General features: G+C 38.8%; 1 protein-coding gene across 3 annotated transcripts; it reads left to right on the top strand.

Moving 5' to 3' along the window:
• Positions 1-19,650: 19,650 nt before the first annotated feature.
• Positions 19,651-54,322, top strand: VAMP7 (vesicle associated membrane protein 7; the record flags this gene model as incomplete). 3 transcript variants are annotated; one of them, XM_080719340.1, is made up of 7 exons in its annotated part: positions 19,651-19,799; positions 26,237-26,294; positions 28,752-28,889; positions 32,125-32,215; positions 44,990-45,057; positions 52,374-52,466; positions 54,257-54,322. In XM_080719340.1, 7 exons carry the CDS (start codon positions 19,654-19,656, stop codon positions 54,320-54,322), a joined length of 660 nt encoding a protein of 219 aa, XP_080575466.1. The 3 variants fall into 3 exon arrangements, with proteins under 3 accessions (XP_080575466.1, XP_080575465.1, XP_080575464.1); XM_080719338.1 differs by having other exon boundaries at positions 19,706-19,734; XM_080719339.1 differs by lacking the exon at positions 26,237-26,294 and having other exon boundaries at positions 19,654-19,734.
• Positions 54,323-72,089: the final 17,767 nt, after the last annotated feature.

Below are 72,089 nucleotides of genomic sequence, written 5' to 3'. Positions count from 1 at the left end.
ATTGAACAAAGTAAAAAATCTTAAAAATATCGCAGATGACGCTAGAAAAACATCATTTTATTTTATTATCACTAATATAAAAACAGACACGTAGACCAACAGAATAAAAGACATAGAGACAAACCCACAGAGATACAGTCATCTGCCTGTTGACACAGTGCTAAAAGCACATTATAGAAGTGACAGCCTTTGAATAAATGGGTCTGGGAAAACTGGATATCTATAAGTAGAAGAATGACATTGGATTCCTATCTCTCACCCTGCACAAAAGTAAACTCAGAATCAATAAAAGACCTAGAAATTTAGACCAGAAACTTTACAAGTGCTATAAGAAAACATAGGTACAACACTCCAAAATAGGCACAGGCAAACAACTTCCTTAATAGGACTCCTAAAGCTCAGAAGACAATACCAGTAATTTTTTTTTTTTTTTTTTTGCGGGTCTGGGGATGGAACCCAGGGGCATCTGACCTCTGAGCTACACCCCCTGCCCTACTTTTTATTCTTTATTTTGAAATCGGGTCTCACTGAGTTGCAGAGGGCCTCACTAAGTAGCTGAGGCTGTCCGCGAACCGCGATCCTCTGGTCTCAGCCTCCCAAATGCTGGGATTACAAGCGTGCGCCACCACGCCCGGCAATACCAATAATTAATGAGGGGAATGGCAGCAATGAAAAAGCTTTACAGCGAAAAAGAAATGTGTAGAGAGATAGCCTACAGAGTAGGAGAAAATCTCTTTCCAGCTACTCTTCTGACAGAGGTTTAATATAAAGACTAGAGTAAGAGTAAAAAACCTTAACACCAAGCCCCCCACACACAAATAACCCAATCAATAAATGGGTAAAAGAACTAAATAGATGTTTCGCAAACGAAGAAATTCAAATAGCCAACAAATAGATGAAAAAATGCTCACTATCTTTAGCAATCAGGGAAATGGAAATTAAACAGACATTGAGATTTCATCTCACTCCCGTTAAAAGGGCAATCATCGATGCTAGCAGGAAGTGGAGAAAAAGGAGCACCAATACACTGATGATGGAATTCTAAATTAGCACAACCACTTTGGAAATCAGTATGTATGTGCCTACATTGACTTACAGAAACTGCCATATGATCCAGCTATACTACTCTCTGGTATCTTTCCAAAAGAATGAAAGCCAGCCTAGTACACCAATATATGCTTACCCATGTTTATATCAGTGCAATTCACAATAGCCAAGTTATGGAACCAGACTAGGTGCCTATCCGTTAGTAGTCAGATGGATAAAGAAAATGCGGTATATATACACAATGGAATTTTATTCAGCCAGAAAAAGAGCAAAACTATGTTATTTGCAAGAAAATGTATGGAGCTGAAGAGCATCCTGTTAATGGAAATAAGACAGACTCAGAAAGCCAGAGGCTTTATGTTTTTCTCTCAGTATGGAAGCTAGAATAGAAACACAAAAAGTGGCCTCATGACGAGATGAGAGGGAGTATTAGAGGACAGGCGGAGGATGGAGAGAAGGCAAAGGGGAAGTATGGGGAAGAAAGGAAATTAAATTATGTGTATATATGAATATATCATTGTGAATGTCACTATTCTGTGTAATTACAACACACCAATAAAGAAGAAAAAAGTTTAAAAGTGATTGTAGGAAAATTTTTTAAAAGTCTATTTAGATCAGAGGAATGAAAGAAATTAATAGAAAATAAGTTTTATCACATATATTAATACAAGCCTGCCGGAGCCAGCCGGCAAAAGTACGGGTTCCGAAGAGAGGAGTGAGGATGAAATAATATAACTCTTAAGAATTAAATTCCAAATATGATTTATTCCTAAGCATGGAAGGATCGTCAGTCAACTCCCGGGTCGATATCTCTACTGGCCAACACTGGGGCTTCTTCTCTAGTGGTATTTATAGTTTTTTTGCTTTAGGTTACCCTGGAGGGAAAAATTCCAATGTCCGGGCAGGTCAAACAATACCCTGATGCAACACAAACCTAGTCTTAGCTCAGACAGAACAATATTATCATTAGCATTAGTAACCTTGAAGCTTTCAAGGCCCCAAACCTTGTGGACTCTGGGCGAGGTCAGTCAGAAGTATGTTTTTAGTAAAGATAAGGGGAAAACCTTAATGGCTCCCCACACAAGCCTACATGGAATAGATATTTCCATAATATTTTAAGGGTTCCAGAATATAATCTTTTCTATAAAATAAATACCAAAATCCAAAGAATAGCACCTAAAGTTATATCACTTAAAACCACTTATGACTTTAGACTAAAACTTTTTTTTTTATTTTTTTGGTGGTACTGGGGTTCCTGGAAGCCCTTCTACCTCTGGGCTACACTCCCAGACCTATTTTTATATTTTTATTTAGAAACAGGGTCTCCTAAGCCAGAGAGACTGGCTTTGAGCCTGCGCGATCCTCCTGTCTCCGCCTCCCAAGCGCGGGGATTACAAGCGTGCGCCACCACGCCCGGCGTGACTAAAACTTTTTTAAAAATAGTAGCATACATGCATGGTGGTGCATGCCTATAAAATTCCAGTCCTTTGGAGGCTGAGACAGGAGAGTTGCAGGTTGGAGGCCAGCCTCAACAACCCAGTGAGGCCCTCAGCAACTTTGGTGAGACCCTGTTTCTCAATTAAAAGTATAAAACAGGACTAGGGGTGTAGTTCAGAGGTAGAATGTCCCTGGAGTCAATCCCTAGTATTGTGTGTGTGCTTGTGTGTGCACACATGGCCACAAAATATCACTCTCAAGCAAAATTTATGCCTTGAATAATATAATGACTCAATGATAGAAAAATCTATAATATAAATGATCATATCAATAGGTTTAAAAATATTTCCTCATGAAAGACATGTAAAATTTATGTGACAAAATTTATCATACATAACTAGATTTTTTTCTGTAGTACTGAGGATTAAATTTGGATGCATTCTATCTCCGAGCTATACCGCCAGCCCTTTTTCTATTTTGTGTTTTTGTTTTGTTTTGTTTTGTTTTGTTTTGTTTTGTTTTGAAACAGAGTCTCACTCGGTTGCTGCTGAGTCTTCCTAAATTGCTGAGGCTGGTCTTGAACCTGAAATCTCCTGTCTCAGCCTCCCAAGTACTGGGATTACAATTGTGCACAACCATGCCCTTCACATAACTAGATTTTTTAAACTCAGGAAACTATATTAAGAAAATATTTCTTTAATATGATATGGAGCATATATCGGAAACCAATGCTCATTCTTAGAAATAAGACAAGGTTGACCAGTATCCACATGATGTAATTCTTAAGATGATTTTTAAAGCAATAAAACAAGACAAAGAAAAATGTTGCTGAGCATGCTGGCACATAACCTGTAGTTGAACAAAAGGCTACGGTAGGAGGATTAATCAATTTGAGGACAGTTTAGGCAATTCGGCGAGGCCCTATCTCAAAATAAAAAATAAAACACGACTGGAAATGTAGCTAATTGGTACTAGGCTTTAGCCAGGCATGGTGGCACATGCTTAGTAATCCCAGTACTTGGGAGGCTGGACAAGAGGATTAGGGGCTTTTGGCCAGCCTCAGCCATTTAGTGAGGACCTCTGCAACTTAGTGAGACCCTGTTTCAAAATAAAGAATAAAAAATAGCACCAGGGGTATAACTCAGAAATAAGAAAGAAAGAAAGAAAAAAGAAAGAAAGAAAGAAAGAAAGAAAGAAAGAAAGAAAGAAAGAAAGGAAGGGAGGGAGAAAGAGAGAGAGAGAAACAGGGAAAGAAGAAGAAGATTAGGCTCTAGGTTCAATCCCCACTACGGTTAAATAAATAAATAAACAAACAAATAAACAAATGAATTAATAAATATCTTGAAGTAAAACTTACAAATGCTGTCAAAATTATTTTATTTGTAGATTTCACTTTTGTCTACTTGTACTTTGAAAATTCCAAGGCAATTAACAGAAAAAACTATTAGAGTTTTGTAAAGGATTGTATTGTAGCATAAATAAATATGTATCTCATATTTATGTAGCATAAATAAAAATGTATCTTTAACTTTGCAATAAGTAAACAATAAGCATTTAGACTACCTAGTGGAAAAGTAACCTCTTAAGAAACATAATGACTCCATACAAAACAAAAATCTATATAATACTAGGAAATGTATAACAATAATTTGAAACCTTACTGAGGAACCTAAAAGAATACTTGCAGAAATGGAAAAATCCTCCATGTTCCCAGAAAGGGAAATGTCATAAGATTTCAGTGTCTAATGTTTCAATAGCATTAGATTTTAGGTTTAATACAATTTCTATTCTTATCCTATAGGATTATTTGGGAAGAAGGATTTGATAAAAATGACCCTGAATTTCATATGGAAAAATACATGAACAAAAATAGGCAGTGGTGTTCTGAAAAGAATTTCAGGACCCAGGCGTGGTGGCGCACACTTGTAATTCCAGCATTTAGGAGGCTGAGACAGGAGGATCACAGTTCATCTACAATCTCAGCTACTTAGCAAGGACCTTTGCAACCCAGTGAGACCCTGTTTCAAAATAAAGAATAAATAAATAGGGCTGGGGATGTAGTTCAGATGTAGAATGCCACCGGGTTCCATCCCCAATACAAGGGGAAAAAAAGAATTTCAGGGCTGGACATGGTGGCTCATGTCTGTAATCACAATACTTGGGAGGCTGAGACAGGAGGATTGCATGTTCACAGCCAGCCTCAGCAACTTACTGAGACCCTGTTTCAAAATAAAACAATGCTAAGGAGAGGGTGTAGCTCAGCAGTAGAATGCCCCTGGGTTCACCCCCCCCCAGTATCACACACACACACACACACACACACACACACACACACACACACAGTATCAGGGAATATTTTGTCCTTTCAGATATTAAAATATTATAAAGATATAATAATTAGAACATTTGCTACCAGTGAAAATAATAGAAGCAAAGTATATAACTGAAGAAACATGAAATGATACATAAATATTTTCTATGTAAACTGCGTGTCACTTCAAATTAGTTAGAAAAGAATTCAGCAAACTATTATAAAAACATAAGTTGAGCCGGGCATGGTGGTGCACGCTGTTTCCAAATAAAAATATAAAAAATAGGTGTCTGGGAGTATAGCCCGGAGGTACAAGGGTTTCCAGGAACCCCAGTACCACAAAATAATAATAATAATAATAATAATAATAATAATAATAACAACAACAACAACAACAACAATAAGTTGATCATTTCCTCATGAGCATACATAAAAATATAATATAGGCGAATAAAAGATTTAAATATAAAATAAAAGCAAAATAATTGGAAAAATATAGGAGACTATATAGGCCTTTCCCCCTAAGCATCAAGGAAAAAGCAGGAATAATAAAAATTGTATAGTTGATTACATAAAATTTTAAAGTTCATTAAAGTACTGAAACTGCAACCTAATTTATTATGTAAACAAACTTCAACCTAATTAAAATATATATTCTTATAACAGGAAGCTGAATCTTAGCCAACACAGCAGCTGAGCTTCATCCAATCAGTAGGAAAAGATAAAAGGACAAGCATCCAGGGGAGGTAAAACTGATAATAGAATGAGAGAAACAAACATGCTAACATAATAAATTAAGCACTTTTCTACAATTTAGACATGGTTTGTGGTTCATATGCTGAAAGTTCAGTGTAGTAATGTTGAGCGGTGGTTGAACAGAGATAGGGCCTTGTGGGCAGAACTTAGGTTACTGGGGACATTGTCCTTGGAAAATGATTCATGTAGTTCTCTCAGGAGCCTAGTTTGTTCCTGGAATAAAACACCCTTGTTAGTTCTTGTGGGTTGTTATAAAGTTGGGCTATCCTATAAGAGAAGTTTCTTCTGCATACAGCCAGTTACCTTTCCATTTCTCCACCAGCTAAAGGGGACCTCATCAGAGGCTAAACAAATGAGGTCACCTAATCAGCCTCCAAAACACGGAGCTAAATAACCCTCTTTGCTTCATCAATTTCTCAGTCTCAAGTATTTTGTTATAGTAACAGAAAATGGCCTAATAGATGCTTAAATAATTTTGCCAGAGTAGAATAGATATTTCTATGCCTGGATGCTCACTGGTTTACAGAAAAGGCTAAAACCATTGCTCTCCAAATTGAAGTTTATTTCAAATCTTTATGGCCAGTAATAATGATTTTAGCATTATCATAACTCTTTGCTGCAAATTAGCTTTAAAAATGGTTGGCGAAATCTAAATAAATGTATCCATAGGGAACAGCTAATGTTCCTCCATAATTTGCAACCAAACTAAAATGAATATTGCCCTGGATTAAAAATAAATGTATAAAAAGAATGAGTCCTCAGCTTTTTCCTTTTATAGAAACGCAAGAAATTAAAATCTCTCATATGAGCCGGGCAAGGTGGCACATCCTTGTAATCCCAGCATTTGGGAGGTTGAGACAGGAGGATCATAGGTTCTTGGTTAGCCTCAGCTACTTAGTGAGGCCCTCCACAATTTAGTGAGACCCTGCTTCAAAATAAAGAATAAAAAAATAGGGCTGGGAGTGTAGCTGAGAGTTAGAATGTTACTGGGTTCAATTCCCAGTACTGCAAAAAAATAAAAATAAACCCTCTCATATGAGTATTTGAATGTTTCCTTATATACACAACTTTCTGTTTGTCTAAATAATTACCAAAATGCACTGGTATCAGCAAGTGGCTTGAGGAATGGCTCCTGCAATAAGAAAGAAAAATGGCTTGCTACAATGCGAACGCTCTATTACTGATAGCTGCATTGTCACTGGAGATATAATTAAAACAAGTCAAACAAGTCTTTGCCTTTCATTTTTCCCCCAGGCTGGCACCATGGCTACATGCAGCCACTAGTCTGAGATATAGTAAATCATCAAAAATTGTGTTTCTATCACAGATATGGAGAAATGACAGATTCTTGATGTGATGGGAAATCTACTGCTATGTGGTACATAGACATCTCACAAGTAATTCACAATTATTTTGCAAAAGCTGGTGTAAGGACCACCGGTGTCTCAGAAAAACAGAGGAGTATAATAGGTGATGATTCTGAAAAGAATGAGCTACAAAGAAACAAACTGTCTTCCTCAAATATCAATTATTTGGTAGATCTTGGTACTGTATTGGCTGTCGGCTGATTGTGAATTTCAAACAAGAACAGGCATCCTGATAAAGGTGTGTTCGGAACATAGACAAGCAGGAAGAAAAGTTGCCCAAGTCCAGGAAAAAAGATGTACAAGTTGAACTGGTAATCAGTGATTTATTGTATAAATGTGAAATTTTTCATTCCAATGTAATAAAGTCACTAGATTTGTTTATAAATACATCGGGATACAATTCTGCAAAACATAAAACCAGGATGGGCTCTTTGTGGTATATGCCTTTTGTGTTAGCCCAACAGACATTTCTGGAGCACCTAGGACAGGAGAGCTGATTGTAATTCAGATTCCAACTCAAATTTCATCTCCTCAGAGAGGCCCTCCATGATTTCCTGATATACGTGCTTACACTAGAGACACAAATTTTGAAACACAAATGAGATTATTTTAGAAGAGAATATGGAATAAGAAAAAAGCTGTAAAACTCTGGAAGCAATACTTAGAATGCACATAGCTAGTAAAACTGATCTATATGACTCTAATGTTGATTCTCCTTATGAGATACTATGCTGCCTTTCCAAGAAAAAGTATTGAATTAAATTAAATTAATATGAAAATTGTACCTTTGCAGAGGGTGGAGAGTGCTGAGAAAAGACACACATACCCTGCTGAAAATGGAGAGATGATACTTGACATTGATCTTGAGTATAAGTAAGATATAGACAGTGGAAGCTGTGTGTGCAAAGACATGAAGTTAAAAAGATTGTTTTGTTCACTGCCATACATCCAACATCCTTAAACAGACTATGGCTCATAAGAGATCCTTTGTGTATTTTTTCTCAAATAAACGATTGGTTTAATGAATATCCCTATATTAGTCAGAATTCTCCAGAGGAATAGTACCTTTAGGAGATCTCCTAGGGAAGAGGGTTTTCTTTTTCATGGCATTCGGGATTGAACCCAGGGACATTCTACCTCTTAGCTACAACCCAGCCCTATTTTTATTTTCATTTTGAAACAGGGTCTTAACAGGATCTTCCTAGGTTTCTGATGGTCTCACTAAGTTGCTGAGGCTATCCTTGAACCAGTGATCCACCTGTTTCAGCCTCCCAAGTACCGGAATTACAGGTATGTACCACCATGCTTGGCTGAAAGATTTATTATCAATAATTGGCTCACGTGATTATGGAGGCTTTGAATTCTTCCATTACCATCTGTAAGCTGAATTTCCAGGAAGTACTGCATTTCAGTCTGAGTCTGAAGGCCTGAGAACCATTGGTATATAATCCCAGTGTGAGCCTGGCATGGGGTTCATGCCTGTAATCCCAGTACTTGGAAGACTGAGACAGGAGGACTGCGGGTTTGCAGCAGGCCTCAGCAATTTAGTGAGGCCCTGTTTCAAAACAAAAAATAAAATAGGGTTGGGGGTGAATGTCCAGAGGCAAATGTCCCTGGGTTCAATCCCCACTACACTGCCTAAAAAAGAAAAATCCTAGTGTAAGTAAAAAGAAAATGAGATGGAATGGCCTAACTGAAGGAAAGAGGCGGGGAAAAAAAAGCTGAATTCCCCCTTGTTCTTTCTTCCGTTCTATTTAGGCCCCCAGTAGACTGGATCATGGCCATTCATATTGGGGAAGGCAGCCTACTTTACTGAGTTGATAAACACTCTCATAGACACACCTAAATAATATTTAATCTGAGCATCCTATGGCACAATCGAGTCGATACAATAAAATATACAATAAAAGTTGATAGAATAAAAAATAGGGCTGGGGGTGTAGCTTGGAGGTAGAATGCCCCTGAGTTCAACCTCCAGTACTGAAAAAAAAAAAGCATTCTAGCCACCATATAGATTGAGGCTTAAATACAATGTGTGTGTGGTGCAAGAAGCAGGATATGGATCAGAAGAGGCAGACAAAGGTCAGATCATGAAGGGTCTTCAATTTCCAAGAATATATTATACGAGAGAAATTACGTATGATTTCTAGTGCCCAACTCATTTTGGTCACAAGTCTCTGAATGTACTTGAGTTTGTCCATAGCCATCCAGAGATGAATATAATGACCAAGATATGGTATACCCGCCCGTATTAGAGTCATTTTATTTTTTATGGTTTTTTTTTTTTGTGTGTGTGTGTGTGTGTGTGTGTGTGTGTGGTACTGGGGTTCCTGGAAGCCCTTCTACTTCCGGGCTACACTCCCAGACCTATTTTTAATTTTTTTTTTTTTTTTTGGTGGTACTGGGGATCCTGGAAGCCCTTCTACCTCCGGGCTACACTCCCAGACCTATTTTATATTTTTATTTAGAAACAGGGTCTCCTAAACCAGCACGCGCGGCTGGCTTCGAACCAGCGTGATCCTCCTGTCTCCGCCTCCCAAGTGCGGGGATTACAAGCGTGCGCCACCACGCCCAGCGCCTATTTTTACATTTTTATTTGGAAACAGGGTCTCCTCAACCAGCGCACGGCTGGCTTCGAACCTGCGCGATCCTCCTGTCTCTGCCTCCCAAGCACGGGGATTACAAACGCGCGCCACCACGCCTGGCAAAGGGGTCTCATTAAGTTGCTGAAGGTCTTCGCTGGCTTCAATCCTCCTGTCTCAGCCTCCCAAGTGCTAGGATTACAGGCGTGCGCCACCACGCCAAGCCTTAGAGTCATTTTATAGTGCTTCCTAACCAGTACTAGAGTATTGGTATGCTTGGAAAATAAAGAAGAATAAAATGGGGTAAATCTTTGTCTAAATATAAATCAAATAGGCCAGGCGTGGTGGCGCGCACTTGTAATCCCAGCATTCCGGAGGCTGAGGTAGGGGGATCGCGGTTCGCGGACAGCCTCAGCTACTTAGTGAGGTCCTTCGCAACTCAGTGAGACCCTGTTTCAAAATAAAGAATAAAAAAATTGGGCAGGGAGTGTAACTTGGAGGTCAAATGCCTCTGGGTTCCAGCCCCAGATCCGCAAAAAAAATAATAATAAATATAAATCAAATAAACAGTCTTTACTGATAATAAAGATAAAATAAGTAGGGAGACCGTGAGGGGTGATGAAAAAGAAGTTTCATTAGAAGAGCTAGACTATGTTGGCAAGAAGGAATAGGAATATAAAGGGGTAAAACAGGTGACGTGAGAGCAAGGTAAGTGGTTGTTTATTATTATTGCAAAATAATGGGAGAAGCCGAGTGTGGTGGGACACGCTTGTAATCCCAGTACTTGGGAGGCTGAGACAGGAGGATCACAGTTCACGGACAGGTTCAGATACTTAGTGAGGCCCTTTGCAACTCAGTGAGACCCTGTTTCAAAATAAAGAATAAAAATAGGACTGAGGGTGTAGCTGGGAGGTAGATTGCCCCTGGGTTCCATACCCAGTTCCAAAAAAAAAAAAAAAAAAAAAAAAAAAGTCTAGGGGGATGAAGCTCAAAGGTAGAATGCCCCTGGATTCAAACCTTAGTATATATATATAAACGAATGATAGAAAGGATAGGTGACGGGTGAAAGGGAGTCAGAAATGTTCATGGCGAAAGTAGAGGGAATTCTTGTCATATTATATTTTTGTCTGTAAAGTAACAGGCGATTTTATCAGCTGAGACTAAGAGAGGAGATGGCGGGGGAAACGCAATTCTTCGTTTATCATGCCCATTCAGTGCTGGTAGATTTTTTTTCGCTGCCTCGAATCCTCTGGTTTTCCTGAATTCTTGTACAGCGTTTGACTTTGTTTATGATGGAGTTGACAGACCTCAACGTACTCCAGTCGAAACTACCACTCCCAGAATGCAGTGTGGCTCCTGGGAAGCGCCGGGGGCTAGGAGCGTAGCAGATCCCGCCCTACCGCCTGATCCTATTGGAGGAACGCTCACACTCCCAGGAGGCCACGCGTAGGCGGGGCTCTTTATGCGGAAGTCAGCGGCGTCGGGATCCAGCCTCTCAGGGAGCTGATCGTTGGCGACCCCCAGCCGACCAGCACCCGGGTCACGAGCCCCAGTGCCCTCCAGAGGGTGCCGGACAGGTAAATGGGGTGGAGTGTGCTCTGCAGGAGGTGAAGAGACGATGGAGGGAGGGCGGAGGTGTATATTACAGGGCGCTGGGGTGGAGCGAGGAGGCAGTGCAAAGGTGACTTGGGTTTCTCCGGTGTCGACGGTTCGAATTATCTGGCAGGTCCAGTTTTGATGAAGTGCTTTTTTTTTTCTTTTTATGCCAGTGAAAAGGCCTCGAGTTAGAGTGTCAGAATGCGTCACTTAAGTTGTCATTATAGGATGGGAAAATTGTTAACTTTCCCTTAGTTCGTTTTCAGCAAAACCTTGCTGTAGCATTTTAATTGCTCAAGGTAGCCAGTCTTCCAAAAACTCTTTATGCCCTTGTTCAGTGACGTCACTTTCGGCTTCACCTTTGCTTCTAGCTGCGAATGCCCCTTTGTGAGTTCGTATCCCCCGTGCACCCTTCCTACACCTCCCTGTATGGACTTTCCTCAGCTCAAGAAGCAACTGTATCTCTGCCCAGATTTAGTTTTCTCAGCGTTAGACCTGTTTGTTATTTTTATTGATGGCCAGTATCTATCAAATTGATCACGTACTTGACTCTGGTAAATTGTTTACATCTCTCCCATAAGTCCCACAAACCAATCAATTATCAAGATTTTTTTTCGTTCTGTTTTATTAATTGCTCTTAATTAGCTGTATTAACGTTCTCCAGTCTTTGATTCCTGAGAGTACTGTCATATTTGAGGCATTTTTCCCTTTGAATAGTTGTAACTGACAGCAGATTCATTCATATACTTAAATATTTATTGAACAACTAATATATGTTAAGTACTCTTCGAAGTGCAGGAGATTTGGCTAGCTCTAAATATGACATAGGAAGTTACTACTCTTGGGGATTTACATGTTTTGGATGCAGGGGCAAACAGGAATAATCAAGATGATGATAAGTGTTGGTTAATGCAAAATAAAATAGGTGGTTGGCTTGATAGGATAGACTTCTATCTTGAGAAAGTCAGAGGGATTGGTGTTAGTCTCAGCATTGCCAAAATAAAATATTTGTGATACCAACAAAAGTAGTCTTCATCTGTAACTAGACTTTTCATAAACACCCCTTTACTTCCCCAGTAATAGCAGTGTTTCTCCTTTTCTCCTCCTCCCCTTCGTTTTTTAAAAAATTTTATTTTGGGGTGGGGGGTGTGTGCGTGTGTGTGTGTGTCTACTGGTGATTGAGCCCAGGGACATTCTACCTCTGGGATCCACCCTCAGCCCTAGTCTATCTTTCATTCTTAAACAGGGCCTCACTGAGTTGCTGAGGCTGGCCACAACCCTGCAGTCCTCATATATCAGCCTCTCAAGTACTGGGATTACAAGTATGTGCCACTTTCTCCATTTTTTTCTGTCAGAATATGTGGTTTATCTGTCATTGGCTTATTTTCTTCTAAGACCCAAGAAGAAAAGTTGAGGTTTGGATTACTATCAGCTTAACAGCTTTGTCTGAATTAGGGAGAGTGTTTGGTTTTGAAAATATTCTTCTTACCAGGTCCTACGGAATATAAAGCTGTCTAGCACTGATAGTATATTTGTAACCAAAATGTGCTCAGCTGTCCCTCATTTATTCAACAAATATTTGAAGGAATATTATATGCCAAGCACTGTGCTGACCACTGGGAAAATAATGAGGATGAAACAAACACTTTGTCCTCTCTTTAAAGGAGAAATAGTATTAACAAATAGTATGCTGAGGAAATTCCTATGGCACAAGCAGACACATTCTTTTCTTCATTTAAGGCAAGATGATCACATAACTTTCAAAAATATGCTCAACCATTGTGGACATTCTTAGAGATTATTCACTTGTTATACTTTATTGTCTTTGTTTATGTCTATCTCTCATTGTACTTTGGCTCGGAGTCCCCTCCTACTCCCCTTCATCTCTCTAGTGTCTACTGCTTTGGCTGGCATATAGTAATCCCTCAGGACATATGTGTTGAACCAAAGTAAAGAGACTCTATTTGATCAAATTCAGACTACTTAATTTATACAGGGCCTTCTTGACGTAAAACCGGCAGCCTTATTCTTCAGTCTTTCTGTTCACCCAGTATGGATCATTGTGTCTCATCGTGCTGGTTTATTTACCATCCTTAGCTTGTATTCACCATGGTGTGTTCTTGTGTTCTATACCCCTTCTAAAATGAGTTTCCATCTCTTGCCTAAGCATCTTGTGCATCCCCTATTAACTTAATGGGGCAAATATTTTTTATTTTATTTATATATGGTACTGGAGATTGAACCCAGAAGCATTTTACCTTCGAGCTACATCCCCAGCCATTTATTTATTTATTTATTTATAAACAGGGTCTCACTAGGTTGCTGAAAGTTTCACTCCATTGCTCAGGCTGGCCCTGAGCCTGCAATCTGCCTGTTTCATCCTCTCAAATACTGGGATTACATTACAGGCCTGTGCCACCATGCCCACCTGAGGCAATTAATTTAATACTATTCTCATAATAAAAGGATGAAAAAATTTCCATTCTGTATGTTCTGTGAGACATTCTGCAATGAACTATTATAAGAGTTAACATCATAATTTCCTTTTAATAATATAAGGATACAGAACGCTCTTTTGATTTTGCGTTGATTATTACCACTTGCTATATTATGAGATAAATTCTTAAACTTCTTTGAACAGTTACACCTTTGTTCATACAGCATATTATGATATCATTTTATTTCCATTTGGTGCAAACACATCTTTGAATGTTATTTTTTCCTAAGTCTGAGATAATTTACATGCTAATGTTACCCTGCTACATTGTCACTTTCAGAATGTTAGATAAAGCCTCGTTTCTTAAAATTAAAGTCTTATTCCATGCAGGTAATTTCAATTGTAAATTGTTACTACTAAAGACATTTTAAAAACATATTAAAACACAACAGGAATATAAGATTGCTAAAGTTCGATTGCCATTTAGGATGTGCCAACCTAAGATCAGCCAGACATGCTTCTTAGACATTAAAAATTAAGCACTGACTATACCACTTCTTAGCACAATTGCTTTCATAAAAATTAATACAAATGCAATACTGCATTGTTTGCCTTTGCTCATTTATAAGGTAAACATGTTTATGATACGGAATAGTCTTTTAACGTTTTTAATGTTATCAGAATAAAATTACAAAATTAAAGTTTTTCTCAGAATACACGGAGTATGAGGAATACTGACTTGGTCTTTTCCCTACTCGGTTCCCTGAAACTATTTTCAATTTCTACTTTAAGATGCTTCTATTAGGGAGGAATGTTTGCATTGTTGTTGTGCTGTTTTAACTAAATTTCTTATACATGCAACCCCTTATAAATGGATCTGTTCTCAAAGTTCCTTTGTAAGCTTATTGATTAAAACTCTGGATGCTATCCCATTACATTTGGGTTGTTAATCCAATCAGCAGCTTCTTATTCACCTTTAATTTTGTACACTTTCCCACATACTGTAATTCCTCTATTTAAAAAAATTTCTCATTTGGATTCCCCAGTGGCATATCTTTTTTTGAAATCCAAGCAACTGAAACAAAAATGTCTTTTACTTGGAACCTTCACATAGTAGAAACAGGCCTTTTAAACTCCAACCTGTTGTAGGATTCCCTTCTTCCCCATATCTCTAAGGCTAGACCTCTAATATGATGGAGGAAAATTGGAATAGAGGCTTTGGAGATGAGAAGGAGGTGAGTTGAAGTAATGTGAGAACATGAAGAGGGGAGACTAGGATTTGAGAGGAACAATAAGTTCCTAAAGTGAGATTTTATAATACTCGTGCCCTCCCAAAAGCAATGTTGCAGTTCTGATACCTGTTAGTGGGACCTTATTTGGATATAGGGTCTTTCTTGGATATAAAATTCAAATCTAAGTTAAAATGATGGCATGCTAGAGTAGACCCTTGATCCAATATGACTGGTGTCATTTTACAAGAAGAAACTACTGAGACAGAGATAAAAGTGGTACAGCTACAAGCCAAGGAACACCAGGAATTACTGGCAACTACCAGAAGCTAGAAAGAGACAAAGAAGGATCTCTTCTACAGATTTCAGAGGAATCATGGCCATATCAACACCCTAATTTTTAACTTTTGGATGTTATATAACTGTTAGATGATGAATTTGTATTGTTGTAAGTAATCCACCTCGTTTTGGTACTTTGTTAGTATAGAGGATTATTAGCAGGAATGAAGTAGAATTGGTGTGACTGCTCTTGGAACAAGTGAAGAGTGAATAAGGGAATAGAGAAGAATAGTGTTGAATCAGGCTTTCTTTTATATTCTGTTATCTTTGTTTTTCTTCTCGCTGTGTCTTTTCTTTCTCTCTAGGAATAGTGTATTTATGTAGCACTGGTTTATTAGGCATAAATTAGCAGAGTCAGGTTTTCTGACTTGGAATACATTGTTCCTTCAGACATTGTTTCTGTTATTCTACCACTTATGGAAATGTTTGACATTCAGCTGCAAGAGAGTTTCAGAGGGGGCAGTTGAAATTTGATGATAAGGTAGGATGTTTAGCACAACGGAGAGGGGAGACTAGGATTTGAGAGTGACAATAAGTTCCTAAAGTGAGATTTTGTAATACTCGTGTCCTCCCAAAAGCTATGTTGCAGTTCTGATACCTGTTAATGGGACCTTATTTGGATATAGGGTCTTTCTTGGATATAAATTCAAATGTAAGTTAAAATGATGTCATGCAAGAGAAGGAGTTCCTCTTAGTGATGTCTGGAAGGAAAACTGAGGTCTGTTGCTATGTACCCAATGTTTAACGGTCAGTGAATTGTAATTGGTAACTCATTTTGTTGAACAGGACACTGCTCTATAGGTGACATGCATTATTTCTAGTTATACACTGAATGAATAATGTGCTCCCTATTCCAGGTGACCATCTTTCATATAAACTTGAAAACTGTTGTTATACTCCCTTTAAGTAAAAGAAAAGGTCTTTTCTCATTTAAAAACATCTCAAGCCGGGCGTGGTGGCGCACGCTTGTAATCCCAGCATTCGGGAGGCTGAGACCCGGAGGATCGCGGTTCGCGGACAGCCTCAGCTACTTAGTGAGGCCCTCTGCAACTCAGTGAGACCCAGTTTCAAAATAAAGAATAAAAAATAGGGCAGGGGGTGTAGCTCGGAGGTCGAATGTCCCTGGGTTCCATCCCCAGACCCGCAAAAAAAAAAAAAAAAAAAAAAAAACATCTCAAGTAGGGTGTGGTGGTAGGCACTTATAATCCCAGTACTTGGGAAATTGAGACAGGAGCAGCACAGGTTCAAAGGCAGATTCTGCGATTTAGGGAGACCCTCAGCAACCTAGCAAGACCCTATTTCAAAATTAGCAAAAAGAAGCCGGGCGTGGTGGCGCACGCTCGTCATCCCAGCATTCGGGAGGCTGAGACTGGAGGATCATGGTTCGCGGCCAGCCTCAGCTACTTAGTCAGGCCCTCTGCAACTTAGTGCGACCCGGTTTCAAAATAAAGAACTAAAAAATAGGGCAGGGGGTGTAGCTCGGAGGTTGAATGTCCCTGGGTTCCATCTCCAGACCCGCAAAAAAAAAAAAAAAAATAGCAAAAGGGGCTGGGGGTGAAGCTCAGAAGTAGAATACTCCTGGATTCAATCTCCAGCACCAAAATAATAAGAAAAAAATCTGTAGTTCCTGCAACCATTTTTCAGATGATACAATTCCTAGGTCCCTTGCATATATTGTTTTTCTTCTATCCAATCTTGAGTTATGCCTAGAACTGAATTTTGTATTACACATGTTCCAAGTAGCACAGATTGTTATGTCAATAGTTCTTAAAGAGATCAAGGCACCCTGTTTCATAATTGAAGATTATGTAAATATTTTATGTGGTTACCTCATGTTAGTTTATAATGAATTTACAATGCACTAAAGAATAGAAATTTCTGTGTTGTGAAGGTCGGTTTTCTTCTTGAAGCTGCACAGAGACTGAGGCTGCTACTTTTTCGTCTCTTGGTCTGGGGGGACTATATGATCTCTTATGTTCATTTCTCTTTGTTGTTTTGTCCTTCTCCACTGTACGTATCTTTGGCTGTAAACAATGACCTCTTGGCTTTATTATGAAATTCCAGTAGCCAGGCATGGAGGCACACGCTTGTAATCCCAGTACTTGGGAGGCCAATACAGGAGGATCACAGGTTCAAAGCCAGCCACAGCTACTTAGTGACTGCACCTTAGTGAGGCCCTGTTTCAAAAAAAGAATAAAAAATAGGGCTGGGGGTGTAACTAGGAGATAGAGTGCCCCTGGGTTTAATCGCTAGTACCACACAAAAAATAAAAATTTCAGAGACTCTTTTACAATCTTCATATTGAACATGAGTGAACATAGCTAGCATTTGTTCCTTCTTGAAATTTTCTTTCCCTTTGATCTCTGGACCACCAAACTCTTCTGGTTCTCCTTACTCTGCTGGTTTGTCCAAATCAAAATATTATCATTGGCACTGTTCTTATTTTCTGTATACAGTATCTTCAGATAAATCATGTGTAAAATGGTGGTCCAATTGATCTCTGTGGACAAACAGGTAATAGAATTAATTAATCCCTTAGGATAGTCAGAATTTATCGTTGAGGTAGAGGAAAAGGAATCAATAAGAAATCAGAAAGAGCAGCCAAAAATGTAGGAGTGTTTCAAGGAGGAGGATTGGTCAGTGGTATTAACTGTTCCCGAAAGGTCAAGTAAGGTCAAAGTAGAGAAGTGAGCAGTGTATTTTGCAACATGGAGTCTGTTGGTGATTTTAGGAAACATGGTTTAGTAGAGTGTTAAGGACAAAATACAGAATACAAAAAATCAAAGAGCTTTAAGGAGGTAGAGAAGCAGAGATAGTGTGTAAACAGTGATAATAAGAAGTAGCATGATAACCTGGAGCACGATAGATATCAAGGGGGGCTTTTAGAATCAAGGGAGATAAAGTATGAGACAGTGATTTAGAAACTGTAACTTGCTACAAATGTTAAGGAGAGTTCCAGAAAGTGGTTGAGGACTTGACATGACACTGGAGAACAACTTCATCTAGAAAATAGGAATGAGCTGGACATGTTGGCACAGGCCTATAACCACAGTACTTGGGAGGCTGAAACAGGAGGATTGCACATTCCAGGCCAGCCTTAGCTGCTTAAACTCTCAGCAACCTAGCCCTGTTTGAAAACAAACAGAGGGTGGGATATAGCTCAGAGGTAGAATGCCTCTGGTTTCAATCCCTACTACAAAAAAAAAAGAGCGAGAGTAGGGAGCTAGAGAAGGGGAGGGGAAGAGATGGGAAGAAAGGAAAAGAGAGGGAAGGACAAAGGAGTAGAGAAAAATAGAAATGAAGACACGCCAAGAGCAATTCAGTTGAAGAGACAGATGAGTACCTTTTGCTCTGTGTACTATCTTTTGGTGCTGGGATTTTAATCTGGAATCAACAGTTTCCCTGACCCCAAGCACTTTAAGTCTACTGCTGTGTTTGCAAAGTACAAGCCATCCGTGTTCAGACAGTTTTAAGTACAGATTCCAGGGTCTCACCTCAGACAACTACCTAAGATGATTCATAGTCTTGCTACAATTTGAGAACAACTGGTCTATTGGGTAAATATGTTAACAAATAACAGTAGTTTAAGAGTTAATTGAAGACTAGAGAAGTATTTGTTGTTTGTCTCTAAGTTTATGACATTAAATAGGAAAGCTGATTCTTGTTTGGGGTGAAGCACATATTCACGGCCAAACGTAAGAAAAATAATATTAATCTATTGGTCTAGTGCTTTAGCAAAATTTTGTTTATAAAGAATCTCTTATAGAAGTTTTGGGTTACTTTCACTTTGTTTCTATTATGGGAAATGGCTTTATACCCACAGAGGCAGGGTACCATGCAAACATAAGACTGTTGTTTCTATTATCATACTGCCTGGGTATAAGTCATACTGCTCACTTACTAGCTGTATTATTGAGAAGATTATTTAAACCATTGGTGCTTTAGTTTCCTCGTCTATAATAGGGGTATCATAATAGTGTATGATCTCACTGAGCTGTGAAGATTAAATGAATTTTTAATTATAAAGTACTTAAACTGATGTCTGTCATATAGTGAATGCTTAATAAATGTGGGATCTTGGTATTACTAATAGCTAATCTTTTTGAATCTAGGGTCTAACTTCTGTTAAACTATTCCCCCAGGATAAATTTTAGGATGGGATTATTGCATTAAAATATGAAGATGTCTTTGTCTCTTTGCTGTCTATGGTGTTTTTTTTTTCAAAATGACAATATCGGTATGTGCTGTATAATTTGTAAATGCAACCTGTCACTGGTATGTATATCTCAGTGTGGCTTAGGTTGTAAGCTTGTAGAATATTGTGACTTTATTTTTGTTGTTGTTTGATACTGGGGATCAAACCTAGGACCTCGTGCATGCTAAGCACACTCTACCACTTAGCTGTGCCCCCAGTTAATTTTCATGTTATCATACCTTGTTTAATATTGTCCCTAGTATATGTTGATAAATGACAGTAAGTTACTTTTTACAAGGTCACGTCAAAGAAATACTCTAAATCTGTGTCTTTTCTTCCTTTTACTAGATTGAAGCCATGGCCATTCTTTTTGCTGTTGTTGCCAGGGGAACCACTATCCTTGCCAAACATGCTTGGTGTGGAGGAAACTTCCTGGAGGTGACAGAGCAGATTCTGGCTAAGATACCTTCTGAAAATAATAAACTAACGTACTCACATGGCAAGTGAGTTCTGCTTTGCATCTGGTAGAGGGTGAAAGAAGGGAAATTTTGTATTCAAAGAAGTAGAAAACAACCTTCTAGATAGATAAGTTTGAATATGCTGACAGAACAATAACCTTCAGAAGCTTAAAAAAGGTCCGATTTTTAAAATTCTGAGCCAGGCAGGGTGGTGCACGCGTGTAATCCCAGCATTTGGGAGGCTGAGACCAGAGGATCGCGGTTTGCGGACAGCCTCAGCTACTTAGTGAGGCCCTCTGCAACTCAGTGAGACCCGGTTTCAAAATAAAGAATAAAAATAGGGCTGGGGGTGTAGCTCAGAGGTCGAATGCCCCTGGGTTCCATCCCCAGACCCGTAAAAATTCTGATTTTGCTACCTATTAATTTAATTTGTCATTATTTTATTCTATCATTGAAGTGCTGTTTTGTTTTAAAGATATATTTATATGTGTAAAATTACTTTAATGTGCTATTCCAGGATATGTGAAATGATATGGATAATATACTATTCCTTTATTCATTCTTGTAGTAAATATTAACTGAGTGCTTAACTTGCTAAGCACTTTGCTTGGTGATCAGAATATAACAAGAAATGCAGTATTTTCTCTCATAGGAATTATAGTTTATTAAAGGAGACAGTCAAATCCACAGATTTATTTGGAGGTAATGGGTAGAGGGATGGCATTCCAGGTAGGGAAGTACAGAGGCATGAAGTCATATTCAGGGAACTGCAAGTTCTCCGTGATTGGTGATCAGGATGCTGAAGATAAAACTAGAGAGATTGGTAGAAGAAAAGTCATGTAGGGCCTTGTATAGTGTGTTAAGAGTTTGGACTTACCCTGTGAGCATTGAGAAGGCATTGAAATTTTTCAGCTAAGGCATGACAGCTTTTGCTTTAGAAAAATCGTTCTGGTGGCTTAGTGGAGAGGGCACAGATGGGAAGTCTTAGGAATCAGATAAAAAGTGCCTCATCCTTCCTCGTTGATGTTTAAAAATCTTTTACTTAACTCATCCTTATTTCCTTAGTTCTTATCTCAGAAGGAGATCTTTATTACTTTAGGAATGACCTCTTTTATAATTTAGAGTCCAGTCTAAGCTACTGTGAGAGAGAAACAAAGATATGGAATCAATTTAAATGAGATAGTCCAGAGATGAGTGGTTTGGAGCTGATGGGTTGCCTCTGCTGTTCTAAGTTAGAGCCTTTCACATCTGGCCAAGGCAGTTTCTTTCAGTTTTTGTTACATTCCAGTACTTTTCTAATATTTTTAAAAGTAAGGCCCAGAAGTGGCCTGGCATTTCATTGTTCATAAGTTTCTGCTTAGCCGAGCGTGGTGTAATCCCAGTACTTGGGAGGCTGAGACGAGAGGATCACAAAGGTTGGAAGCCAGTCTCAGCTACTTAGTGAGGCTCTCAGCAACTTAGTGAGACCCTGTTTCCAAATAAAGTATAAAATAGGTCTGGGAGTATAGCCTGGAGGTAGAAGACCCCTGGGTTCCATCCCCAGTACCACAAAAAAAAGAAGTTTCTGTTTACATTTCACTGTTCACTACGTAGTCATGTAGCTAACGCACCTAGAAGTGATGTCCGGAAATATATCTCTGGCTGTCATAGGATCAGCTAAAGCTTTGATAGTTTGGAGAAACTTATAGTACATTGAGGGATGACTTGGCAGCCTTTCATTCTACTCCTCTGGTCATTCAAATATCTGGATGAACTCTTCTTCCCAAACAGAATTTGTCTTTTCTCTGTGGGAGGTAGCTCGACTCATCTGCACCAAAGACTCTACATTTTGCTCTAACTTCAGAATTTCTGAGTGATAACACAGACTCAAGAGTGGCTCCTGTGGCCCACTGACCATACACTAAAAGACAAGTCATGTGTTTCTCCCCAGCCCAATGCTATAAACAGGAGTGAAATAAGAACAGGATAACCAGAACGAGAGTTACAAATTCTCATTTGAAAAAGGGAAGAAAAACATGTAGAAGTCATTGCTTCCTGGCAGTAATCAGATAACTGCTTCATGGCATTTTTTTTTTCAGTACTAGGGATGGAACCCAGGGGCATTGTACCTCCAAGCTACAACCCCAGCCCTGTTTTTTAGTCCTTCTGTTTTTGAAACAGGGTCTCACTGAGTTGCGAAGGGCCTCGCTAAATAGCTGAGGCTGCAGGAGGCAGAGACAGGAGGATCACATAGGTTCGAAGCCAGCTGCACTGGCTTAAGACACCCTGTTTCCAAATATATATATATATATAATGTCTGGGAGTGTAGCCCGGAGGTAGAAGGGCTTCCAGGAACCCCAGAACCACCACAAACAAACAAATAAATAGCTGAGGCTGTCTGCAGAACCGCGATCCTCCAGTCTCTGCCTCCTGAATGCTGGGATTACAAGCGTGCACCACCATGCCCGGCCAAGACTCTTTTCTGACTGGGGAGAGGTTAGTGATTCTGCTTTCTTGCAGAAATTCCTCATTTTTCTCCCTGCCTTTGTTTTCCAAGAGATTCCTCCTGGTCCATTGTTCTTTTTCGACCATATCCAAAATGAGTCTTAGAGAATGTAGTTATCTTTGGAAACTGTACAGGTTTTATAGTCTGTTTCCTGCAATGTGGGTGTGGGAGCCCAGAGATTACATAGCCAAATTTCTTGTGAGTATGGCTTTGCAGTTTCGTTAAAAACCCATTAGGCTTCTAATATATATGTTTTTAGTCAGTCCTAGGGAAATGCCTACGAAAAGTACATGGAATCCCATTACAAGGAAGCAGGGCATATATCTTCTCTTATTTTATGAGCCAGAACTTAATAACATGGTTGCATCTAGCTACAAGGGAGGCTAGACTCTACCATCCAATTAAAATATAAATTTTAGTAAAAGAAACTGTTATCTGTTGGCTATGCCTTTCCACTATGTCCTGATTTAGTCCTACCCTGTATTATCTGGAATGAGGCACTATCACTGAGATTTATTTTCTTTTTAACCAGCTGTCTTGATTTCTGTCTTAAAGCACATTCCATCATCCCAATTAAAAATATTTTATTAATGTAAGCCAAAAGAAGAAAGTCTGTTTTGTGTGTGGGGGTATTAAGGATCAAACCGAGGGGTAATCTACCCCTGTACTACAACCCCAGCCATTTTTTATTTTGAAACAGGGTCTCACCAAGTAGCCAAGGATGGCCTTGAACCTGTGATCTTCCTGTCTCATGTATGTTAAACACCTTTCCTCTGAAATCTGATTCCTGCTTTTTCTTTCCTTCTTTAACAGTGTCACTGGACACACAGTTGACTAAGCCTGAAACTTCAGAATCTTATATGACATCCTCACCAAAGCCTTGCCATTATCCTACACCAAGTTTTTTAATTTCTTACCTCTCCCCTAGCCCCACTGTCACAGTGTTATTTTAGGCCTTCATTGTTTCTCATTTCAAAAAACTTTCTCCTAACTGGTCTTCCTGCTTTTAGTTGCTCCTACCACAAATCTGTATTTCTTTTTGTCCTTTGGGTTTATGTTTGGTTTTTGTTGCGGTACTAGAGATGGAACCCAGGGGCATTCTACCTCTGAGCTATACCCCCAGCCTTACATTTTATTCTTTATTTTGAAGCAGGGTCTCACTGAGTGGCAAAGGGCTTCACTAAGGAGCTGAGGCTGATCTCAAGCCCAGATCCTCCTGTCTCAGCCTCCCAAGTGCTGGTATTACAAGCATGTGCCACCATGCCTAGCTATATTTCACATTCATTTGATGATACTTTCTTGCTTAAAACCTGTGGGATTTAGAGAGCACAAACCATTCCTGACCTTTCTACTGCAATCTACAGAAGGATTCTTGCCATTCCCAGACTGAGCTGTGTTATTTCAAGTGTTGGTACATTTTTTCATGCTTTTGTATGTTCTGGGAATGTCACCCCCAAGTCCACTGGTAAACTTTTGCTTGTTTTGCAAGTCCCAAATGAAATACTATTTTTTAAACAAAATTTTTATTGAACATAAATGGTATACATTTAAACCATATTTGGTACCCTCTCCCCCCCGCCCCCATTTTCCCTTCCCCCCTCCCACCAATGGTTGTCCAGGTTAACCATGTCATATTCATAATTTTATACATATTCAGATGTAGACCCTCATTAATCAAGATCAGCCTTCCTCCTCTCCTATCTTTCCATTCAAACTTTGCTGATATTTCCCCTCCATTATCTGGAGTCCCACTGGTATCCTCTGTGTTTCCTAGTTTGGGCATATTAGAGGAAACATATGTACCTTCTCCTGTGCTTTGCTGATCTCACTTATCATAATGTTCTCCAGGACTTTCCATCTTCTTGCAAATGATATAATTTTGTTCTTCTTTATGGCTGAATAGAATTCCATTGTGTGTATTTCCCAAAGTTTTGCTATCCATTCATCTCTTGATGGAGATCTGGGTTGGTTCCATATTTTGGCTATTTTGAAACACTATTTTTAATAAATTTTTATTGGTGAATTGTAGTCATACATCTCAATGGGGGAAAAAAACTTATGGAGATATACATGCATACATCACCCAATTAACCCTTACCCAATCTCTTACCTGTTCCCTCCCCCTCCCACCTACCCATGCTTGGCTTCCTGACTGATTTTGATATGTTTAAGTACATCCTTCTAAAAGGGCAGTAACATTCCTTACTATGATTTAGAAGTTTCTTTGAGATCTGGCCCTTTTCCCCTCTCTGGCTTTGTCTTTCACTATTTTAGTCCTCAATTTTGTTCTCTAACTAAGCTTAGCAATTTATAGTTCAGTGCTAGGTTCATTATCTCTTCCTAGTCTTTGCAATATCTGTTTCCTTTTATCGGAATATATTTATCATATATAATTTTTTGAAAACTTGCTTTTGTTTGTTCAAATTATAGTACTTAACACGTATTATAATTGAAATCTTGAATGTCTCTGTAGTCTACTTGTGTACATATGTGTGTAGGAGGGGAATTATTGGGGATTGAACCCAGGGGCATTCTACCTCTGAGTTACACCCCCAGCCCTATTTTATTTTTATTTTGAAACAGGTTCACTAAATTGTTGAAGCTGGCCATGAACCTGTGATCCTTCTGTCTCAGCCTCCCAAGGAATGGGATTATAGACATGTGCTGCCATGCCTGGCCAACTATAGTCTTCTTGATGGTAGGGATATGTCTTGCTGTATTTTGTGGCTTATGTACCAAGTTACTCTGATTTAGGAAAGACTAATTTTATGGGAGAAATGACTGCCATTTTTAAACATGTTGTGTTTAAGATGTATATGGTATGTCCAGTTGTTCATATCTAGTAGTAGTATATATGAGACTAGAGCTTGGGGGATAAATCAGATCTAGATTTGAAATTAGAATTCAGTCTGATCACAGGCTAAAACTTGAATAATGTTTGTTCATTGTCCTTAAGACAGTGCAGTGTGGTTTATAAAGTTTTATATAACCTGGTATTGCTTCCTTCTCCAGCATCATCTGTCCAGGCAATTTATTTTTATTTCTGTACAATCTGTATTCTAGTTCTGCAAATGAATTTTACTCTCCATATCTCTATGTGCTCTTTTATCTCCATATTCTTATGCTTGGTTTCTCACTCTGGAGCACTCTTTGCTGACCATTTATACTGCTATCTTACTTATTCTTCAGGTCTCAAGTCAGGCATCATGTTTTCTAGGATGTCTTTCCTGTTACACTTCGGCAAATTTACATTATGTGCTTCCTCTGTGTCCTCAGAGCAACATGTATCTTTAACTCTCTCATCATCCTATTTGGTATATAGCACTGTAGCCTCTTGCACTGCGACCTCTGAGAAGGCAGGTACTGATGGTCTTGCTTTGTTGGATCCTCACTATCTAACATAGGAACAGACTCAGAGTAGATACGCAAATGAATATTATTGTTGAGACTTTGGTAGAAAAGGTGTTTGCTTTGTGATCTTTGGAAAAGGCAAGAAAAACCCTGTGGCCCATTGAGGATTAATTTAATTGTGTGTCCTTCCTAAGATGTCATCAGTTGCTCAGGCCTTAAGAGTCCACTTGTAATTCCAGTACTTGGAAGGCTGAGATAGGAGAATAGCAGGTGCACAGCCAGCCTCAGCTATTTATTGAGGCCCTCTGAAACTTAGTGAGACCCTGTTCCAAAATAAAAAAAAAAATAGGGCTGAGGGTGCAGCTTGGAGGTAGAATGCCTCTGGGTTCAATCCCCAGTATTGCAAAGGGAAAAAACATCTAATTGTGTTTTTGTACAGGGGTAATTCCCATAGCATTGTGCTAGTAGCTAAGATAGAGACCTTTTAACTTCTTATCTATTCCTATCAATTTAATTTGAGAGAAACAGATATGAGGGAATAGATTATATCTATAAATAATATAATGTTGGCAATATTGAACTTGCTTATACATAGAAGATAGAAGAGAAAGTGTTGCTTCTAATTAAAATATCTTTTATTCTACAGTTATTTGTTTCATTACATCTGCCAAGACAGGATTGTATATCTTTGTATCACTGATGATGTAAGTAACTTGAAGACCCATTACTATTTGTGTCTGTGTACTATTAAAACAGTCAGTTCCTAATTATCTATATCTAGAGTGGGTAAAAATGATGCAAACTTTCCATAGCTGGAAATCCTTTCTATGCTTTGTCTTTATCATATTGTATTGCATCTGACAAAACTTGAAACCTGGTTATATACAAATCAGCTCAGTTTTCGTAGTTTTAGCTTAATTTCTTGCAACTTCTATACTTATCCTGTTGTATGTTGATGATTGGTGTTCATAATTATGATTCTTTTGTATCAAAGCTTCTTAGATGTGTCTAAGTAGAAAACTAGATTATTTCATTCCTTCAATCAATAGTTAATGAATTTTTAATGTATATGGATTTTGGAAAAACAGACTCATAATACATTATGATAAGGTATGTAATCTTGTATTTTACATTGGTAGGGTGTTTTTTTCAGTATTTATTGGCTCTAGACCTAAAATGCTCAGACAGGTTCCCTGCATGTAGCTATATGCTTATTTATTTATGTATAGTGAAGAGGGGCTGTGTCTTTGAGTCTTTTATTGTAGGAATGAGGAAAATTGTCTCACAATGCACGTCCCTTCTCCTGTCACTTTGAAGGCGAGCTTCCTTTCTCATCTTATTGTCCATATACTTATATCTAAATGTTCACTGACAAGAATCATGGAATTGGCATGATCGCTATAGATAAGTGATTTTAACCTTTATTGTCACAGAACCCTTTGTCATCTGTTGGCCTTGCTGAGGGTGTTATGTATAAATAGAATACACCTGATTCTAAGCAAAACCAATTATATTGAAATACATATACTTAAAATATTCAGTATATTTTAATGAGATACAGTAATGTGGATACTTCTTTAAGAACTTACTAACACACCCTAAGCTTGAATTGTGATGAGCATAAACAGTAATTTAAAATATCTGTAACTGTGATGGTATAGAAAGAAGATTTCTGTAGGTGACAAAGTTACAGACACTATTTTATACCACTCTGGTTTATTACCTACATTCACAATTGAAACTTAAGTTAAAGATTGGCAAAATGCAATACGATTATTTTTCTATCCAAGTAAGTACAAGTGCCCTGTGAATTTTGGCTACTGCCCCCAGTTTAAGAACCCTAAGACTAAGCTTCTTAAATATCAACCACAGTGATCATTGCAATGATTTTAGACCTAGTTTCATAGTATTTTCTAAAATAAAAAAACATCCAGCTTTATCTGAAATGACTGATGTGAATACGCTTACTGTAGATGAAAAATATCATTAAAATCTGGAATGGTCGGAGTTGAGGCGTATAATTCTAGAACTGTAATTTGATATACACGTTCATATGCTTTTTATATTTTTAGTGGTGCATTGTAATTATACATCAGAGTGAGGTTCAGAGTGATACAAACATACATGCACACAGCACTTGGCATGTTTTCCTCTGCATCGCACCCTGTTTCCCCTTCCTCCCTCCTCATACGAGTCAGGGAGATTGGTTACTGATATCTTTATAAATGGACATAACCTTATTTGAACTGTTTTCTTCATCAAGCCTCCTTTTCCACCTCCCAATAACCCTCCCCTGATCCCGTTCCACTATTTTACTGGTCTCTTCATTTATCTGAAATCCTTTTTGTTGGCCGGGCGTGGTGGCGCACGCTTGTAATCCCCGCGCTTGGGAGGCGGAGACAGGAGGATCCCATAGGTTTGAAGCCAGCCGCGCTGGCTTAAGAGACCCTGTTTCCAAACAAAAATAGAAAATAGGTCTGGGAGTGTAGCCCGGAGGTAGAAGGGTTCCATCCCCAGTACCACCAAAAAAAAATTGAAATCCTTTTTGTTTTCCTATTTTATTCCTATTTTCATATATGAAAATTTGATCCTTGACTTTCTGAGATGGGCTGATCCTACTTAGCATAATATTCTTCTAGTTCCGTACAATCTCCTGCAAACACACATATACTTTTTGAGTGAGTTGGACTAGACAAGGGTATGTCACTTGACATTTTCAAATGTGCCACCACTCTTGGAACCTATCAATTCAAAGTTCATGTCAGTAGCATTATTTATGTATGTGAAAGACACTAATTATGGATTTATTGAACCTCCTCTTATCCTGGACTTTTTGATATGTCCTATGAAATATATGGAGGAAATAAAATCCAGTTCCTGACCTCAGGATGTTGGTAACCTAGGTATTAGCTGGCAATAACCAGACATGTTTGGAATTGGCTCATAGCTCTTTCATTTACCCCCAGCTGTTTAACCTTTGGCAAGTTAGTTATTATTTCAGAGATTTTTCTTACTTATCTATAAAATGGAATCAGCGCAGATTCCTCCTCATAATCATTACTCAGTAAACGTTAGCTGTTTCTATTGTTGTTATTGTTAATCTTCTCCATCATCTTTGTTTACTTTGTAAATGTGAGAGCTCTATGTTGGTTGCTTTTGAGGATTTTGAACGTTCCCGAGCCTTCAATTTTCTGAATGAGGTAAAGAAGAGGTTCCAGACTACTTATGGTTCAAGAGCACAGACAGCACTTCCATATGCCATGAATAGCGAGTTCTCAAGCGTCTTGGCAGCGCAGCTGGTAAGATCTTTCTCAGTAGACAGTGTTTTGATTCATATTTTCTTTTCTTTCTTTCTTTTTTTTTTTCTTTGCAGTACTGGGAATTGAACCCAGGGGCATTCTACTTCTGAGCTATACCTCCAGCCCAATTTTATTCTTTATTTTGAAACAGGGTCTAACTAAATTGCAGAAGGGCTCACTGAGTAGCTGAGGCTAGCCTTAAACCTGCAATCCTCCTGTCTCCAGCCTCCCAAGTACTGGGATTACATGTGTGCACCCTCACGCCTGCTCGTATTTTCTTTTTAATTACCTTAAATCACCATGAACACAGGGAGCTCTGACCTGCAATACTTGTTTCTGAGTGTATAAGGCAACATAATAAAACTTTCTCGTTAAAAGAATACAAAAGGCCCATTATGGGATAGCAAGCTAATAATCTATAAGTAATGGCCAGAATACTTCAGGATTAGGAAGAACATTGCAGATCATCTAGTTCAACTACCCGTATAATGCTAAATCTACTCAATTTGCCAAATGGTCTTTTAATCTATACATAAACATTGTTTTCCCTCCACAAGGTAAATTTAATTTTTGAGCAGGTCAAATTAATCATTTGAAAGCCTGTACATCTTAATTGTCAGATTAGTGATGTTTTCGATACATGTTTTACTTTGAAGTACCACCATAATCAATACAGATAGCATTTTCATTGCCCTAAAATTTTCCAAATTTCCCTTGCCAGTAAGTCCCTTGCCTCACATTCTACCCTAGGCAACCTTGTTTTATTTTATTTTCTGTCATAAATTTGTTTTGTCATTTCCAGTATTTCCTATAAATGGAATCATACAATATGTACTTCTTTGTGTCTTGCTTGCTTTGCTCAGCATGAGGCTTTTGACATTCATTCATGTTGTATAAATCAGCAGTCTGCTTCATTTTTAGCTGGGTACCATTGCATGCAGATACCACAGTTTGTTTATTCATTTACCTGTTGCTGGATATTTGGGTTGCTTTCAGTTTTCAGCTATCATGAGCAAAACTGCTAATAATTTCCATGTACAAGTTTTTGTATGGACATGTTTTTATTTCTCTTTGGTAAATACCTAGGAATGGAATTGCCAGGTCATATGGTAAGTGATATGTAATTTTCAAATTATCACATTTTTTCTCCAAAATGATTGTACGTTTTACATTTTCACCAGCAGTTGTTGTCTCTGCATCTGCATTGTAAATATTTGTTGCATCTGTCTTTAATTTTAGCCATTCTAGTGGATGTGCAGTGGCATTTCATTGTGATTTTAATTTATATTTTCATGATGAATAATGATGTTTTGTACTTTTAAAAATACTTACCTCTTAAGCCGGGCGTGGTGGTGCACGCATGTAATCCCTGTGCTTGGGCGGCTGAGACAGGAGGATCACACAGGTTCAAAGCCAGCCTCACCTACTTAGTGAGGCTCTCAGCAACTTAGTGAGACCCTGTTTCCAAATAAAGTATAAAAATAGGTCTGGGAGTATAGCCCGGAGGTAGAAAAGACCCTGGATTCCACTCCCAATACCACCAAAAAAATTAAAAAATAATAAAAATACTTACCTTTTATATATGAAATTGAGTAAAACACATCTCTAGCTAAAATATTTTTGTGGATGTGGAAAAGAAAAGATTTGTATTATAGCACTGTCCACTTTTCCTATAAGTTCTTTTAAATACTTTTTTTGAGTATCATACTTCTATATATGTATATGTATATGTATATTTTTTCCTTTGGAAATGAAGTCCTTTTAAATTAGGTCCTTAAAAGCCTTAATTATTCAAGCAGTTGGTGTGTTTCATCCTCTCCACTAGGAAACATTCGTATATGTGAAGCTCTGCAAAACATCAAACAAAAAATATACTAGTGTACAGCCAACAGTAAATAGGGACAGCTGGCAGCAAATCTTTCAAATAAGCTCCAGATTTGTATACGGCCCTTTGAAAAAAATCTGTGCCAGTTTCCTCATCTATGAATGGAGATAATGAAAGCATCTTTATCATAGAGATTTTGGGAACATCAAATAATATCCCTTGTTTAAAGTGCTTAGTACAGCCGGGCGTGGTGGCGCACGCTTGTAATCCCAGCATTCGGGAGGCTGAAACTGGAAGAACGCTGTTCATGGACAGCCTCAGCTACTTAGTGAGGCCCCCCGCAACTTAGTGAGACCCTGTTTCAAAATAAAGAATAAAAATAGGGCAGGGGATGTAGCTCGGAGGTCTAATGCCCCTGGGTTCCATCCCCAGACCCACAAAGATAAAAATAAATAATAAAGAGCTTAGTACAGTGAAGTGATTAGAACATTATCTTCAATGACTTAGATTCTAGGATCTCAGATTCCCAAACCCATTGGCTTACTGCTCCCTTTTCAGAAAAAAAAATTCACTCAGTGCCCTTGTACCATGCTTCCACCACCACTTTATTTTTATTCAGTATGACCCAGTTGTACCCAAGGCTACTACCTCCCCCAAGGATCGTTCTAGTGCCCCCCTCCGGAAGTGGAATCATCAACTTTGGGAACCTAGGTAACTAGATCCTATGAGAAGTCAATGAAAGCAGGATGCACCTTATGATCCCAGCAGATAGAATGGATACTAAGAAACTGAGTATGACCCTACCTCATCATAACCAAGAAATGGGTAACATTGCAGGGTACCTTTCCTCTGTCCTCTTTCCCCTGCCCCCAAGCATAGTCTTCTTTTTCTCTTTCCTTCCTTGTCTGAGCATAGATTATATATCCCCTCACTTCTGCCTATGAGTCTGAGATGTGCATTTGATATAATATACTTCACTTTATTTAAAATAAGATATTTTATACTATAATACTTACCTTTTTTGTGGGTCTGGGGATTGAACTCAGAGGTATTCAACCTCCAAGCTACACTCCCTGCCCTGTTTTTATTCTTTATTTTGAAACGGTCTCACTAAGTAGCTGAGGCTGTCCGCAAACCACGATCCTCTAGTCTCAGCCTCCTGAATGCTGGGATTACAAGCGTGTGCCACCACGCCTGGCTCAATACTTTGGTTTTATATAGAAGCATTTTTTTGCTGCTGTTGTTTTTCCCTAGGTCTGGTTTTTTCCAGTGAAGTGACATGACATGTATCTTTTACATAATAAAGACAAATTTTTATAGGGTTTTTCAATGTAAGTTTTCATTCCTCCTGTTTTAATTTTCCTATTATAAATGTCTAGGTGCCATAAGTTAAAAAATATTTTCTTATAGAAGCATCACTCTGAGAATAAGAGCCTTGACAAAGTGATGGAGACTCAAGCCCAAGTGGATGAACTCAAAGGAATCATGGTCAGAAACATAGGTGGGTATGTTTCAATGGCATAGTTTCAACAATGTGGACTAAAAAGATTACTTGATTGGGGTCAAATTATTCTCAAAGATGAAACAGCACTTTCTATACTCACAATTGGAAGCTAATTGTCAGCTGTGATATAGAGATTATTTACCCATTGTCTACTTGTATGAATGGTTTCTTCTTAGTACTTGCGACTGTTCTTCGCTCTAAATTTACTAGTTTGCTTAGCAAGACTAATTTCTAGAAAACTTACCATAGGTTAACAATTTAGAATAATTTTGTCACTTTTGTCTGGTGATACCCAGACAACTAATATAATCAGTAGATACTTAAAATATAACTATTTGACCTTGCTAGAAAAATTATGACTCCTATTTGAGAGAAAAAGAATTGGACAAAAAATTTTTCCAAAGAATAAATTATAGTTTTCATCCAATGGCCCATGTTCCTTTTGTTAAGGATCTGCTTAGCATGTTAAAATGATCCAGAGAGATACATCAAGTTTATTTTTAACTTAGTTATGCAATGGTATTTAAATTTAGGACAATGCTAATATTTTAAAAGGTCTGGTTCTCACAAGGTGGTGCCTGGACCAGGAGCATTAGCATCATCTGTCAACTTGTGTTTTCACAAGAATTGTAGAGGATGCAAGAACAATTTTGAGAACCACGCTTTAAGTACATCTCCTAAGGGTAGTATTTTTACAAAGTTGAATGAAAATGCTTATGTAAAATTACTTTACAAGATATTTGAGACCTTGTTTTAATTTTACATTTATTCTTAGAAAAGTTACAAAAATGCTGGGCGTGGTGGCGCACGCTTGTAATCCCCGCGCTTGGGAGGCAGAGACAGGAGGATCGCGCAGGTTCGAAGCCAGCCGCACGCGCTGGCTTAGGAGACCCTGTTTCCAAATAAAAATGTAAAAATAGGTCTGGGAGTGTAGCCCGGAGGTAGAAGGGCTTCCAGGAACCCCAGTACCACCAAAAAAAAAAAAAGAAAGAAAAAAAAAGAAAAGTTACAAATTACAAAAAGACATGTAAAAATTATTCCTAGTCCTAAGATTCATTTCCATTTTTTCTTTTGAAAAATTTTTATCCTCATGTAGACATCAAACTTCTAATCATAGTTTATATTCAGTTTTGTGGCGGCAGTATTTAAAGTGGTAAAATATAGAATGATTGATGCCTTGATTTTTGTCGCAGTTTTGCTTCCTACCTGTTGTTAGCCTTATAGCAATCATGTAAGTTCTCTGAGATTTATTTTCTAATACGCAAAAGAGAGATAAGAGAACGCTCAGTGTGGTGGCACATGCCTGTGGTGGCACATGCCTATAATCCCAGTACTTGGAAGGCTGAGACAGGAAGGGGATTGTGGGTTCGAGGACAGCCTCTGAGACCCTGTTTCAAACTAAAAATAAAATAGGGTAGGGGTGTGGCTTAGCTCAGAGGTAGAATGTCCCTGCATTCAATCCCCAGTACTACAAAAACGAGAGAGAGAGAGAGAGAGAGAGAGAGAGAGAGAGAGAGAGAACGAACGAACACGAGAACCTAAGGTTACCAAAATAAAGGTTATATATAGAAAGAACTTTGTACAGTGCCTGGCATATAAGTGAGAGCTGACTAATTGTTAGCTATTTTTACTTCGCTTTATGTTCATACTGTATTTCATTTAGGTAGTATATCACAGTTTACCTAACCATATCCTTATTTTGGGTACCTGGATTCCTTAGAACCATGTGACTTAGACTCATGTTTTGCTAGCAGAGGAGCTTGCTGAAGAATGTAAATCATTGCTGTGCTTCCTTTATTGAGAACTTCTTGCTGTGAAAGTAACGTAAATAGGACTGGTTAGTATGCTTAGAGACTTAAAGTAGCAGAGAACACTGTAAAGTATTATTGATTTAGAGATCTGCATTATAATAACAGTACTTTTTTGTATGTGTGCTTATGTTTTTCTTACTTTCTTGAGATGAATTCCTAGGAATGGGAATGATAATCTGAATATAGAAATATTTTTTCAATGTTACTGAGAATTGAAAACTTGGAGAGTTCAGCCTCTGAGATACACCTTGGCCCCATTTTATTTTATTTTATTTTGAAGTAGGGTCTCTAAGTTGTTGAAAGCCCTGATAAGTTGTTGAGGCTTGCCTTGAACTGGTGATCCTCCTGTCTCAGCCTCCCAAGTTCTGGGGTGACAGGAATGAGCCACCACACCCAGCTTGTAGTTCTTAATACGTGTCTCTTAACTAAAGTGATTTCCTTTGACTGATCATAGTTTTAATTAATATATCTAGACAGAGACTAAAGAATCTATCGAGAGAACTGCTAATGCTTCTTTTTATTCTTGTAACCAAACATATTTATTCTGTAAGAAAGTGAAGGCAGTCAACTGCTACAATATTTATTGCAGATGCTTAACGTTTTCAGCAAATCATCCTTTAGTCAACTTTTGTGGGGGATGGTACTGGGGATTGAACTCAGGGACGTTCTACCTCCAAGCTATACCTCCAGACTGATTTTATTTTTTATTTGGAAACAGGGTCTTGCTAAGTTGCTGAGGCTGACCTTGAACCTGTAGTTCTCCTGTCTCTGCTTCCCAAGTACTGGGATTACAAACATGCACCTCATGCCTGGCTTAATCAACTACTTTTAAATGACTTGATTTTAAAGTTATAGAAACATAGCCAGGCATGGTAGCACATGCTTGTAATTCCAGTACTTGAGAGGTGGAGACATGAGGATCCCAGGTTCCCACAGTCAACTTCAACTACTTAGTGAGGCCCTCCACAACTTAGTGAGACCCTACTTCAAAATAAAGAGTAAAAAATTGGGCTGGGAGTGTAGCTCAGAGGTAGAATGCCCCTGGGTTCAATCCCCAGTAACACACACACACACACACACACACACACACACACACACACATACACACACACACACACTCACACACGACTCCACTCATTTCCAAATTTACCTATGTCAGCACATTATTCCCCTATTCCTCTAATGAGATTGTCTCATACATTTATATTTTTTGTCACATTCTGCATTTGGAGAGTGTTGTTATACATGGTATTTCAGGTTCCGGGCAGCAGTAAACAAGGCTTACAGTAATAGTAAAATCCTGTTTCAAAAAAATAAGTAAATAAGAAGCCAGTCGTGATGGTGTGCTCTTGTAATCCCCGCATCTGGGAGGGTAAGACAGGAGGACTGCAGGTCCACAGACAGCCTCAGCTACTGAGTGAGGCCCTCTGCAACTTAGTGAGACCCTGTTTCAAAATAAAGCATAAAAATAGGGCTGGGAAGGCTGGGCGTGGTGGCGCACACTTGTAATCCCTGCGCTTGGGAGGCAGAGACAGGAGGATCGCGCAGGTTCAAAGCCAGTCTCTCTGGCTTAAGAGACCCTGTTTCCAAATAAAAATATAAAAATAGGTCTGGGAGTGTAGCCCGGAGGTAGAAGGGCTTCCAGGAACCCCAGTACCACCGATAAATAAATAAATAAGCTGGGGGTGTAATTCAGAGGTAGAATGCCCCTGGGTTCAATCTCTGGTAACACACAAAAAAGTTGTAGAAACAAAGAATTATAAATATAGCAGAAAACATTTACAATTATTTCCCTTTATTTTTAATTGCTCAATTGAAATGTAGTTCACATGTACAATTCACCTATTAAATGTAGTTCACATGTTGTACAGTTCGCCTATCCAGTGGCTTTTTGTTAGATTAAGAGTTGAGCTTACACCCCTACTGCAATAGTTATTTTTGCAGTATTGGGAATTGAACCCAGAGTCTTTCTACCACTGAACCACATCCCAGACGTTTTTCTTTTCTTTTTTTTTTATTTTGAAACTGAGTGTCATTGCATTAGCACACACTGGCTTCAAACCTGCAATTCTCCTCTCTCTTCCTCCCAAGTACTGGCATTATGGGCATGGGCATGCACTGTCATATCTGGGTGTCCTACCTTTTTTTGTGGTACTGGGAGTGGAACCCAGAGGCTTTCTACCTCCGAGCTATACTCCCAGACCTATTTTCTATTTTATTTGGAAACAGAGTCTCACTAGGTTGCTGAGAGCCTCACTCAGTAGCTGAGGCTGGCTTCAAACCTGTGCCATTCTCCTGTCTCAGCCTCCCAAACGCAGGGATTACAAGCATGTGCCACCACGCCCGGCTCTTTCCTACCATTTTTAACAAACATCCTCTTTAACAGTATCTCTTCCAACATCCTATTTGCTGTATTCCTAAGTATTTTGTTTTCAATGCTATTGTTAGTGTGATTTTTTTTCTTACTTTCAGTTTTGGATTATTTGTTACTAGTATATAGAAATGCAGTTGGTTTTTACTTTTTTTTTTTTTTTTTGCAGTACTGGGAATTGAACCCAGGGGTATTCTATCTCCAAGACACACCCCCCGCTCTATTTTTTATTCTTAATTTTGAAACAGGTCTCACTAAGTTGTGGAGGGCCTCACTAAGTAGCTGAGGCTGGCCACAAACCTGCAATCCTCCTGACAGCCTCCTAAGTACTGGGATTATAAGCATGCGCCACCACACCTGGCTTGATTTTTGCCTATTTATCTTGTATCACATAATTCTGTGGAACGCATTTGTTAGTCTTAATAGATTTTTAAGATTTTCTGTTGTATAGTCATGCCACCTTCAAATCCACATAGTTTTAATTCATTCATTCCAATGCAGATGCCTTGTATTGCCCCCTCTTTGCCTAATTGCCGTAGCTAGTCCTCCAGGATAACGTGAATAGAAGTGATGAGAGTGTACATCACCCTCTTAGTCCTGGTCTTAGGGAGATCTTGAGGAGTCTTTTTCAGTTAAGTGTGCGATCAGCTGTGGGTTTTTTCACAGGTGCATTTTATCAGGTTGAGAAAGTTCCCATATATTTTTTGTTTGCCCAGTGGTTTTATCATTAAAAGGTATTCGATTTTGTGAAAATTTTTCTATTAAAATGAGGTTTTTGTTCTTTATTAATATAATGTAGTATACTAATTTAGTTTTAGATAGTAAACCAACTTTGCATTTCTGAAATAAATCCCACTTAATCGGGGTATATAATCTTTTTTATATATTGCTGGATTCATCCTCCAAGTATTTTTATTGATATTTTTGGTACTGGGGATTAAACTCAGGGGTGCTCTACCTTTGAGCTACACCCCCCCCAGCCCGATTTTATTTTTTATTTGGAAACAGGGTCTCGCTAAATTGCTGAGACTGGCCTTGAACCTGCAGTCCTCCTGTCTCAGCCCCCCAAGTACTGGGATTTTTTTTTTTTTTGCAGTACTGGGGATGGAACCTCAGGGTCATTCTATCTCCAAGCTACACCCCCAGCCCTATTTTTTTTCTTTGCATTTACTTTTTATTTATTTTTTTAATTTTTTTATTGGTGCACTGTATTCATACATCATAATGGGATAAAAAAAAAACTTTTGTAGACATACATGCACACATTGCCCAGTTAGCCCCTACCTGATCCCCACCCGGTCCCCTCCCCATCCCTCCTTCCCATGCTTGGCTTAGTGGTTGACTTCTAGTATTATTTTATTCCTTATTTTGAAACAGGGTCTCACTGAGTTTCAAAGGGCCTCACCAAGTAGTATCTGAGGCTGTCTGTGAACCACGATCCTCCTGTCTCACCCTCTCGAATGCTGAAATTACAAGCATGTATCACCATGCCCAGCCTATTGGTATTTTTTAAATACCTATATTTACAAAAACTGGTGGTGTTTTGGTTTTTTTCCTCATGATTTCTTTGGTTTTGAGACCGTGAAAGCCTTCCAATTCTTTTCTCTGTGCAAAGTTTTTCTATTACTGACTCATCTCCTTACTTGTAGTTCTATTCAGATTTCCTATTTCTTCTTGAGTCTGCCTCAGTGCTTTGTACACTGCTAATAATTTGAAATTTCATCTAGGTAATCTAATGTGTTGGCATACTTTTTTGTTCATAGTGTTTTGTTAGGATCCTTTTCATTTCTCTAAGATTAATAGTGCTGTATTTTCTCTTTCCTCCCTCATTTTAGTAATCTGAATCTTCTTTTTCATTTTGTGTAAATGTCCTTTTTTTTTCTCATAGTACTGGGGATTCAATTCAGGTGCATTCTACCTCTGAGGCACAACCCCAGCTCTATTTTATTTTTTACTTGGAAACAGGGTCTCACTAAATTGCTAAAGGCTTTGTCTCAAACCTCTGATCATCCTGTCTCAGCTTCCCAAGTACTGGGATTACAAGCATGTGTCACCATGCCTGGCTAATATTAGTCAATTGTTTAAGCTTTTCAAAGATCCAGAGTTTGGTTTCATTGGTTTTTCTCTAGAGTTCTTTTTTCTACTTAATTTTTCTGCTCTAATCTTTTCTTGTTGTCATTGTTGTTTTGGCGATGGGGATTGAACCCATTACTGCTGAACTAGATCCCTGTTTTGAAACAAGGTTTTGCTAAGTTACTAAGGGTCTCACTGAGTTGCTGAGACCGGTCCTGGACCTGCCATTCTCCTGTCTCAGCCTCCCAAGTACTGGGATTACAGGTGTGCTACCACCATGCTTGGTTTGTACTTATCTTCATTTCCTTCCCGCTGCTAGTTTTGGACTTCATTTACTCTTATTTTTCCAGTGTTGGTAAGTTGGAAAGTTAGGTTATTAATTTGAGAAGAATCTGTCTTAGCTTAAACTGCCATAACAAAATATCATATATCAACAGAATATATTTTCTCAAATATGTGGAGGCTGGAAGTCCAATATCAGGTTGCTAGCATGGCCACATTCCGGTGAAGGCTCTCTTCCTGGCTTGCAGAGAGAATCATCTCCTTGTATCCTCACATGGCAGGGAGAAAGAGAGCTTGTGTCCTGATTGTCTCTTCTTATAAGGGCACTAATGCCATCATGAGAGCCCAACCCCCATGCCCTCGGCTAAACTTAATTATGTCCCAAAGGTCACGTCTTTAAATACCATCGCGTTTTTCCTCTCTCCTCCAAATACCACAGCATCATTCTTCTCCTTAAAGTAGGCCTCTATAAATTTCCCTCTGCACTGACCTTACTTCATCTCAGCAGTTCAACCCAGTTGTTTTTATTTTCATTCGTGTCAAGGTATTTTCTAATTTCCGTATGATTTATCCTCTGACCCTTTGCTTATTTAGGAGTATTATGTTTATTTTTCTACATATTGGTGAAGGTCCCAATTTGCTTTGTTACTGTTTTCTAAAGGTATTCTATTGTCGATGTACTGAATCATTTGTACCGTTTCATTCCTCTTGAATTTATCGAGGCTTATTTTATGTGTAAGCGTATTGTCTGCCAGCAGAATATTCTACAGGCATTCGAGAAAAGTGTGCGCTCTCGTATTGCTGATGGACTGTCCTGTAGGTGTCTTTTAAGGCCTAGTTGCTCTATTGTATTGTTCAAGTCTTCTAGTTCCTGTTTATTTTCTGAATGGTTTTAGCCCTTATTGAATTTTTGTATTGACGTTTCTAGCTATTATTTTTGAATTGTCTATTTCCCTCTTTAATTCTTTCAGTTCTTCCTTTGTGTATTTTGAGGTTCTATTTTCAGGTGTGTTTACATTTATAATTTGCCATAGTTTCCCTTATTAACCCTTTATCTTTAAGAAATGTCACATTTTATCTCTACGGATATTTTTGTTTGTTTGTTTTTTGTGACACTGGGGTTCCTGGAAACCCTTCTATCTCCGGGCTACACTCCCAGGCCTATTTTATATATTTTTTATTTGAAAACAGGGTCTCTTAAGCCAGCGCGTCTGGCTTCAAACCTGCATGGTCCTCCTGTCTCCACCTCCCAAGTGCGGGGATTACAAGCGTGCACCACCACACCCGGCTATGTTTTTGTTTTAAAATCTTTTTTTTTTTCATTTCTGTTTGCCTTCTTCTGGTTTCTTTGTCCAATGTTTGAACTTCAAGTATGTCTCCTATAAGAAATATATAGTTAGCTTTAGTTTATTCTGTCTAATAATATCTTTTATAGGTTTATTTTTGTCATTTTATTATTATTTGATTTTATTAGATGTCTTTTATTAGATTATTTAATCTAGATAGTTTAATGTTAATATGAGTATGGTTGAAATTATTTCTTGGTGGTACTAGGGATTGAACTCTGGGGGCCTCTACCTCTGAACTGTACCCCCAGCTATTTTTTTTTTTTAATTTTGAAACACAGTCTAAGTTTCTGAGGCTGGCCTTGAACCTGTGATCCTCCTTTCTTAGCTTCCCAAGTACTGAGGTTATAGGCATGTGCCAGCACACCTGGTTTGGAATCTTTATTTTTGAGATGGTGTCTTACTTTGTTTCCCAAGCTTGTCTCAAATTCCTGGGCTCAAATGATCTTCCTTTTACAACATCCCATGTCGCTGGGACTGCATTCATACACCACCATACCCAGATGATATGGTTGGATATATATTTCCTTTTACCTTCAATTTTCCATATAGTTCATTTCTCTTTTTATTCCTGTTTTTCTTTTACTGGATTCTTTTGTAATCAGTGACTATTTTCTAAAATAATAGTTTAAGTCCTTTAATGATTTTTTTCACTATATATGTTTTTAGTCATTTACCTAAGTAATTTCTGGACTTGCAGTATACATGTTCAGTTATCACAGTTGACTTGAGATTAACATAAATGTAATTCTAATGAGATATGTAAATGTTAACCTTATGTACTTTATTCATTCCTCCCCTTTTTATGCTATTTTTCTATATTTAATATCATAAATATTAAAAACTCAATTAATTTAATTTATTAACCTTATGATTTGTGGTTGCTTTCAGTTTTTTCTGTCAATCTGAATTACCACCTAGGATAATTTCATTGATCTAATACAGTTTTGAATCTATCTGTCTTTATGCTTTTTTTTTCAAATTTGTTATATATTTTCACTACTATTTCTTCAGATATTTTTCTTCTTTCTCTAGCTCTTCTCCCTCTGGTATTTTCATTACTATTATGCTCGTAAAATTATGTTGTCCAGCATTTCCCTGAGGCTTTATTCATTTTCCTTCATTCTTTTTTATACCTGTTCCTCAAGCTGAGCTTTAATATTTGTCCTATCTTCAAGTTACTGACGTTTTTCTTCTATCTTCTCCAGCTACTGTTGATTTCCTCTAATGAATTTTTTCTTTTATTACACTCATATCTCACTTGGTCCTTTTCTTTTATTGGTGCATTATAGTCATACATCTTAATGAAGTACAAAATGGCAGAGGCATACATGCACACATCACTCATTTAGCCTTCCTTAATTCCCACCCCATTTCTCCCCCCCCTTCTCATGTTTGGCTTAGTGATTGACTTTGATGTTTATGAATACATGCCATACACATAAGGAGATTTTCATCTTCCCACTTGGTTCTTTTAAAAAATCATTTTAACTCTACTGATTTCTTTGGAGAGACATTATACCTTCAGTGAAAATATTCATTTTTTTTTATTTTTTGGTACTGTGGATTGAACCCAGGGGCATTATACCTGAGCTACACCCCAGCCCTATTTTATTTTTATTTTGAAACAGGGTCTCACTTAGTTACTGAGGTCCTCATTAAGTTGCCGAGGCTGGCCATGAACCTGTGTTCCTCCTGTCTTAGCCTACCAAGTACTGGTAATAGAGATGTGTGCTACCATGCCTGGCTTGAACAGCAATTTATTATGGCTGTTTTTAAGGTTTTTTTATGGATGACCTCAATCATTTTATGTTTTCTCTTCATTTTCCTATGTATGGGTCACATTTTTTATATCTCAGGTTTTTTGTTCAAATTTGCATGTTTTGGATGATATATTGTAGCAATTCTGGGCAATGATCTCCCCCCAGGGTTTGTTGGCCTGTTTGTTTTGTGACTAGGTTAGACTTTATTGAAGCCTCTTTCTTCCACAGTGTACATCCTCTAATGCCACTCCTTAGAGGAAATATCCCTGGGCATGCACAGTCACCCTGGAATAGCACAGGTCTCTTCAAGTGTCCGTTTTCTGGATTTTCCTGTTAAGCTGCTGGTTGCTGTGCTGCTGTATCTTACTCAGCTGCTAGGCTCCACTAATTGCAGACAGATTTTCCTATTGCTTTTGATAGTGTCCCAGATATAAATTGCTAGAGTCTGATGTAATTAGATTTGGGCTCCATTGTAGGAGCAGCCTTGGATTTGCTCTGATCACAAGAGAGCTCTTCTTAGCTGTTTCTTTTCTTTTTTGTGTGTGTTAAACTTTTAGCTGGTCTATGATTTATCTTTTTCTTTCTTTTTTCTTTTCTTTTGCAGTACTGGGGCTGGAACTCAGGGGCATTCTACCTCTGAGCTCTACCCCCAGCCCTATTTTTTATTCTTTTATATTTTGAAACACAGTCTCACTGAATTGCAGAAGGCCTCATTAAGTAGCTGAGGCTGGCTGCAAAATGCGATTCTCCTGTCTCAGCCTTCCAAATGCTGGGATTGCAAGTGTGCGATACCACGCCCAGCTTGATTTATCTTTTCTTATGATGTTGTCTCATGGTATTTGCTTACTTCCAAACTCTCCATTTTTAAAAAAGTTATGCTTTTATTAGTGTATTATACTCAACTTTGTGAGAATTAAAGTGATACGTGCAGCATGTGGTGTATTTCCCTCTGCGCCCCAACTCTCTCTCCCTATGCATGTTAGTGATTATTGGTAGTGGTACCTTCATATATGGACATAACATTATTTGAATTGTTTCTTTCCTCAAGCCTTGTTTTTCCTTTCCTCATTTCTCTCCCCAAATCTTCTTCCCCTATTTTGCTGGTCTCCTCATTTATCTGAAGTCCCTTTTATTTTGTATTTTCTCTCTAGCTTCCACATATTAGAGAAAACATATGACCCTTAACTTTCTGAGACTGGCCGATCTCATTTAGCATAATATTTTCTAGTTCCATCAATTTTCCTGCAAATGACATAATTTGGTTCTGTATGTCTGAGTAAAATCCCATAATGCATATATACTACAAATATATGAAACAATATCCACCATCATTAGCAATCAGGGAAATGCAAGTCAAAACTACACTGAAATTCCATTTAACTCCAGTTAGAATGGCTACCTCCATTGTAAATTTTTTTGTATGTGAGTTTGGTGCTGGGGATTGAACCCAGGAACATTATCTCTGAGCCATGCCCCTAGACATTTTTATTTTTTATTTTGATGCTGGGTCTTGCAAGGTTGCTGAGAGTCTAACTTACTTGTGGAGGCTGTCCTTGAACCTGCAGGCCTTCTTTTAGCACCTCCAAAGTACTGGGATTCCAGGCATGCGCCACTATGCCTAGCTAACCTCCATTGTTTTTGAGGGCACCTTAAGGCTTGAACTTCCCCATACTCTGTTTCAGTAGGTTTGTCCATTTAGGGAAGACCCTGTTCTTAAGGCTTTTCTTTCCTCTGGGAAAAATCTCCAAGCCATTGCTCTGGAGTTATTACCAGCGCCAGTGAACTGCTGCTCTTGGAGTGAAACTCTTACCAGTGGGTGGCTAGATAGCCTTCTTTTTGACATGTCCCTCCCATCATGAAGATTCCACTTTATGAGTGAGTGGAAGCAAGATTAGGGCCCAGTATTCTTGGCCTGCTACCCTGAAGTAGAGCTTCTGTCCTATGACTTAGGGCTGGATAGAGAAAGTGAGCCCAAACCTATCAGATATTATTTCTCAGGACAGAGCTTCTGTAATACAGAACTGAAGATAGAGTGGAATGAGAAAGACTGGGGAACTGCTTCTCCTTGGGAGAAAGAACATCCCCTGACTTGGTCTTGGGAGGGAGATATGGTAAGAGTTTCCAGGCTTTACTTACCAAGAACAGAGCTTCAATTGCACTGACCAAGAGAACAACCAGGTCATTCATGGCAATCAGTCACACAAAGACCTAGTTGGTTTTTTATATAAATATATTTCTCCATTTGTTATATACCATTAATACATTCATAGGTTTCAGAATTTAAATGGCAAATTTTTATTGGTTTTTACAATTTTCACCCGTCATGATGGTTTTGCTAGAGAGAGGGTCATGCTGCAATTTGGGAAGTATCCCTATTATCAGTTATCCTGTCAGGTAAATACCCTTCATTCTTGGATTTGCACACAAAAGCTTGTGGGTCAAGTGTGGTCTTCTGCCTGTTGTTTGATGTAAAATCTCATTGGAACTCAGTCATTCCCATTCATTGACATAGTCTTTGTCTGAGAAATTGTAGTAAAAAGAGGCCCATGAAGCCTAAAATGTTTAGTATCTTGCCCTTTACAAAAAATAAAAAGACCCTGCCAATCTATACTTCAATTGAGAACCTTTACTCCAATAGTTTTTAGCTTATAAGGAAGAAAAGATTCATTTGGACTCATGGTTCTTGAGGTTCCAGTCCAAGATCTAGTGGCCTCACTGCCTTGGGCTTCGGATAAGGGCAGCACATCATGGTGGGAACATGTGGCAGAGCAAAAACTCAATTCTAACTTTTTCTTTTTTTGGTGGTACTGGGGTTCATGGAAACCCTGCTACCTCCGGGCTACACTCCCAGACCTATTTTATATTTTTATTTGGAAACAGGGTCTCCTAAGCCAGCGAGGCCAGCTTGGGACCTGCGCCATCCTCCTGTCTCTGCCTCCCAAGCGTGGGGATTACAAGCGTGCGCCACCACGGCCAGCAAAATCTGACTGTTTTAAGCACTTTTGTAATAGATATGACTTGTTAGGAATATCAGCTGTAATCAAAACCAGATTTGGATGAAAACAAAGACAAGTTTCATATTTGTAATATAAAACAGTTTTTTTCTTTTTTTCTCATATTCTTAGATCTGGTAGCTCAGCGTGGAGAAAGATTGGAACTATTGATAGACAAAACAGAAAATCTTGTGGATTCAGTAAGTATTTAATATTTGTCAGGATGAAAATGAGAGAAACTGCAAATATGGCTAGCACAACAGGGACATGTCTTAAATTCAATAGTCCAGCGGGTTTTTTTTTTCCTTTTCTCATCTCCATTATGTGACTCTGTTGTGATTAGGAGGATAACAAAAAGACATAGGAAAAAGCCCTGGTCCATTAGTAGCCATTAAGGAAGCTTTGGTTTGGAAAACAAACTCAGTGTACAGAAACAATTGTATAAAGCTTTGGATCGGTGCCTACATAATTTACCACCACAGCTGCATGAACTAGTCTTTTTCTGTACAAATTTGTAGGACATGAAGCAAATAAGTATATAGGCCTGTGGTGGTACAATATGAGTCCTGAAAACTAGACAGTTCACATTTTTCGTTTACAGTGATTGATCTTTCCTTGTATCAAGCCAAAGAAATAGGTTAGGAAGAGACAATACGCCTTAAAGGAGATGTTGTGTCTGTGAGCCACTAATACCGCAGTTGCCTGTATCTTCACATTTTGGAAAGATGATAAATATGTAGTGGAGACAGAAGGCAGAGTTCAGTGACAATTTGAGTCTGCAAAATTGCAAATTTAAATTCAGGGTAAAATTTTACACCTTAAAATAGGTCAGTTCATTGATTGATCGTGTTCATTATGACCGGCAGCAAAACTGTAGTGGCTCGGAGTACAAACTCTAGAATCAGGCTTTAAATCTCTCCTGGACGGAGTCTGGATTTGAATCCCACCTCTGCCATTTACTAGTTGCGTGGCCTTAGGCAAGCTTCTTAACTTTCTGTGCCTCAGTTGTCATAACCTGTAAAATGAAGGTGTACCTACTTCATAACATTTTGAGGATTAAATCAGCTAATACGTGCAAAGTGCCTAACATACATGCTACATTTTAAGATCTGTTTCGATGTTTGCTGTTGTTAATTTTACATGGATGTCTATTAATGGCAGATATTAGGAGGATGTACAGACTACTTCTGGGTTTGTAGCACTTTGTAAACGGGTTTTTTTTTTCATTTTGTAGCAGTTTGTAAACAGATTTTCATTGGCGGAAGGGTAGCACCATATGGGAAGTCTAAACACCTAAGTTCTAGATCTCACATTGTAACACATTACTTGGGATGAAAATGATCAAAGAAGTATCATCAGACCAATTGTTTTTTACTTCCAATCTCTCTCAGCTATTCTTACTCCCTGAATATTATCTTACTTAGCTAGAATCATCTGCATTTGACCAGTAATAGTATACTCTGTACTTCCCAAATAAATGTCTTCTTAATATTACTGGCTCTGTGATCCAAAATAACTCACTAAATAACTAATGAACTAACAGGCATCTCTACATGGTAGAAAAACATATATGCAGTAAATTACATCGAGTGCACTACTTTTAGGTGTGCAGCTCAGTTAATTTTGACATACATCTGTACCCATGTAACTATCACACAAATCAAGATATAAAGCATTTTTATTACTCCATAAGACATGCCCCTTCCAGTTATTAATTCCAAATATAGGTAACCATGTTTCTGACTTATATCACCCGAGGTAGTGATTTGCCTATTCTTAAAATTTCTATAAATGGAATTATATATGATATGTACTTTTTATATCTGGCTTCCTTTACTCACAATTATGCCTATGAGATCCTATTTTGCTTAGGGTTTCTTTAATTTTTCTCAACAGTGTTTTATGGTTTTGGTGTAAGGGTCTTACATGTACTTTATTAAATTTACCCTTGAGAATTTTATACTTTGTATTCTATGGTAAATTTAAAATTTTTATTAATTTTTTATTGGTACATTGTATTTATACATCATAATGGGGTAACAAACTTGTGTGGGCGTAAATGCACACACATCACCCAGCCAGCCCCCAACCAGTCCCCACCTCACTCCCTCCCCATCCCTCCCTCCCTCCCATGCTTGGTGTAGTGGTTGACTTCGATATGAATAAGTACATCATGCGCTTTAAAGAGTTTCCCTCTCTCCACCTCCCATCTCTTTTTTCACCTGGATTCCTCTTGTGACTCCATTCACCCTAGCTTTCACATATTAGGGAAAACATCCAATTCCTTACTTTTTGTGACTGATTAATCTCACTTAGCATAATGTCCTCAAGATCCATCCATTTCCCTGAAAATACCGCAATTGTATTTTTTTATGGCTGAGTAAAATTCCATTGTGTACATATCCCAGAGTTTTGTATCCATTCATCTGTTGATGGACATCTTGGCTGGTTCCACAGTTTGTCTATGGTGAATTGTGCAGCTGTGAACATAGATACACATGCATTAGTTTGGTGGTTTGGTTTCCTTTCCTTTGGGTAGATTTTTGCATATCGAATTTGTTTGTATCCTTTGAGACAAACTTTGAAAACTTTGAAAATTTCATTTATTGTCATAGCTTTACTTGTAGATTCTATATTGAATACAAGTGACAACAATGGACATCCTTACCTGTTGATCATCTCATGGGTAAAATTCAATACTTTCACTATTAAGTATGTGGGGTGTTGTAGATTTATTGTAGGTTCTCTTTATCAAGTAGGAATGTTACCTTCAATTCTTTTGAAGAGAGTTTGATTCATGAATCTTAGGTTATTCTCACCTCTGTCCCAAGCACCTGACACACAAAACTTAAGTGAAGAAGAATTTTATTTACTCACAGTTCTGGAGATTTCAGCTCATGTTAAGCCTGCTTCTAAGATGAGGCTGTGGCTGCAAGGCCTCAGAGCATCATGGTGGGAGCAGAGAGAGAAGGTAGGATCTTACTGTCAACTCATGGTGGCAGGGGAAAGAGAAGGCTACAGCTGGTCTGGAAAAACAACATCTCCAGCCATGCCTCCAGGGTTACTTGTCCCACCCATGTCTCACCTCTGAACATGGCTACCTTGTCTAACACCTAAGTTGTTGGTAACACTTTAAATCCAACTAAACCAATATTAAAGTATTTATTGTACTTACATCTGTATAAAGTTGAATTGGCCTTAAGTATGCCATCTTGCTTTGTTTTTTATTTTCCTCATCAGTTTATCTTTTTAGGTTATTCGATTTTTAATTATTCTACTTCATCACCTCTGTTGGTAATTTTTTATACTGGGGATTGAACCCAGAGGCATTCTACCCTTGAGCTACACCCCAGCCCTATTTTATTTTTATTTTTAGAAAGAGTCTTGCCAGGTTGATGAGAGTCTCACGACTTGCTGAAGCTGTCCTAGAACCTGCAGTCCTCCTGTCAGCCTCCCCAGTATTGGGATTGCAGGTGTGCGCCACCACGCCTGGCTCTGTTGGTTATTTTAAACACTTTTATTTAGAAGTAAATCATAGATATACACCTCACTCATATAAAGTGTACATTTTAGTGGGTTTTGTAAAATATATAATTTTAAGATTGTTATAAAATATATCAAGTATAACATTTGCCATTTTGACCATTTTTGAAGTGTACAATTAAGTGGCGTTAATTACATCCACAGTGTTTTCCAACCATCAATACTGACTATTTCCCAAGTATTTTATCACTCTAAACAGAAACTGTATAACCATTAAACGATAATCCCCATTCCCGTTATCCTGAGACCCAAGTATTCTCTATTATCCACTTTGTCTCTATGATTTGCCTATTGCAAGTGGTACTTTATGTAAGTGGAATCATAATAAAAACCCTTTTGTGTCAGTCTTTTTTCACTAAGCATAATGTTTTCAGGGTTCCACCATGTTGTAGCTTGTATCAGAACAATAAATATTGTCTACTATGTGTACATACCACGTTTCCACAGATTCCATGCACGGATAGGTGGACACTTGTACTGTTTTACCTTTTAGCTGTTGTGAATAATGCTGCAGTCAACATTGGCACACAAACATCTGAATCCCTGCTTTCAGTTCCTTTGGGTCTTATACTAAGAGTAGACTTGCTGAGACATAAGTAATTCTGTGTTTGGCTTTTTGAGAAACCACTAAACTGTTTCCCACCACAGCCGCACCATTTTGCATCCCACTGGTAACAAGCAAGGGCACTGATTTTTCTACATAGACGTCTTAGTGAAGTGATATCTCACTGTTTTGAATTCTGTTTCCCTAATTAATATTTTAAGAACATACACATTTGATATAGTATGGGAAAGTTGATTGGCCACTGGAGGAGATGAGAATGAGGCTTGGAAGGATGATGTTTATTATGTTCGCAGGTCATAGAGATAGGATCACCACCTGTCGCACGAAGTTGCAAGGGTAAATACCAGAGCGGTCAGAAGGCAGAAGGGGCAGGAGAAAGGGAAATCCAGTGTCAAAGCCTTTATTGTGGTTTTTGCAGGAAAAGCAAGATAGAACAAAGTAAGACAGTTTACGACTGACCATATTTAATAATTTCAGAGGACTCTAAACTGATGGGTTAGTCTCCAGGTCCATGGTGTCTGGCCCTGGGATGATAAAGGCAGAGGAATATTGCCACCTGAGGTATATGAGACAGATAAAAGAGGTATAGTTCTTGGTTGATAAATTTGCATATTGAAGAAATGTTCCCTGCTGGACCCTTTGCTACCTCTAAGAATTAGTTGCCCTGAGAGGGGTGCTTGCTCCCTAGCCAAAACTGTTTTTAAGATGTTAAGACATTATTCTATATAGGAAGAAATTAAATGTATACTACAGCTAGTGATGTTGGACATTTCTCTGTGTGCTTACTGTTCATTTCTATAGTTTCTGTGGAGAAATAATTCAAATCCTTTGACCATTTTTTAACAGGAGTTTTTTTTTTTAGTTGTTACTGTTTTAGGAGCATTTTTAATATCTTTTGGATATTAACCTTTATCAGATAAACGCTTTGGAAATAGATTCTCCAGTTACGTGTGTTGTCTTTTCTTTTTCTTGGTGTCCTTTTATGCGCACAAGTTTTATACTTGATGAAGTCAACAATATCAAATTTTTTTCTTGAACATTTGTGCTTCTGGTATTATATCCAAGAAATCATTGTGAAATCCAATGTAATGAAGCTCTTATCCTATGTTATCTTCTGATAGTTTATATTATTAGCTCCTGAGTTTAGGTATTTGATCTAATTTAAGTTTTGTTTATGATGTACTAAAAGGTCCAACTTGATTCTTGTGCATGTGGGTATTTGGTTTTACCAGTATCATTTGTTGAAGAAACGGTCATTTTCACCTTGAGTGGTCTTGACACTTTTGCTGAAGATCATTTGACCATATACATGATGTTGTACTTCTGGGCTGTCTATTCTGTTCCATGATCTTTATGTCTCTCTGTCTTTCTTTCTTTCTTTCTTCCTTTCTATTTTTTTCTGCAGTACTAAGGATTGAACACAGGGGCCTTCTACTTCCAAGCTATACCCCTAGCCTTGTTTTTTATTCTTTATTTTGAAACAGAGGCTCACTAAGTTGCAGAGGGCCTCACTAAGTAGCTGGAGCTGACCACGAACCTGTGATCCTCCTGTCTCAGTCTCCCAAGTACTGGGATAACATACATGCACCACCATGCCATACTAAAATATATATCTTGAAATCTTGTGTTATCTGTTTTTCCTTTTTTGTGTCTCCTAACTTACAATTCTGTCTTACATCAGAGTCATGATCTTGTATGTGAAGATGCCTATTAGAAATTTTTAGTATGCTTCTCTCTTGTTTTCTATATTTGTTCCATTAAGGGCCATTTGTTCTGATTGCTAAGTTTTGTTTGTTTTGCAGGTTCTTGCCATATATCTAAATTAATGTATGTGTTTTTTTCAGTATTTATAGTTAGGGCTAGATGTAATAGGTTTGGGTGTATAGTGTATACTTATTTAGCAATCGGGACTATGCTTCCATATTATATCCTGTCTATTCAGCATGAAGTGAAACCCAAGGGTTGGTACCCCTGGCACCTGCCGTACTGGAGAGACTTTGTGGAGAAGGTAGATGGATATGAATATATGTTCAAGAAAGTGGATTATTTTATTTTATTTTACTTTATTTTTTGCTGTACTGGGGATGGAACCCAGTGGCGTTCTACCTCCAAGCCACACCCCCAGCCCTATTTTTTAGTCTTTTTATTCTTAAAACAGGATCTCACTGAGTTGCAAAGGGCCTCACTAAGTAGCTGAGGCTGTCCACGAACCGCGATCCTCAGGTCTCAGCCGCCCAAATGCTGGGATTACAAGCATGCGCCACCACGCCCAGCAGAAAGTGGATTTTTAAAAAAACAATGTATTGAAGTATAACACATGTGTAGAAAAGCACATCAGCCATCAACTGTAATTGTAACTTGGCTGTATTTCCAAAAAGTCAACACACCTGTGGGTTCATCACCCAGATTAAGAATTAGAGCATGACCAGTACCCCAGAAGCTCCCTTATGCCCTCTTCTAGTCACTATTTCCCTCCATCGGTGACCACTGTCCTGACTTCTCTCCATAGATCAATACACAGTAGCATTTATTCTATTTATGTCAGATATCTTTTGCTAAAAATTATTTATTTCATCCATAATGTGTAAACAGTCAATTCCGTAACTGTAGTAGTATATCGTTAATTTTTATCACTATATAGTATTCCATTATATAACTCCACTATAATTTATATATGTATTGTATAGTTGATGGGCCTTTGAATAGTTTCTAGTTTGAGGAATAAGAAACAGTGCTGTTAGAAACCATTTTGCATGTGGTTCTCTTGGTGAACTTGTACATACAACTTTATGTTGGGTGTATACCTAGGAATGGAACTGCTGGGTTGTTAGTGGGGTTTACTATTTGTTAATTCTCCTGTTTCTTTTAAACTGTTTATGTCTTGTTGGGAATAGTTCAGTAGATATTGAGAAACTGATGGTGCAAATGAAAATGGATACTTAAAGGAATGGAGTTCTATGGATTTCAGTCGTCATACAAATAAATATATTTCCTCCTATGCAAATCAAACTGACTTTTATGGCTCAAAGTCCCAGGATTATACTGGGCAGAATATTCTAATATTCTTGCAGCCAACTGGCTTTGAAGGAGCATTTGTTATTGGCAACATGAAGAGGAAAATGCTTTTCCACTATTTGAAAGAACCACTTCTTATGCTCAACTCCATGTGCATCGCTGCCGCGAAGAAAGAGGAACAAAGGCTCTCCACTGTTTCTAATAGGCCTGGCAGCATCCTGATCTAGGGATTAGTAATTAAATATGGCCGGTCTTTACTTGTAGAGAGAGGGTAGGATAAAGGACAGTGGGACTTAAACAGAATTAGTGACAGTAAAATATTTGCAAGTTATCACAGCAGATTATTCATGTAGTCAGTGACAGAGATTAAACAATCATGCTTTTTTTGCCTAGTCTGTCACCTTCAAAACTACCAGCAGAAACCTTGCCCGAGCCATGTGTATGAAGAATATCAAGCTTACTGTCATCATCATCGTTGTATCAATTGTAAGTTTTTTCGTGTTTCATTTTTCCAGTCTCTAAGAAATTAAGTACTAGAATTTTGTGTCAGTGATTAACACTCTGAAGTGAAGTACATATATCTTTAATTGGTAAAACCTTCCTGAGTAGGAAGTGGCTTTCCTGTGAGGTCACTGTGAAATATTATCTCTACTTGACAGTTGTTTCATGCACTGACATATCTAGAATTCACCTCACAGAAATAAAATTATTCTATTTTTTTGCGGGTCTGGGGATGGAACCCAGGGGCATTCTACCTCCGAGCTATACCCCCAGCCCTAATTTTTATTTTTTATTTTGAAACGGGACCTCACTAGGTTGTGGAGGGTCTCACCAAATAGCTGAGGCTAGCCACAAACCTGCGATCCTCCTGTCTCAGCCTCCCAAGTACTGGGATTACAAGCATGCACCACATTGTCTGACTCTAAATTTGTAGGTTTATTTATGTAGCTGAATTATTAAGTTCAAAGTATGCTTATTACTTCTTATGTACAGAGCACGAGCACTACTCTGAATGCTTTGGTAAAGATGTTCTCACCTAGCCTGCTATGCCTCAGCTTGACAAGTCCTTATAGCTGTGGCAAATAGTCAGTTTTATATCGTGTGTGTGTGTGTGTGTGTGTGTGTGTGTGTGTGTGTGTGTGTGTGTTTTGTGTTCTGGAAGGAATTTTGTGGAAGATGCATGTGTGAAGGTAACATGGGTAAAGCATTCATTACTAACCAGGTGTCTGTAACTTCCTTCCACTGCACCATTTGTATGAAAGACAAAAATGTTTTGCCTCCTCCCAGGCATGAGTCATCTAACTCCTGAGTGCATTTTCTTCCCTAGCATATGAGTAATGAAATCAGTCACTTAAAGATCACAAACAGTTGCCAGGCGTGGTGGTACACTCCTGTAATTCCAGTACTTGCGAGGCAGAGACAGGAGGATTGTAGGTTCGAGGATAGCCTTTCAGCAACCTAGTAAGACCCTGTTTCAAAACAAAAAGTAAAATAGGGCCGGGATGTACCTTGGAGATTTAATGCCCCTGAGTTCAATCCTCAGTACCACAGGGGGAAAAAAAATCTCAAAAAGTTGTGAAGCAAAATAAAGTGACCAAATTAATGCGGCGAACCTAATATAGAAAACAAATCTACATTTTGGAAGGTAATCACGTAAATAAGTAGATACGATTTGTCAAATTCAAAAATTATAATATTAGAATTAAAGTGTTAACATGTCTGAAATAGAACCAGCATGTTTGCAGTGTCAGCGCCAACTTTTCTTGATTGGGTAATCATATTTATCTTGTCATTATCCACTGAACAGTTGGTAGCCACATCATTGGCCATAGTTTATATTAATGAAATAGGAAAAGAGTGCTTTTTAATATAGTCCTGTCCTAATCATGAAAAGTCAGATTCAATTGTGAAATTTTAAAGCATAGTTACTAATAAAACTATACTTAGGATCTTGCGGCTATTTATGATTTCTATGATGCATCAGTAAGGGTTGCTTGCTCATGCCGAGTTACCAGTGAAGATCAACAACCCCACTGCTTTTTCTCCCACTAAAGAAAGCATAGTGATAGTGTGTGAAAGCATCAGAAAGGATACTTTTTAACTCCACTTCTGTCTTTGAAAATACTTGATTAGTTTGTTGCATCTGTATAGAACTACGACTATCATGGAACCAGAACTGTCCCCAATAATGTATGAGGGTTTTACCTCCCCTCATATATTATTTAGGAGCATATGATGGATTCAAGAAAATAAAATTGCCTTGCTCTTCCTTCCAGGTGTTCATCTATATCATTGTGTCACCTCTCTGTGGTGGATTCACGTGGCCTTGTGTGAAGAAATAAGAAACCGTTATCACTAACCAAGAAAACAAGAGACAAAGAAGTTCAAAGCGATCTCTGTGACTGAAACCTTTCATTACTGTCAGGAAGTGTCTGCCAGTCTCTTCAACCCTCTTTTCACCTTTTATTTCTTAAATTCTAGTCTACAGCTCCAGATTTATCTCTGTCCTATCAACCAGTTGATTCCGGCAAACTTTGCAACAGTAACCTTAAGAAGGCTTTTGTTTGTTTCTTTGGTTAGTGTCTTCTATTCAAAAAACACTTTTTATTTTAACTAATTGCACAAAGCTATTGCCAAGGTGGAAGCCACCGGTCTTATGCGATGTCTACTAAAACTATAGAGAAGCTTTGTATGTGTTCGCGAAAGCATTCAAGCGACCAATAATGTTGCTAACTTTTCATCTTAATATTAGTCTTTTGTTACTGAAGAGTTTTAGGTGCTTCAAAACAATCTAAACGGAGAATAGTTGTTATTTTGAGAATTGTAATGAAAATGTTGGTGCTGCTTATTTCCAGGAGCCCACACAGGTAAAGTATTAAACATCTTATTTGCATCAGATTAGGAACATTTTCCCAGCCCATTCGAAGCACACAGAATTATTCTTGTCCTCCTAGTATTCACTTTGGGGAATAATGTTTAGTGAACTAATCAGTCACAACGTGGTAGGTAGCTTGATATTTTCTGTTTTCCCATTGTAGTTGATTTGAGGCGATGTTGCTTTAAATATTGTTGAAGGTTTTTGTTTTTTTATATGCTCCTTTTACTTCTGTGAATATTTAGAGCAATCATATTGTTCATAGAATGGATAATGGAGGGGTGGGGAGGCAAAGATCTCTGACTCACCAAAGAAAAAGAAGGGAACCATAGTGGATGTGCTAGCATTTTAGCTATACAAAGGAAGGTAGTGTGGGGAAATTTTTCCATTCTGGGGAAAAAAAGCCCAAACTGAACATAGTCAGAAGTCAGCTCCAGAGTTTGGGATTGACTCTGTTGAATAATAATTTGAGCATCCTTTATGGTTTAATAACTCCCTTAATCTGTCTAATTTTGAAAACTTCTTTTGTGAAACCTGAATGAGAATAGACAGTAAGATATATAGAAATAATACATAACAGTTTAATATCCATTTTACTGCATTTTAAGAAAATCGGAATGTCATCATACTGCTTCAGCTACTCTGATATCTGTTATTTCCATTGGTGTGTATCTGAAGGGAAGACTTTTGCTACCCTAGATCTAATTGCATCTATTTGTCTATAAGTACTATGGAGTGGCAGTCATACTGCATTTTTTCTTCCCAATAAAGGAACAAATTAATCTATAGAACCTAGCCCCCTGTTTAACCTAGTCATGTGCCTTGAATATATATGTGTCCCATAATCTGCCTTATGGTGCCCTTCTTCCATATAGACCATTCAGTTCATGCCTGATTGATTTATCCAACATGTAACTTAAACCCACTGGAACTCTTTCTTGTTGATTATGTATGCCACAGATATTTTCTAGTCTTATCAACACTACTGCTTTTTAATTGCATTATGATTTCCTATTGAAAAGTACATTTGTTCCTGAAAAGACATTTGGCATTCCTAAATTATAATTTCCAGATGCTTTTAATCCAAAGAAAAAGGCTTAAATCTTATTTCCTTTTCTTATACACACCTGAATAAAATCAATGTGCATGTTTTAGGGATCAATTACTTAACTGTTCCTTGGTCTATTTATGTTTAAGAATGCTTTTTAAAGCACATGTCTCATTGTAAATGATGCACAAACTGAAGACATTAATAAAATTTAAGAGTAGTACAATGAGTTCTTCCTGGAGTATAGTTTCTTCTGATAACATTTAACCATAGTGTATAAAACAAAAGAATTTTATTTATGGTGAAAATATATTAAGTATTATCTGGATCATTTCAATAAAGATTTAAAGCATAATCTCGGATTTATAGAATTTCTTCAAAACCAAAACAACTAAAAAATGTAGGCTATAATGAAAGCTATGAAAGATCTTGAAATGGTTCTACAGCCTCCACAACTATCCTCCTTAGACTATGATTTAGATGAAAAGGGGGGAGCCAACAGATTTCCATCTCATTTACCACATTTTTTTTTTTGCAGTACCAGGAATGAAACCCAGGGGCATTCTACTTCCAAGCGACACCCCCAGCCCTATTTTTTTATTCTTTCTAATTTCAAAACAGTGTCTCACTGAGTTGTAAAGGGCCTCGCTTAGTAGCTCAGGCTGTCCACGAACCGCAATCCTCTGGTCTCAGCCTCCCAAATGCCGGGGTTACAAGTGTGTGCCACCATGCCTGACTCATTTACCACAATTAAAAAAAAATCTTTTAGTAGAAAATTGAATGACTTAGAGCCAGGTGTGGTGCACATGATTGTAATCCCAGCACTTGAGGGCTGAGACAGGAGGATTGCACAGGTTCAAAGCCAGCCTAAGCGACTTAGGCTGTCAGTAACTTAGTGAGACCCTGTTTCCAAATAAAATAGAAAATAGGTCTGGGAGTGTAGCCCAAAGGTAGAAAGCCTCTGGGTTCCATTCCCAGCACCACAATAAATAAATAAATAAAAATAAATATATATATAAATATATAAATAATAAATAAAATTGGATGACTTAGACCAGGGACATAGCTTAGTGGTAGGACACTTGCTTCATATATACAGTCCTTGAATTCCACCCATAGCAGTACAAGAAAAACGAATTTATAAAATTAAATGATTAGTTTTGACAGAGATGACTCAAAAGAAGACAAAAGAAAGTGAGACAGAACAATTCATTGTTAATCAAATGTGCTTAGGGGAAAAAAGGAAAAGTGGCAGGTCAAATATATAAAAAGCAAGATTTCAACAAAGCATTATCCTCTTGTAGCCTCTGAATTAGGTGGCTGAAGTCAGGAACTATAGAATGTTTATGTATAAGCTAGAGTAACTTTAAATCAGTCCATGTAGCTGGGTGTGATGGTGCATACTTGTAATCCCAGTAGTTGGGAGGCTAAGACAGGAGGATCACAGATTTGTGGCCAGCCTCAGCCACTTAGTGAGGTCCTCTGCAACTTAGTGAGACCCTGTTTCAAAATAAAGGATAAAAAAAAATAGGACTGAGGTGTAGGTCAGAAATAGAATGCCCCTGGGTTCAATCCCCAGTACCACAAAAAAAAAGTAGCTAATGTAAGTCTTCCCTATGCCTCATCTAGTACTGGAGATGAAACCCAGGGGCATTCTACCTCTGAGCTACATCCCAGCCCTGTTTTTTTATTTTATATTTTGAAATAGGGTCTCACTGAATTGCAAAGCGCCTCACTAAGTAGTTGAGGCTGTCCTCAAACAGAGATCCTCCTGTCTCATCCTCCCAAATGCTGGGATTACAAGCTTGCACCACCATTCTGGGCCAGCTATATCTCTTCTAATCCTTGGCTCCAAGGTCAAATAGTGTCACAGAACTTTCCTCGAGAATGAATGGATGTTGCTTGCATTAGAGGATAGGTCCTCATTGGATAAATATGCTGGTACCTAACTTTACTGGCCTCAACATAAAGAAATTGAGTTGCTTCACAGGGCATCTTGATGGAAATCACAGCCCTAGATCCTACTATACAATTCTACATTAAAAGATTTCTCAGAGTTCCAGCTTCTCAAGAATAGTAAATGGGGAAGAAGTAGTGGTGGTAGTTGTGGTTGACTTTATCAACTTTAATTCAGTGAGAACAGAGCCAAGATGGTTTAATGGAAACAAGGAGCTGAATACTGGATTTTGCCTTACACAGATGTGTGAAGAATGAGAGGTGAAAGTGTGGAAGGGAGGCACCAGTCAGTCAGAGGAACACTTGTAAGCGCTTCCACAAGGAAGTGTTTGCACTCGTTGAAAGAAAGGGTAGATCTTACTGAAATACCTGACAATATTATGTCTTCCTGCCAAAGTGGATCTGTCAAGAGAGACATGGAAAGGCTATGGAAGCCACAGCCTCAGCAGACCTGATGGTAGGCTTATGGCTCCAACTAGTCAGCAAGGCCAGAAATCCAAAGAATATTTGAATAGGACCCGTAATGGAGAATGAGGAGAAGCTGGGACACACCAGGTACTTGGGATCTTTTTTTATTTTTCTTTTCTTGGCACCGAGGGATGAACCCAGGTACATTTTACCTCTAAACTACACCCCCAGCTCTCCCCTGCTCCTTTTTTTTTTTTTTTTTTTTTTGCAGTACTGGGGATGGAACCCAGAAACATTCTACCTCCAAGCTACACTCCCAGCCCTATTTTTTTAGACTTTTTTTTTTTTTTGGTGGTACTGGGGTTCCTGGAAGCCCTTCTACCTCTGGGCTACACTCCCAGACCTATTTTATACTTTTTTTTAAAACAGGGTGTCCTTAGCCACTGCGCATGGCTGGCTTCGAACCTGCGCAATCCTCCTGTCTCCGCCTCCCAAGTGCGGGGATTACAAGTATGTGCCACCACGCCTGGCAATTGTCTTTTTTTTTTAATTTTTTAATTGGTGCATTGTAGTCATACATCTCAATGGGATACAAGATGAGAGAAGCATACATATATACATCATTCAATTAACCCTTACCCAATTCCCACCCCATTCCCTTCAGATTTTATTTTATTTATTTTTTTAAATTTATTTATTTATTTATTTTATTGGTACACTGTATTCACACATCATAGTGGGATACAAACTTTTGTAGACATACATGTACACATCGCCCAGTCAGCCCCAACCCGATCACCACCCCATTCTCTCCCCATCCCTCTCTCCCATGCTTGGCTTAGTGGTTGACATCTAGTATTATAGCAATTTATCCAAAATTAAAAATGACAATCTCACATAACAGTTTCATTTGTCTGATACCAAGCTTTTGATGACTTAAAGATAACATTTCAATATTTCTTTTTACTTTCTTTCTTACCAGAGAATATTTTTTTCTATTTTTTTAGGTGAAAGTATCATTTATTTATTTATTTATTTATTTATTTATTTATTTTGGTGGTACTGGGGTTCCTGGAAGCCCTTCTATCTCCGGGCTACACTCCCAGACCTATTTTTACATTTTTATTTGGAAACAGGGTCTCCTACGCCAGCGCGCGCGGCTAGCTTCGAACCTGCGCGATCCTCCTGTCTCTGCCTCCCAAGCGCGGGGATTACAAGCGTGCGCCACCACGCCCGGCTATATATTTATTTTTCAGAAAAAAACTCTATCCTAATATGGAATATGGACTCTAGATACCCAAAACGATCTTGAAATAGAACAAAACTAGAAGATATGTATTTTCTGATTTCAAACCATATAAAGCTACAATAATTGAAACAGTGTAGTACTATTCTAAAGGCAGATATATAAACCATTGGAGTTAAATAAAAGCCTAGAGCTAAATTCTTCCCTATATTGTCAAGTTATTTTTGACAAGGTTTCCACGAACATTTGGTGGTAGAAATAATAATCTTTTAACTAAATATTGTTGAAACATAATAATTACATGGAAAAGAATAAAGTTGGACCCTTACCTAATCCCATATACAAATATTAACTCAAACTAGATAAAAGACCTAAATATAAATCTTAAGACTATAAACTTTTAGGAGAAAATCTGGGTCATAAAACCTCACAACACTGAAATTGGCAGTGATTTCTTGGATATGATTTCAATGGCACAGGCAACAGAAGAGTATACAAACTCCCTAAAAAATAAAAAAATATTGTATATCCAAAGACAATGTAAACAGAGTTAACAGTTACTAATAGAATGGGATAAAATATTTCCAAATGCTATATCTGAAGGTATATTAATATTCCAACTAGAAATCCTAAAAATTAACAACAATAAAGGCAAACAATACCATTTAGAGATAGGTAAAAGACTAACATAAGTAATGAATCTCCACAGATAACCAATCTTAGTTGACTGTTGGATGCAAACTCTTGTTTCTCTTCCAGGAAGATGGCGACCGAGAAAAGCAGGGCTTAAGAGCCCCGCTAACAACCAATCTCCATTACCACAAAATCAGCGCCTTTCATAGCCAGAAAACACCATCACCAGAGAAACAAAAAAAATCACCAGGCTCCAGAGAGAAAGCGGTCTTTTATTTTTTGAAACAGGGTCTCACTGAGTTGTGAAGGGCCTTGCTAAGTAGCTGAGGCTGTCAGGTCTCCACCTCCCGAATGCTAGGATTACAAGCGTGCACCACCACACCCAGCCTCGCCCCCGCCCCTTTTTTTTAACAGAGTTTCGCCAAGTTGCTGAAAACTATAACCCTCCTGTCTGAGCCTCCCAAGTACTGGGATTAGAAGATTGCAGCGTGGTACCCAGTGCACACCTAGCATTGTGTCTCACTGCCCTGACCTTTAGAGAGAGCACTGACCTCAACCTCTTCTACTTTCAAAATCTCATCCAATTTCATCTCATTGGCAAAACCTATTTTAGAACCATCTAGATGAGGGTTAGGGCTAGGCTGGGATTGGGGTTTAGGAATTACTCTGGACTAACTGAAGAATCCTCCTCTTGCTATGTTTATCCATTCTTCTGTAGAAAACGTGCTGCCCAGGCTGGGAGCCTGAATTGACCAAAATTCCTACCCCACAGTATCTGTGACCTATCTGGTTTATCAAGAGAAGAAATCTCTCATTGATATGGTTTTAGACTTGAACTGCCCCCCTCCCTAACCTCAAAACTCCATATATTAGGCCACGCAGCTAGGTTTGGAGGTGGGTCATTGGGGCTGTGTCCTTAAGGACTAAATCTGTCTCTGACCCCCCTTCCTAACCACCATGAGGTAAGAGCTGCCTTTCTTTCCCCACAATGCTGTGACGCACTGATGCTGTGATTCTTCCCTTGGAGCTGACCCAACTGAATGACAGCTGGGAGACCAGGTTATCATTCCTAGCTTCTCAGTCCAGTTCCTGGAGGATGTTTTTTTTGGGGTTTCTTTTAGCCCTAATGTGATGGGCTATCTTATCATGTTTATTAAAAATGTGTGTGTGTGTGTGTGTGTGTGTGTGTGTGTGTGTGAATTTTCTATTAATCTTATTTTGTGTGTGAAAGATCTTCCTGGTAGAGCATTCTTGTTCCAATCTTTTTTTTTTTTTTTCAGTACTGGGGATGGAACCCAGGGGCATTCTACCTCTGAGCTATACCCTAAGCCCTATTTTTTTATTCTTTATTTTGAAACAGGGTCTCACTGAGTTACAAAGGGCCTCACTAAGTAGCTGAGGCTGTCCGCAAATCACGATCCTCTTGCCTTAGCTTCCCAAATGCTGGGATTACAAGTGTGTGCCACCACACCCGGCATTCCAACCTTTTTTTTCCCTAAATTTTTAAAATTTTTTATTGGTACATTGTAGTCATATATCTTAATAGGATACTAGATTACAGTAGAGATATATATGCACACATAACTCATTTAGTCAATCTTCTGAACTACCCTGTACCTTCCAAATACCTGGAACTACAGGTAGGCACTACCAGGCCTGGCTTGAGGTTTGTCTTAATGGACTTGATTTGACTTTTTGAAACGGAATGGTAGTTCTTCATATTTTAAAAACAATAATTTTTTTAAAAGTTTCTGCCATTAACTTACGTATACTCCTTGCATAAAAGTTTATTAGTAGGGGGTCACTTCTATTAAAAATATGCAATTTATCAGAGCTGGAACTGTAGCTTAAGATACTTGTCTGGCACAAGTGAGATCTTGTTTGTTTGTTTTTTTGTTTGTTTTTTCGGTGGTATGAGGAATGGAACCCAGGGGCCTTCTACCTCTGAGCTACACTCCCAAACCTATTTTATATTTTATTTGGAAACAGGGTCTCACTAAGTTGCCGAAAGCCTCACTAAGTAGCTGAGGCTGGCTTCGAACCTGCACAATCCTCCTGTCTCAGCCTCCCAAACGCTGGGATCACAAGTGTGCGTCACCTGCCCAGTTAAGATCCTGGTTTTGTTGTTGTTGTTGTTGTTGTTGTTGTTGTTTTGTTTTGTTTTTTATCCCCTGTACTTCAGAAATCCAAATGAACTGAAAACTAAAGCAATCCCAAAGCGCCCTCTGGTGGCCGAGACATTGATTTCAGCATTTAGAAGACAACACAGAATGACTGGTTTCAGAAAGGTAGTGTGGTAAATTAACAAAGCCATTGTAATAAAAACAGCTTGGTACTGGCACAAAAATAGACACATAGACTAATGGAGCAGAATAGAAGACCCAGAAGCAAATCCACACACTTAAACACAACTTATTTTTTGCCAAAGAGGCTAAAAACATACACTGAAAGATAGTCTGTTCAACAAATGGTGTTGGCAAAACTGATTAACCATATGCAGAAAATTGGAAATTAATCCCACTTTCTCACCCTACACAAGAGTCAATTCACGATGGATCAAAGACTTGGAAATCAAACCAGAGACCTTAAGGCTCCTTAAAGAGGGCATACGTCCAACACTGCAACACATAGGCACAGATAAACACTTTCTCAACAAGACCCCAAAGGCACAACAAATTAAAAGGAGAATCAATACATGGGATTGCATGAAACTGAAGAGCTTCTGTTCAGCAAAGGAAACTATCAAGAATCTCAATCGAGAGCCAACAGAATGGGAGAAGATTTTTGCCACCTACACCACTGATAGAGGACTAATATCTAGAATATACAGAGAATTCAAGAAACTCAACACTAAGAAAACAAAGCATCCAATAACAAAATGGGCAAATGAACTAAACAGACACTTCATGAAAGAAGAAATTCAAATGACCAATAAATGCATGAAAAAATGCTCAACATCACTGGCAATCAGAGAGATGCAAATCAAAACTACCCTGAGAGTTCACCTAACTCCAACTAGAATGGCCATCATTCAAAACAAAAACAACAACAGATGCTGGGGAGGATATGGAGAAGTGGGAACTCTAAGATATTGTTGGTGGGTTTGCAAATTAGTGCAACCGCTTTGGAAAACAGTATGGAGAATCCTCAGAAGAATGGGAACTAACTTACCATTTGATCCAGCAATACCACTTCTGGGTATCTACCCAAAAGATAGGAAACCAAACTACCAAACTAATGCATGTGTATGTATGTTCCTAGCTGCACAATTCACCATAGCCAAACTATGGAACCAGCCAAGATGTACATCAACAGATGAATGGATTACAAAACTGTGGGATATGTACACAAGGGAATTTTACTCAGTCATCAAAAAAAACTCAATTACATCATTTTCAGGGAAATGGATGGAACTGGAGGACATTATGCTAAGTGAGATTAGTCAGTCACAAAAAATAAGAAATCAGATGCTTTCCCTAATATGTGAAAGCTACGGAGAAATGGGTCATAGGAGGAACTCTAGATGAAAAAGGAAATCCTATAGAGGAGCAAATAATACAATGTAACTGAGGGGATGGGAGGGGGAAGAAAGAAACTCTCTAAAGCACAGGATGTAATTAAACATATCAAAGTCAACCACTAAGCCAAGCAAGGGAAGGAGGGATGGGGAGGGAATGGGGTGTGGATTGAGTAGGTGCTAACTGGGAGATGTGTGCATGTATGTCTACACAATTTTTTTTTACCACATTTGATGTATGAATTCAATGTACCAATAAAATTTTTTTAAAAAATAAGAAAATAAGCTGGGCATGGGGTCCAAATCTGGAATCTCACTTGAGATTGGAGGATTACAGGTTTAAGGCTAGTATCTGATGGTTTTTTTTTTTTTTTTTTTTTTTTTTGGTGGTACTGGGGTTCCTGGAAGCCCTTCTATCTCCGGGCTACACTCCCAGACCTATTTTTACATTTTTATTTGGAAACAGGGTCTCCTAAGCCAGCGCACGTGGCTGGCTTCGAACCTGCGCGATCCTCCTGTCTCTGCCTCCCAAGCGCGGGGATTACAAGCGTGCGCCACCACGCCCGGCTGTATCTGATGGTTTAAGGAGACTATTTCCTATTTATTTATTTTTTTTAACAAAAATATGGAACGCTTCACGAATTTGCATGTCATCCTTGCGCAGGGGCCATGCTAATCTTCTCTGTATCGTTCCAATTTTAGTATATGTGCTGCTGAAGCGAGCACGACTATTTCCTATTTAAAAATTAAATAGGGCTGGGTATGTAGCTCACAGGTAGAATCCCGTGATTACTATCCCCCGTAGCAATAAATAAAAAAATAAAAATTATAAACAGGGCAGGGGTTATAGCACAGAGGAATCACTACCCTCCATTCAATCCCTACTCCAAAAATAAAAAACAGTGCCCCTTTGACACTGTATGGTAATGTATTTCCTAAGATTTCTCTACCTTGAGACGAAGAAGGCTGAGGTTGATTAATGGAGGGGCTACGTCTGAATATGTGTAAAAGTATAAATGCGGCATGGTTAACCTGTATACTCATTGTTGGTAGGGGGGAAAGGAAGTGGGGAGGCACCAAGCATAGTCTGAATTATGTCGTTTTCAATATGATCCACATAAAAAAATAAATAGGAGCCACTTATCCTGTCAAAAATAAAAAATAAAACCTCTCTACCCTTAACAGTTGAAGAACATTACCCTTGAGATATGTTTTTTTTTCTTTCAGTCAAGGTTAGTAGTGGGACTGAGAACATTTTCTGTATTATTATTCAATTTTTATGCATTATGCAGGAATGGAGCCCAGGTCTTCAGGCCAGGAAGGCCAGCATTCTATCACTGAGCTTCATAATAATGGACACCTCCCACGCTGTTTCTTTTCTTTCTTTCTTTCCTTTCTTCCTTCCTTCCTTCCTTCCTTTCTTTCTTTCTTTCTCTTATTTTTATTATTTATTTTGTCCCCTAAGGACTATAGTGATGAACCAGCATTTGGTGCTTATCCCTAGACAATTCATCTGTACATCTGTGTCTGTGTTTGTGTTCACTGGGTCTGTGTTCAGGTGTACCTGGAGGCTATGCTGTTGCTTTTGACTGCCATGAGTCCTTAACTTAGATACGTACTTTCAACTCCTGTCCTCATCTGTACCCCAATATTCCTAGAATTTTCCATGTGTGGGATTTCATATATTTCCTCAAAAGTACATAACCTAGTCACTTTATCCAATTATGAAATTTAAAGATACATTTTAAAAGTTCAAAAATACAGAAGTATAAAAAGCAGTAAACCCTCATAGGAAGCTGTAGTCCGAGGTATTACTAGCATTAATATCTTACACAATAAAACTTCTGCTACAGTTTTTCAATGTGTTGCCATGGTAAATGGAGTTTTAAAATTTTCAGATTATAATTATTCCTGTATTGTCGATATGCCAATTGACCCTCATCTATTCTCCATCTAGTTTGCTTCTCTTTATTTATTATACCCTGTCTTAATCCGTTTTCAGTGAATACAACTAAATATTTGTGACCGAGTAATTCATAAGAAAAATAAATGTATTTTTATCATTGTGGAGGCTAGGAATTCTGACGTGGAGGGCCTGCATGGGATGGTGGGCTCCATTTCAGTTTAAATGTCCACAAATACGATTCGCCACCAGCATCCTGTGCTGCACCCGCTGGCCGGCAGGGGGCGCGATGCAGGCAATCTAAGATGGTGCCTGCAGGCATGTCTCTTTATTCAGCCCCATTAATGGTGAGAGCAGAACTTCCTTCTTCGGACCAGCCCTGGAAGATGGCCGCTTCCAGATGCTTGTGGGGTGCATCTAATGAGGCGGGGGAGAGGGGCTGTGGGTTTTTTTTTTTCTCCTCTGATGGCTCACCTTCTAGACAAATGGGGCCACAAGTGAGGGAAAGTTGGCTAATAGTGAGGAAAACGCTCCCAGTTTCTGGCCAGCTAGGGCTGCGGGGAGCTGTGTGGTGCTTCTCCGTTTCTCCAGTAACCGTGATCAAGTCTTTTATACAAAATCATTTCTATATTGATGCTCTCGCTGCTCATCATTACAACCTGCCTTCTCTGAATCATGTCTTGGGGAAATCAGGCACATAGGAAGGAGAATTGCTGAAATGCTTTGGAAAGGTTCTGGAAGATTCCTGAGAAAGTCTAGGAGGGACATTCTGAGTCACCCCTGAGCCCAGAGGAATGGATGGAGACTCGCACCATTACTTGCTTTCACTCGTGTTTTAAGTAAGGTTCATGATTCTTGCAAGGTTAAAGAAAGGACATTGAAAATTTTAAAATAGCTAGTATTTTGGGGAGTACATGTGTTTGGTTCTGGAGTCTGAATTTAGAAACTCTCGCCTCTGAGCTAAACCCCCAGACCTTTTATTTTAATTTTTGAGACATGAAATAAGTTGTCCAACTTGTCTTTGAGCTTGCAATCCTCCTATCTCAGCCTCCTAGGCACTGGAATTACCAAGATACACTACCGTCGACCTGAAAAGTAGGTGTTTTAAACTCACAATTTCATTTAAGGTTTAATATGACATTTCAAACAAAGCCAGACTTCATAGAAAAATTAATTTTGTATCTGTCCTGAAATTGAACTCATCAGCATCCTTTTTTCTTTTCTGTAGAAAGACAAAAACGTTAATTGGCAAGGAAATGTCTGTTGTGTAAGCATGGATATTTTACATAGATATTTTACCAACTCTATATATTTGGTACTGGAGATTGAACCGAGGGACATTGTAACTCTGAACTACACCCCTATCTATTTTTATTTTTCATTTTGAAACAGGACTTTAGCCGGGCGTGGTGGCACACGCTTGCAATCTCAGCATTCAGGAGGCTAAGACAGGAGGATCGTGGTTCGCGGACAACCTCAGCTATTTAGTGAGGTCCTCCCCAACTTAGTGAGACCCCGTTTCAAAATAAAGAATATAAAAAAGGGCAGGGGGGTGTAGCTCGGAGGTTGAATGCCCCTGAGTTTCATCCTCAGACAAGAAAGAAAGAAAGAAAGAAAGAAAGAAAGAAAGAAAGAAAGAGAAAGAGGGAGGGAGAGAGAGAGAGAGAAACAGGACTTTGCTGAGGCTGGCTTTAAAATGGCCATACTCATGTCTCAGTCTCTCAAGCACAGGGATTATAGGTATGATGCAACACACTCAGCTTGGGTGCAGTATCTTGACTATGTTAAACTTTGCTTTTATTATATATTGTATAAAGCTAATTGAGAAAAGTAACCTATCGCTTATTTCTTCTTGGATCATAACCATTTTAAATTAGAGACCTTTAGAGGTTGCTTTACACTCAACTGTATATCCTTGAACCTATGATCCTCCTGTCTCAGGTTGTCAATTACTGGGATTACAGGCATGCGCCGCCATGCCCAGTTAACCACCATTGTTTTGGAAGGCATCTTTTGTTTACTTTTTTTTTTTTGGTGGTGGTACTGGGGGTAGAACCCAGAGGCTTTCTACCTCCGGGCTATACTCCCAGACCTATTTTATACTTTATTTGGAAACAGGATCTCATTAAGTTTCTGAGAGCCTCACTCAGTAGTTGAGGCTGGCTTTGAACCTGTGTGATCCTCCTGTCTCAGCCTCCCAAGCGCGGGGATTACAAGTGTGCGCCACCACGCCCGGCTTTGTTTTCTTTTTTTTATTATTTTTTTTTATTTTTTGTTTTTATTATACTTTTATTGGTGCATTATAGTCTCACATCATAATGTAAATTATACTTCATACTTCATATGAGCCAGAAGTTCTTTCTCTGACCCAAAACTATTTTATATGAACTGGAAATTCTTTTTTGCACTGGAAAGTACTTTATATGAACCAGAAGTTCTGTCTCTGAGCTGGAACTTTTTTTGAGGACCGGAACTTCTTTCTTGAGCTGGTATTGGAAAATGACTTTAATATTAATATATTGGAAAATGACTTTGGTATTAATATATTGAAAAATTGCTCTGGTACTAATTCCAATTCCAAAATGTAAAAAAGTAGTCAGGGCCTGGTCACTGTCAGGCACTCAGGCCACTTGTTATAATGCAGAGTTCCTTCACCAGAAGTGATTAGCAAGTACACAGAAGAGTTGGGACCTAGGGCCTTCATATTTTAAAGATAGGTTTACATGATAACTTCTAGCAGATAGGCTAAAATTCCTCAAGGATGCGGGAGGAAGGTACAGGACTTTGAGATACCACATGACCCCTGACTTTGTTAAGCAAGTAACACATTCCGGTCTTAACAAAGACCTGGGCCTAAACCTACATCACGGAAGGAAGAAGGCTTTTGGTCGAGCAAGAAATCCCCATAATCATAATCCTCATAATCATAAAAAAGGGGCCTGCACGGAGCTAATGAGTGGGCTCACACCTAGTCAGGTTAGAAGACTATTGGTTGGGCAAGATGAAATATAATGAATCTTTGTAAAAACTGTTCTAGATTCAAAACCTCAGTGTCTTATTTTCAAGTCACTCCACTATGTCAGTCTTTCTCTGACATAGCGCTTTGTAATCTCTGTCCCTTCTTTCCACCTTTGTAAAAATAAAATTGCCTAAGCTTACAACAGTAGAGTTCTGGCTATTCTTTTCTAAGGTAGCTAAGAACAAGAACCCGTGGCTACATCGCACACCATTATACTTCTCAGGACTGGAAGCTCTTACTAAAGACCAGAACATTTTTCTTAGCACTGAACTTCCTTTTCAGGACCAGACTTTCTGTCTTAGAACCCATATTACCTTCTCAGGACTGCAACTTTTTTCTTAGGACTGAAGCCCCTTTCTTGGGACTATAAATTCCTTCTCAAGACCAGAACTTTTTTCTTAACACAGAAACTTACTTCTCTGATCTGGTACCTCTTTCTTAGCACTGGACATTTCTTCTCCTGACTGGAACATTCTTCTTAGGCCAAAACTTCTTTCTCTGAATTGGAAATTCTTTCTTTGCACTGGAATTTCCTTTTCTGGATGGGAACTTTTTGCTCAACACCGTAACTTTTATCTGTAGACCAGAACTTCCTTCTTAGCACCAGAACTTTTTTTTTTAACATTGGACTTTTATATTTAGCCCCAGAACTTTCTTCTCAAGACTGGATCTTTTTTCTTAACACAGGAAATTCCTTCTTAGCACTATAACTATTTTCTCTGAATTGGAACTTCTTTCTCAGCACTGGAATTTTCTTTTCTGAACTGGAATTGTTTACTTAACCCCAAAACTTCTTTCAAAGAACTAGGATTTCTTTTTGAGCACTGGAAATTTCTTCATAGCATGGAAACTTCTTACATATGACTGTAACTTTCTTCTCAGTACCAGATATTTCTTTTCACACTTTGATACCCATCCATAGCAGGCTAGAGCTCCATTTTCCTCAGGAGCAGTTCAGGGACATGCCCCAGCAGCTTTTGGAGTAAAGATTCTTCAGGTGTGAAAAAGGTGAAAAAATATAAGAAGTATGAAGGAAAAGCCTTCTGTCTGTGGTCTAGAGCTGAAGAGGGAGGTGTGTGTATTTTAATGATGTGTTGGTCTCATTTTCCATTTATTTATTTTTGTGTGTGGTAATAGGGATTAGATCAAGGGGCAGTCTACCTCCAAGCTACAAGCTAGCTTCATTTTTTAAAAATTGAAACAAGGTCTCACTGAATTGCTGAGGCTATCTTTTCTCAGACTTCCAAAGAATGGCTTATTTTTTAAAACCAGCTAAAATCACTCTGTTGCCACTTGTTTTTCTCTGCCTTCATTATTTTCTGCAGGAAATTGACTTTCAATGCCCCTTCAGAGGATTCTTCTTTACAAAGCATCACTGTGAGACCTTGAGTCATTGTGGTCACAGATTTTGTTCAATATTTTGTATAAAATTGTTTGGTATATACATGTACTTCATTTTATATGGCCTTTGAATATTCTACTACAATTTTCATAAAACAATGCCAACGTGCCTCTAGAGTCAATATTATTGTTTTAGTCTGCTTTTTCCATCACTGTGACCAAAACACCTGGCAAGTGCAACTTAGAAGGGGAAAGGTTTATTTTGGGCTCATGATTTCAGAGGTCAATCCATGGTTGGATGGCTCCAAGAAGAAATGGCTTATCAGCGGGACATGGTAGAAGAAACTCATCTCTCACCTCATGTTGGCCAGGAAGCAGAGATAGAGGAGAGGAGACCAAGGACAGGTACAGTCCCCAAGGCCATGCCTCCAGTGACTCACCACCTTCAATCATGCCCTACCTCCAAACCTGGATGCATTATCTTATACATAAACACTTCCAGGAGGCATTGTATATCCGAATAATAACAATCATTTATATTCCTCACCCAAGGACATGTGAGTAAATTGTTTGCAGCAACCTCAGCTGTGGGAGTGAGTCTGTTCTGATACCCCTGGGTGTTGGCTGGCCTCCCCCAGCCTTGTTGAGCTCTTCTCCTCTCTGGGCCTCTGCATACAGGAAGCAGGAAGAGCACATGGGAGCAGGGACAAGCATAGCCATGAACCAGGCATAAACAAGTTCAAGTGTAGGCGACATGCTGTGCACCGCAGGCTCTGCCTTAACCCAGACCCTCTGGGTCTCCATTCAGCTGCAGCTCTGAGCACTGGGGGCTCTGGGAGTGACAAGGTGAAATGTCGGGTCTCTGAGCCCATCACAGGGCCAGCTGGAGTTTGTGAGTAGAAGGAAGGACTGTGGCCCAGTTCATGAAAGGTGTATCCACCATGTTTGATGCGGCTGTCCCTCCCTGGACATGTGTCCTGCTCTTGGCCAGTTAGCAGGTGTCCCCTTCTCTATTTGTGCCACCTGATGGATCATGGACCACATGAGAAAGCACCAGAGCTGTGGGTGGCAGTGGAGTTTCTGAAGTCCCTTGAAGAGGCTACAAAAGGGAACGTTCATCTTTTCCCAAAAAACCCACCTAAACCCTCTTTTCCTCTCTCCCAGCATGGCTCAGAGCACTTGGGCCACCCACGAACTCTCCTCTTACTCTCTCAACCCTTTCAGGTCGTGAAAGTCTCTCAGTACCTGGCTCCCTACTGCTGACCTCGTGCAGTTTACTCTTTATTTTATTTTTTTTTCTTTTTTTTTTCAGTTTACTCTTTAGAAGGTGCAAGAGTGGCTTGGCGTGGGGCCATATGCCTGTAATCCCACTACTTGGGAGGCTGAGACTGGAGGATCATAGGTAGGAGGCCAGCCCCAGCAACTTAAGGAGACCTTGTTTTAAAGTAAATAACAAGTTAGGGCTGCAGGTGTAGCTCTCAGTTAAAATGTCCCTGGGTTCAATCCCCAGTACCACACACGCGAGCGCGCGCACACACACACACACACACACACACACACACACACACTCCAGGAAGAGTGTGTGTTTACTGTGTGGGAGCTGTGGATACTCAGAAGCTAAAGCTTGTTTTGTGTTCCCCACAAGGGACCTCTCATCTGCACAGTCCAGTGCACAGCTGGCTAGAGAGGACCCTGTGATCAGGTTCTGCATCCTGCAGTCCCTCTGCTCAGCTGAGCAGAGCCAAGAGCAGGCTCATTTCCATGCTATACCATGCCTGTGCGTGCACACCTGCTCTGGACCTTCTGTATGCAACCTTCAGACTCTCTGTGACCACCGTGAAGCTCAGGTGTTAGTCCAGTGGCCCTCACACAGCTGGAGCAATTGCCCAACCCAACAGCTGGAGGGAGGCTGGCTTGCATCTTGGTGCCGGGCTCCTGAGCCCTCAGCATCCGGGCACTCTGGGGCCACCATTGCCTGCATATTCTGCCCATCAGAGCTGCAGAAGCAAGATGACAGCAGCTCTCTTCCTGGCCCAGTTTCCCCAGGGGTCAGGCTTGGGAAGCCAGGCACTGCGCTCAGGGGAGCAGAGCTGCCAACTAGCAGGATGTCTTCCCATATCATTCTATCACACCCAGGGCCCCTCACAGCTCTGGGAAGCTCTC

The sequence above is a fragment of the Muscardinus avellanarius genome (assembly GCF_963383645.1).
Source record: "Muscardinus avellanarius genome assembly, chromosome: X".
NCBI classification, from domain to species: domain Eukaryota; kingdom Metazoa; phylum Chordata; class Mammalia; order Rodentia; family Gliridae; genus Muscardinus; species Muscardinus avellanarius.
This window is presented reverse-complemented; position numbering and strand designations above follow the sequence as displayed.